The sequence below is a fragment of the Somniosus microcephalus genome, chromosome 6, assembly GCF_052327205.1.
Source record: "Somniosus microcephalus isolate GS21.2 chromosome 6, FLI_Smic_1.0, whole genome shotgun sequence".
In the NCBI taxonomy this organism is placed as follows: domain Eukaryota; kingdom Metazoa; phylum Chordata; class Chondrichthyes; order Squaliformes; family Somniosidae; genus Somniosus; species Somniosus microcephalus.
This window is the reverse complement of record NC_140992.1, coordinates 267083911-267155999: the sequence shown is the minus strand read 5'-3', so window position 1 is coordinate 267155999 and position 72089 is coordinate 267083911.

Genomic DNA, 72089 nt, shown 5'->3' with positions numbered 1-72089 from the left:
TTTCCTTGGAGCTGAGGAGGCTGAGGGGGGACATGATTGAGGTGTACAAAATTATGAGGGGCATAGATAGGATGGATGCTGAGGAGCTTTTTCCCTTAGTAGAGGGGTCAATAACTAGGGGGCATAGATTCAAGGTAAAGGGCGGGAGGTTTAGAGGGGATTTGAGAAAGAACTTTTTCACCCAGAGGGTGGTTGGAGTCTGGAACTCACTGCCTGAAAGGCTTGTGGAGGCAGAAACCCTCACAACATTTAAGAAGCATTTGGATGTGCACTTGAAATGCCATAGCATACAAGGCTACGGGCCAAATGCTGGAATATGGGATTAGATTAGACAGGGCTTGATGGCCGGCGCGGACACGATGGGCCGAAGGGCCTCTATCCGTGCTGTATTACTCTATGACTCTATGACTCTATGACTGAATTCCTTCAAGCGAGAGCTGGATCTGTTTCAGGCTGGGGTGGAGACCACCTCGTCCAAATGGTAGGCACTGTAAGGAATCATCAGGGCCAGAGTGATCTCCTGGAGTGGTGCTAATTGCCTAAAGGGGCTGGAGAGGAATTTCCCGCTCAGTTGAATTCCGGGTTTCGCCCGCGCAAATACACTCCCCCGCTCAAAAGCCGCCTTCATATTAATATCGGAACCAATGTCACACACAACCTGCAGGCTAACAGAGTCGAAACACTGATGCTTTGATAGCCTAATAATGGAAGATAATATCTATGTTTGCTTTTTGCCTCTTTAACTAGTAGGTGCACCTAAAATTGGAGTGTGCAACTATTAGTTTTTCAAAAGAAAACCAACACCTCAGTCTCTGTTAGGGTTTATTAACTAGCGATTAATCTCTGCCAAACCAAACAAACTGGCGATTAATCGCTGCTAAACCAAATAAACTAGTGATTGATCTGATAATTCAACCCGTATTAATAGGTTCCCAACTTTTTCATACTTGAATTTTATGCTGTCGGGGATTTTTAAGGGGAAGCTGGATAAACACGAGGGAGAAAGGAATAGAAGGATGTGTTGCTAGGATGAGATGAAAAGGGGTGGGAGGAGGCTTGTGCAGAGCATAAAGACCGGCACGGACCTGTTGGGCCGAATGGCCTGTTTCTGTGCTGTACATTCTATGTAAATTGGTCTGGGTTTTTATTGCCTTTCCCAGGAGATCATATGGTTTCAGGTGCTGGTGGGGAGTGTCTATATTGCGATGCACAAGACATCACAGTTGGGACAGGCTAGATGGACCAGAGGGACTTTTCCTGTCCGTCATTGATCTTATATTTGTTTTACATTGTAACCTGGAATTCAACTAAGCGGGAAATTCTTCTCCAGCCTCTTGATCTTATATTTGTTTTGTAATATTATTAACTAGTGGGGTACCGCAGGGATCGGTGCTAGGACCCCAGCTATTCACAATATATAACTTAATGGTCTAGACAAGGGAACTAGATGTAATATCTCCAAGTTTGCAGACGACACAAAGCTGGGTGGGCGTGTGTGCTGTGAGGAGGATGCAGAGAAACTCCAGTTTAATTTGGACAGGTTGGGCGATTGGGCAGATGCAGCATAATGTGGATAAATGCGAGGTTATCCACTTTGGTGGCAAAAAACAGGAAGGCAGATTATTATCTGAACAGCAATAGATTGGGAAAAGGGGAAGTACAACGAGACCTGGGTGTCCTTGTGCATCAGTCGCTGAAGGTAAGTATGCAGGTGCAGCAGGCGGTTAAGAAGGCAAATGGTATGTTGGCCTTCATAGCGAGAGGATTCGAGTACAGGAGCAAGGATGTATTGCTGCAGTTGTACAGGGCCTTGGTGAGGCCACACCTTGAGTATTGTGTGCAGTTTTGGTCACCTTATCTGAGGAAGGATGTTCTTGCCATGGAGGGAGTGCAGCGAAGATTCACCAGACTGATACCTGGGATGGCAGGAATGACGTATGAGGAGAGATTGGGTCGATTAGGCTTATATTCGCTAGAGTTTAGAAGAATGAGAGGGGATCTCATTGAAACTTATAAAATTCTAACAGGACTAGACAGACTAGATGCAGGAAGGATGTTCCCGATGGCGGGGGAGTCCAGAACCAGGGGTCACAGTCTAAGGATAAGGGGTAAGCCATTTAGAACTGAGATGAGGAGGAATTTCTTCACCCAGAGAGTGGTGAACCTGTGGAATTCTCTACCACAGAAGGCAGTTGAGGCCAATTCATTAAATATATTCAAGAAGGAGTTAGATATATTTCTTAAGGCTAAAGGGATCAAGGGATATGGGGAGAAAGCAGGGACAGGGTACTGAGTTTGGATGATCAGCCATGATCTCATTAAATGGCAGAACAGGCTCGAGGGGCCGAATGGCCTACTCCTGCTCCTATCTTCTATGTTTCTATGATCCACATCCATTATAAAAAAATAACATCCCAATATGCAATATTTTTCTCCCCATCTTCACTAAAGAGGATAACCCATTGCTGGGGTACAATTCTGTGGCTGCTTAAAGTCCTCTGGTATCTCACCCAAGTGACCATTCTTCATCTGGGAGCCTTGATGTAGAGTATTAATTGCAATTCAGCCGCAGGAATTCACAGCCTCGCCTAATCCTATTCTTACCTGGGATCCACACACGTGCACTCTGCTGGTGTTCCACAAAGTGATTTCAGCACCATTTTGTTTCACGCGTGGACTTTAATTCCATCGAACATAATATTCCAGTAATGAAGCTACTCCAGATTTTTGACCAGTCTGCACAACGAATGAGCCAAAAAAAAGAAAGACTTGCATTTATATAGCGCCTTCCATGACCTCAGGGCACCCCAAAGTGCTCTACAGCCAATGGAGCACTTTTTTTTAAGTGTAGTCACTGTTGTAATGTAGGAAACGCAGCAGCCAATTTGCGCAAAGCAAGGTCCCACAAACAGCAACATGATAATGAGCGGACAATCTGTTTTTAGACATTGATTGAGTGATTAACATTGGCCAGGACACCGGGGATAACTCCCCTGCTCTTCTTCAAAATAGTGCCGTGGGATCTTTTGCGTCCACCTGAGAGGGCAGACGGAGTCTCGATTTAACGTCTCATCCCAAAGACAGCACCTCCGACAGCGCAGCACACCCTCAGCACTGCACTGGCATGTCAGCCTGGATTTTGTCCTCAAACCTCTGGAGTGGGGCTTGCACCCGCAACCTTCGAAACAATCAAAAACCTGAGAGCCCAGGAAGGCAGAAATTTCCCCAGACCTATAAATAATCTAAGGTTTAATGCTAAGTTTCAGTTTACTGGAAGAACCCTTCCTTGTATCTGGAACAAAGTGATAATAAAACCCTAGAAATTGGTTTGAAATAAAGTGTTTTGTTTTATTGTGTACATTGTTTACAGTTAAGGGATTACTTTGTGGGTGTGTTTAGTAAAAAGCTCTGTTGGTAAAAACGTGGAGCTGCTTGTACAGCAGTAACTATGGGCACGGTGCTCTTTTTCAAAGCAACAGTGAAAGCGTGACTAACCATCTGATTTCCGGGCGGCAACCCTGATACCAATACTGTGATCAGCCCAACACTTAAGTTGTGCAAAATTTGGAATCCTTCTTTTGTATGTGTGCCTTTCTTTGCACTATGGGCTATTTTCTGGGTAAGTTTTCCCTTTTCCTTCAGTAATTACTTTACCATCTTAAGTCGGACTTCTTGCAGTTGAAAGGGCAACAACAACCTATGGCTAGGCATTTGTTTCGTGGTGGAGGGGTGGTTGGTGGTATAGCTAATAATGTGGAGGATGGCACCAAAATACAGGAAAACAGGCTTGCAAAGTGGGAGGATACATGGAAAATGAACTTAAACATAACAAAGTGTGAGGTGGTTCATTTTGGAAGGAGGAATAAAGAGGCCACAGTCCTTGGAAGATAAGAAACAAAATGGTGCAGAGCAGCAAAGAGACTGGGGGTAAAAATTCAGTTGCTTGCGCCTCCCGTTAGTGCCTTAAGAGGGCGCTAATGGGGCGCAAAGCAACTAGCGCCCGGGCGCGGCGATGTTTGCGCCGCTCACGAAATTAACTAGACATTTTGCGGTGGCGCTAAACACTACCGCCACGATCTCCTGCGCCGGCAGATCGTGACGTCAGTCGAGTGCGCAATGCCCCGGTAGCGCCCCGGACCGGATATTGAATGGCGCCCCCTGCCTTACCACCTGCCGTTAGCAACGACAGATTGAGGGGAGCGTTTTTGCTGTCAGAAAGGGACTGGGGGAGCGCTATTTAAAGGCGAATGCTTCCTGCCTTTTTTTGTTGGTGACATTTTTGCACCACGCATTCTGAGCGAGAGAGAGACTTCTGGAGAGATTCAACGCTGTGTGAATGAGTTTTGGGTACTGAGCAGCACTTTGCAGGTTCATTTTGATTTGCTCTTCCTTGCTTCGCCTGCGCTCTGAGGTAGCGCCTCGCTCCTCGGCATTTGCGCCTTAAGACAGGTGTGAAGCGCCTGATTTAGCGCTCCAATCACCTCCAGGGGCGATAAAAGCAAAGTTTGCTGTCGGAGGCGATAATTAGTGCCAGGCACTAAACTTTGCGCACTGCCGATAATGGCACCCCAAACGGGGCGATACTGAATTTTCCCCCCCAGGAATAGAAGAAAGACTTGGATTTATATAGCACCTTTCACGACCTCAGGTCATCCCAAATCACAAACCAGCCAATGAAGTACTTTTGAAGTGTTGTCACAGTTGTAATATAGAGAAACGGGGCAGCCAATTTGCGTACAGTGATCTCCCACAAACAGCAACGTGATAATGACCAGATCATCTAGGTTTTTTTGGTGTTAGTTAAGGGATAAATATTGACCAGGACACCAGAGAGAACTCCCCTGCTCTTCTTCAAATAATGTCATGGGATCTTTTACATCCATCTGAAAGAGCAGTTTAACATCTCACCTGAAAGACAGCAGCTCTAGACAATGTAGCACTCCCTCAGTTTTGCATTGAAATATCAACCTTGAGTCTCCTGGAGTGGGACGTGAACTCCCAACCTTATGATTCAGGGGCCAAAGTGCCACCCACTGAGCCACGGCTGGCAGTTTGAGTGTTGGCTGGGTGTTCGCCCTCAGAGGGTATTACAGTTGAGTTTTCGCCACATGTGCAGAAGAGGTGACTGGATAGCAAACAGTAGCAGGAATTCTTACAGATTTTTCTCTTCCCTAGCCCTGGGCAGCAGGAGTTAATAAAAGCAGCCCACTGTCACTCAACTTGAGATCAGCGAACTCAATACAGACCAGAAGTTGAAATGGAGGGCGAGGGACATCTGATCTGTGTGGCTTATTACTACACCAGGCAGTAAACATCTTCATACAGAAACAGTAACACTTTGTAACTCTCCAAAGAACCAGCACCTCATCACTGACCCAACAGCAGAGGTCCCTGGCTTCGACCTCCCTCAAAGACAGTGGACAGTGCTCAATCCAATCCGCACAGGGCATAAGGAAGAAAGTCTTGCATTTCTATAGCGCCTTTCACAGCCATCGGACGTCCCAAAGTGCTTTACAGCCAATGAAGTACTTTTTGAAGTGGAGTCACTGTTGTAATGTAGGAAACGCGGCAGCCAATTTGCGCACAGCAAGGTCCCACAAACAGCAATGCGATAATGACCAGATAATCTGTTTTTTTAGTGATGTTAATTGAGGGATAAATATTGGCCCCAGGACACCGGGGAGAACTGCCCTGCTCTTCTTCAAAATAGTGCCTTGGGATCTTTTACATCCACCTGAGAGAGAGCAGACGGGGCCTCGGTTTAACGTCTCATCTGAAAGACGATGCGGCCACCTGCCCCACCAGTGGAAACAGAGGGACGGCCCGAAGTGAGACTGTGGCCGTGAGTCCCAGACCATGGAACACATCACACCAACCTGCCCACTGAGATCTGTTGCGGAAGGCACCTCATTTCTCCACTCAGCCTCTCAGGAGGCCATCCAATGGAGAGCAAAAGGAGACATCCATGATAAGCTTTTCCCGTCACACGAGCGTAGTAAGTAGTATCTAACTCTCCCTCACTATGTTTCCTTTTAAAACCTACAGACTCAGCAAGACTGAAGAGAGTGTTCCAGCATTCACGTAGAGTGGTTTCATTGTATAATTATTACCAATTACTGTCAAAGAACGTGCTGGGAAAAATCTGATTATTTTTTGCTATTACAATAATTGCAAGGGCAAATTTAGAAAAACTGGGCGCTGCCTTTTGGCAGGCGAAAATGATTAATTAAAAGTTAACAACAGATTGATATAGATGATGTCCCTAAAATCATTATGTGCTCAAAAAAATGTTTTAAATGCATTCTTCTACAGTTTTCATGTTGCATCTGAAAGATTACTTCAAAGCTGGAAAATAATTATATGTCAAATGACTATGATTTTTTTTTTTAAAACACCACACATATCTTATTTCAACGTTGATGTATCTATCTGCTACCCTCCCCCCAGCTCCATGCTTACGTTGTGTGAAGTTAGATTCTGGTGTGGTGTCTCTTTCTAAAGCACTGTGATTGCTGAGCAAACTTTAACGCTGCTTGCCTACCAATGTGCTTGGGCCTTACTTCTTGTCTTCAATCGCTTTAATATTTCGTTCTACTCTTTTGGTTCAAAGGCTTGGCCATTGTCCGAGGAACTTCCATCGGCGCCGGAGGGAGGACTAACCTATGTTAAGCAGCGAAGGCGGAAATCAATGGCCTCCCCAACCTCAAATTCTACCTCAAAGCTGTGTTGGTGGCCCCGGGCAATTTGAATTCGATCCAAACCATCCACCTGGCTGCACTCTGGAAACCTGCCAAGCCCATAGTTACTGCTGTCTGTCACTGCGAATATTACTGCCTTCACCCCAGATGGTGGGTCATTGAAGAGATTGCTCTTGCCTGCTGCGAATTAAAGGAATATTCCTGAATAAACTCGTGTAATGGCCTATCCCGGACTTGCCTTTTATGTTTTTGCAGCTTGCCTGAAATTCTGCCATTTTTGAGAACGCTATATTAAAAAAAGTTTTTTTTTAACACAGCAATGTGTTGTACTTTTCTCTATTATTTTTCTCTCTTATAGTCTGCCCACGTGACACAAGCGAGCAAAGGGGAGGTATGCCTACTCTCAGGCCTCCACCAATTAGGTTCTGCGGCTTGCCACGAGGATAGGGTGGCCATGTTTTCTAAACCGAATCCGGGGACGCACAGGGTGGGAGCACAGCAAAGTAGCCAGGACGGAAAGTGTAGGTTGCGCAGTGATGCCGGGCAAAATCTTTTTGTTATTTTGATGCAAACAGATTCTGCAAAAAAGCAGCGGCAGAATTTTCCGCCTGAATAACGCGGCCGCTGTTCGCAGCATCTGCCGGCTGCAATCGCCGGCTCCTCCCCCTCCTCACAGCCCGACACTCACCCACACCACCCGAGGCCGCGGAGCGCGCTCTGACCCGGCTTCCCCGGGACATCCACGTGGCCCGGCTCCTGCCGCCGCTCATTTTTCTTCTCCTTAGGCAGTCCCTCGGAACTGAGGATGACTTGCTTCCACATTAAAAATGAGTTCTCAGGTGACTGATGAGTCCAATGCGGGACCTGCAGTCTCTGTCACAGGTGGGGCAGACGGTGGTTGAAGGGGCGGGTGGGTGGGGTGCTTGGGTTGACGTGCGCTCCTTGCGCTGCCTGCGCTTGGCTTCTGCTTGCTCCCGGCGAAGAGACTCGAGGTGGTCGGTGCCTTCCCGAATGCTTCTCCTCCACTTTGTGCGGTCTTGGGCCAGGGATTCCCAGGTGTCGATGGGGATGTTACACTTTTTCAAGGAGGCGTTGAGGGTGTTCTTGAAGCGTTTCCTCTGCCCACCTGGGGCTCTCTTGCCATGCCGGAGCTCCGAGTAGAGCGCTTGTTTTGGGAGTCTCGTATCGGGCATGCGGACAATGTGACCCATCCATCGGAGCTGAATGAGCGTGGTCAAAGCTTCGATGCTGGGGATGTTGGCCTGAGCAAGAACACTCATTACCCCGGTGACCAGCGGCCCCCGTTACTCGGACATTTTGGCTCCGGGGACGATTTCTTTTCAAACCGAATTTCACAGGACTATCCGGGAATTTGAGGGATGGGGTGGAGCATGCTCACTGCGGCCGCAGAGCACGATCCCTGCATAAATTAAAGTCCCTCAGTGAGCCCACCCCTTCTACTGGTTGAAAACAGGAGACTGACATCCCTCCCACCAATTGGAACCCGCCCCTGCCACACAGACCCGCCCACTTTATTGACCAACCGCAGGGCAGCTCGGGGGTCCCGCGGCCCCTGATTTGAACCTGCGTATATTCGGGGACGGGTTTCCTGAACCGGGTACATTGTTTGCCCGGGGACACAGGCCCTCATCCAGGGATTGTCCCCGGAAAACGAGGATGTATGGACACCCTACACTAGGAGCTACGAGAGAATAGTAGCCGGGCCTACTCTTTAAGGATTTTCAGCGGTGTGAATTTGAGAGAATGGAATACGTTCCATTCCGGTCCCACCAAGCGCTCAGGTAGAGTGCAGTCCGAAGCAGATTAAAGCTCTCTCTACTCCCTACCCAACATTGTGCCTCAGCCCCAACATCAAAACAGTAACCCCCATAACTCCAGTGTGCCATCCTTCAACTTTCCACACCGGTCATTCTGTGGCCTCTCCGAATGAGCCTGTCAAGTTAGTACCAAATTGGGAGGTAGTTTTGTATCTTGGGCCCATGCTCAGTTCACCCACGGTGTCAGGCTCGACACTGCCCAAACTCACACCATGTTGGATCCTTACAACCAGCATAGAAACATAGAAACATAGAAACATAGAAGATAGGAGCAGGAGTAGGCCATTTGGCCCCTCGAGCCTGCTCCGCTATTCAATGCGATCATGGCTGATCATCCAAATTCATGACCCGGTCCCTGCTTTCTCCCCATATCCCTTGATCCCTTTAGCCTTAAGAAACATATCTAACTCCTTCTTGAATATATTTAATGAATTGGCCTCAACAGCCTTCTGTGGTAGAGAATTCCACAGGTTCACCACTCTCTGGGACAGAGCAGACAGAGGAGACTTCAGTTCAGAATGTTAGGGTCAGAGTTTGTTGGAGCGGGGCATCTTGCGGCGTGCCCCGTTAGTTACACTTGTTCGTGCGCATTTAGGTTTTAATTTTTTTTTAAATTTTGCCCACAAAGTTGCTGGAAAATTGAGCTGATAACGGTGCGGCAAGGGCATCTGCGACCTCAGTGAACAACGGGACCAACAGTCCATCTCCTGAACCAGCGAGATTAAGGGATTGAGAAGTAGACAGAGGAAGGACTGAGAAGGAGGGTGAATTAGAGAGGGCGAATTCAATGTCAAATCAGGTGCAAAAAGAGAATTAAAGAGAGGGAATGAAAGATAGGATTAAGAGAAAGAGAAAAAGAGACAGAAAGAAAAAGTAAGGGAAAAAAATGTAAAAATTTAAAATTGTCCTTTTTAAAATCTCCAGCGACAATTCACAACCTGAAGGAATGAGACGCCACACTTATAATTTTTCACTTTCTGGGCAAGAGAGGTTGACTGGCAGTCACTAACAATTATCACTTCATTAAAAGGGTATTTATGATGTTAATTACTAGACGTAATTTTCTGTGGCGAGTTTAATGAGAAAGTAATGTGCAGATGCCGCAACTTCATGAGAATCATGGGGAGGTTGATGGCGAGATGCTGTTTTCGCGAGGCTACTGGCGGAGCGGTGCAAATCGGCCAGCAACCTGTGGCGATTCGCAATTCACGGGTTATCTCTTCCTTGCCGCAAGTGGCATTTGTGCATTAATAACGGCGCGTGTCGTTCAAATGTCATGATTTTGTCAGCAACATCTGGCCCAAAGTATCTAACCCACTGTGCCACGTCCACACCACGCCCCTTCCTCTCTGACCTCTGCTGAACATCTCTTCTGGTTGGTTCAGTTGAGGTCAGGAATTCTCTGTAGGAGTAAGAACGCACAGCATAAATGCTATTCCTTCTCTCTGCATCCACAATCCAATTCCTATCGAGTAGAGGCCCAGAATGAATAAACTCATGCCTTACTATGGTGAGGCCGTGGAGGGATTTGAAAACGAGGATGAAAATTTAAAAATGTTAAGAGTCACCCAGGTAGAGTCACGAAGGTCAAACCAGATAAAGGTGGCAGGTTCCCTTCCCTGAAGGACATTAGTGAACCAATTGGGTTTTCACATCTATCTGGCAGTTTTTCTGGTCATATTATGACGTCAGCCCATAAATTACCAAATTTATTGAATTCAATTTCATAACTTGCCATGGTGGGATTTGAACTCACTGAAAGTGAGGTGCGGACATGTACTGCACGATAGCACTGAGCTGTAACTGCATCTGCAGTGCAGTACCAAGCCACATACAGATCATAAAGGTCTTAGGTTCAACCCCTGATTGGCGTTCACTAGCGGACCTCAGACAGAGCCACGGTGGAGGTACAAGCTCGCTGGGCTGAGGTGGAGGGGAGGAAAGAAAATCAGGCTGAGAACCCACTTTTGATTGTTATCCAGGAGGTTGAACAGTTTCCCGTTTGTTCTGTAAATTAGCTCCACTCCAGCGGGGAGCTTACTGAGGGTGAGATGGAGCATTGCAGCAAGGAAGATCGAGAAGAGCGTTGGTGCGATGACACAGCCTTGCTTGACCCCGGTCCGTACATGAATTGGGTCTGTGGTGGAACCATTGGTCAGGATCACGGCTTGCATGTCGTCGTGAAGCAGGCGGAGGATGGTGACAAACTTTTGAGGGCAGCCGAATTTGAGGAGGACACACCATAATCCCTCACGGTTGACAGTGTCGAAGGCCTTTGTGAGATCAAAGAAGGCCATGTACAGTGGGTTGGTGCCTCCTCGTTTCCGAGGGACTGCCTAAGAAGAAGAAGATTGTTATCCAGTGAACCTGCTGGAAAGTGTGGGTCCCCCAAGATGGCGAAATGAGTCAGATTTGGCTTTGATACTGCAACCCCCTGTGATTGAATCACTTGTTGACACTTACTACCCAGACCTGCATGCGGAGGACTGACTGATTGGCCAAGCTACCAGGCAGCTGTCAGTGTACAAGGAGCTGTGTTCAGCACAAAAATCTAATCCTCGCAGAAACCGAGTGAGTGTGACCAACAGAATGCTCGACACCTTCCTGTGGAACCCCTTTTATTGCTGCTCCTGGTAATTTGTATTTTCCACGTTTGTGGTTAGTCAGACAGCCCTGCTCCTGGCACGGACCATCGAAGTTATATTTCACTCGTTATTGCTCTGTTAATATAACATCGCAGAAATTATTTGTGGGAGTTGTTTAAAATGATAAAAGGGATTCGATAAGAGGGGATACAGAGAGAGCTATTTCCTCTGGGACTCCAAAAGAGAGCACAATCTTAAAAATTAGAGCTAGGCCATTCAACAACAACTTGCATTTACATAGCGTCTTTAACGTAATAAAACATCCCAAGGCACTTCACAGGAGCGTTATAAAATAAAATTTGACACCGAGTCACATACGCAGATATTAGCACAGGTGACCAAAGGCTTATTCAAAGAGGTAGGTTTTAAGGAGCGTCTTAAAGGAAGAAAGAGAGGTAGCGAGGCGGAGAGGTTTAGGGAGGGAATTCCAGAGCTTAGGGCCCAGACAACAGAAGGCACGGCCGCCAATGGTGGAGCCATTGAGATCGGGGATGCTCAAGAGGCCAGAATTGGCACTTCTTCATACAAAGTGTAGTGGAAATCTGGAACTCTCTCCCCCAAAAGGCTGTGGAAGCTGGGGGTCAATTGACATTTTTGAGACTAAGATTGACAAATTTTTATTCGTGAAAGGTATCAAGGGACATGGATCAAAGCTGGGTAAATGGAGTTGTGGTACAGATCAGCCGTGATCTAATTAAATGACGGAACAAGCTCAATGGGTTGAATGGCCTGCTCCTGTTCCTATATTCCTAGGAATTCTCAGTGGTATTAAAAAATAGAATTATAAAGATGTACCTGACCAAATTTGCATTGGTACCTTTTATAGTTTGGAAGACAGGCAGTGATCTTGTTTCCTAGTCATCTGCTGTATTATTTAATTCTTGCAGGGATCAGAACACCAGACTCATTCAGGATATCATCGCACTGCATCAAATGAGTGGCCCACCTGCGATGTCAATAGCCACACGACACCATTCCTCCCCTTCATGAAAACAAGGGCAGGCGGAAGGAATCAAAAAGTCTCTGAAATCACATGGGGAGATCCTGTTATAAAGGCAAAATCCTGCAGATGCTGGAAATCTGAAATAAAAAGAGAAAATGTTGGAAACACTCAGCCGGTCAGGCAGTATGCATGGAGAGAGAAACAGAGGGCCATATAAAATGTTATCACTCACTTATACATTAAAAACCCTGTCCAATAAGGTAAGTTTATGTTTAGCCCCATTAAAATATATTTTAAAAATTTAAAAATTAAATTTTTGTTTAAAATATTTAATTAAATGCCATTTTTTAATTAATTTTATATATGTAATTTAAAACATTTTTTATTTCATGTGTTCGTGTATTTTTTAAGTCATTCCCATTCATTCTTATGCCAGTTCCCGTACATACGGAATCCCCGTAAGTATGAATGGGGATTCCCTTCTTTCATTGGTTGGGCCGGCCCACGTGATCCCGGGGGCGTGGCTAACCACGTGCGCTCCTGGGCCTCTACGCATTTCTACCACGAAGATCGCAAGCCTCCATATCTCCTAGGCCACCAGGTAAATGCGTAGATTTTTCATGATCAGGAGCATCCGCCCCGCGGGAAGCCTCCGATCACAAATTCAGGCCCAGAGTTAACGTTTCGGGTCACTGACCTAGAGTGGGACTTGAACCCACAACCTGCTGTCAAAAGTGTCATCAAGCTGACAGGTTAACTCTGCTTCTCCCCACAAACGCTGCCTGATCATTTCCAGCATTTTCTCCTTTTATTTCAGGGAAATGCTGCGGTGGATGACAGCATAATGTATTCACCTAAATTTCTTCCCTCTGCTACTTCGCTGGGCATTAACCTATTTATTTTAAACCAGGCAAAGGCCTCTTGTTAAGTGTTTGGTTCCCATGGCGCAGGTTCAGGGTCCATCACTTTTTATCAACACCAAAAAAAAATGTTTGTAACTGTTTTTAAATAATTGGGAGTTTGGCGCACTTGCCATAAAAATAAGCTCAGCGGGTGTCAGCCTTGGCTCAGTGGGTAGCACCCTCTCCTGAGTCAGAAGGTCGTGGGGTCAAGTCCCGCTCCAGAGACTTGAGCACATAATGCAGACTAGCGCTCAAGTGCAGTACTGAGGGAGTGCTGCACTGTTGGAGGTGCCGTCTTTCGGATGAGACGTTAAACCGAGGCCCCGTCTGCTTTCTCAGGTGGATGTAAAATATCCCACAGCACTATTTCGAAGAGGAGCAGGGCAGTTCTCCCTCATGTCCAGTATTTATCCCTCAACCAACATCACAAAAAAGTAGATTATCTGGACATTACCACATCGTTGTTTGTGGGAGCTTGCTGTGCGCTAATTGGCTGCCGCGTTTCCTACATTACCACAGTGACCACACTTCAAAAAGTCCTTCATTGGCTGTAAAGTGCTTTGGAACGTCCTGTGGTCGTGAAAGTCACTATACAAGTTATTTCCTTCAGCCCAGCATTCAAAGTTTCATTTAGAAATTGAGATAGGATAGTGCAGGACATCACCAAGGCTTCCTAAAGTAAGAGAAATTACGTAACAGACCAGAAAACAGTGAGCAGGTGACGCAAAGAAAAGCCGGCGTATTTTAGAAGGAAGGGGAGACAGAGGGAGGACAACAGTCTAGAGGAGCTGCCAAAGAATGAGTGCGGCGCAGTGAGATGAGACTTGCTTTCAACACGGAGGGTGGCATGTTTGGAGCTCAGTGACGGTAAACAGCTTTGTGGAGGCTGATGGGTTTACCTGAGCTCCTCAGTGCTACTGTTACCATTGTTTCTGAGGTGGCTCCTTGGCGCACGAAGGATTGGGTTTCTGTCTTATTCCTCTCTCTTCGGTGATGCTCATGGGCCTTTTCCTCAGCTTTCTGCTAGGTTTCAATCACCTCCCAACCGTTCTGAACCGCCTCAGGCCTGCTAGTTATTCAGAGCAGGTAATTACCACAAATGCAGTAAAGCCAATTGGCCAGCAAAAAGAAGGGGGACATGGGAGCAGGCGAAGAGAGCATTTCACAAGGTGCGCGATCAAAAATCTAATGAATAAAACAAGTCTCCCTCCACCAAGGTGATCCCGGGAGCTCGGAGGGTATACCTTTTCAGAAACTCACACCTTCAGAGTATCACTCATAAAAATCCAGAAATTGAGGTAAAACCAGGGGCACTCTCTCTCTAAAAAGTAGTGTGCCAACCGGGTCCTGATGGAAATGCTCCCTCTTTAATATGATGGCCCGTAATTTCCGATAGGAGGCTTCCTGCGAGCGGAGACCTCCTATCGGGAAACAATCTATGCCCTTACCTGAGGTCTCCCGAGGTGCGGCCATTTCCGATCCTGGGCCTGTCCACAGTCGAAATTCGCAGAGGCCCACGTATCCCAGGGGCACAGGCAGTTTGCAAGCGTCCCTGGGATCACGTGAGCCAGGCGAGCCAATAGAAGGGAATCTCCCTTCATACATTTGACAGATAGACCCGTAAAAAGTATGAATGGGGATCACTGAAAAAAGACACTAAAACATGAAATAAATTTTTAAAAAACCATCACGTTTTTAAAATGAGTTAAAATTACATTAAATTAAATATTTTAAACAAAAATAAAAAATTTTGGAAAAAATAATTAAAGTTTTTTACGGGGCTAAAAATAAACTTACCTTTTTAAAAAGTATTTTAAACTCTTATGCTGGTAAAAGCAGGCCTTACGCTTTTATCAGGTGTAAGATTTTTACGTGATATCAGCAGGCGGAGGTTCTGCAGAAAGTGGAACTCTGCCCCCCCCCCCCCCCCCCCCCCCCCGCAGAGGGCCTTCTCCAGGACAGGTGTCCGATCTGTCTAGAGGATTCTTGACAGATTGGAAATGCCGGTTTTCACCGCTTGCGCTTCGCATGCCTGAAACTGGCATTTCCGATGTCCCGACGGGTTGTACACAGCCCGTACACACCCGTAGGCATCGGAAAATACAGGCCGTTATGTTTTGTTAAAAGACCTTGTAAAAGGAAATTTGGATGGTAAGGCTCCATGAGGATGCAGAAAGGAGAAAGAGCGTGAAGAATAGCAAAGATTCCCATTGCAAAGTCTTTTTACAAAAACAGGTCCTATTCAGGTGTTCAGCCGTGGCACTCTCACCTCTGGGTCACAACATTGCGGGTTCTAAGTCCCCACTCCAGAAACCCGAGCACATAATCCAGGCTGACACTGCAGTGCAGCACTGAGGGAGCGCCACACTGTCGGAGGTGCTGTCTTTCATAGAAACATTGAAACATAGAAGATAGGAGCAGGAGTAGGCCATTCGGCCCCTCGAGCCTGTTCCGCCATTCAATGAGATCATAGCTGATCATCCAAATTCAGTACCCTGTCCCTGCTTTCTCCCCATATCCCTTGATCCCTTTAGCCTTAAGAAATATATCTAACTCCTTCTTGAATATATTTAATGAATTGGCCTCAACCGCCTTCTGTGGTAGAGAATTCCACAGGTTCACCACTATTTGTCCCTCTGACTTTTGGTTAACCGGTTGTCAATGTTCAAATTTCAGTTAATGAGTTGCCTCTTTGAAATTTCAGTTACTGAGTTGCCTCTTTGGTTTATGATTTGCTACCTTGACAACTCATTAACCCGTGTTTCAGAAAATGCACAAGGCCATTTGCCGAGACCAACTCGGCTCCCCAAGCGGGAAAGCAGCACCCGATGCCCGCGTAAGGCGGCCGAATCCATTCCCATCGGACACCACTCTCTGGGCGAAGAAATTCCTCCTCATCTCAGTCCTAAATGGCTTACCCCTTATCCTTTCAGATGAGATGGCCTCTTCTGACCTCTCAGGTCGACCTAAAGTCATTCCATGACAGTATTTGAAGAAAAGCAAGGGAGTTCTCCCTGGTGTCCTGGCCAACGTTTACCGAACATCACTAAAACAGATGATGTGGTCGCTCACTTTATTGCTGCTTGTGGGAGCTTGCTGTGTGCAAATTGGCTGCCACAATTCCCAACATTACAACAGCATTTCAAAAGTACTTCATTAGCCGTAAAGTGCATTTGGACATCCTGAGGTCGTGAAAGGCGCTATAGAAATGCAAGTCTTTACACTTGGTAGTTTAGGAGCTGTGAAAGAGCCAAGTCCACAGGAACAATAACCAAAGTAGTAATAGGTTTTTAATTTGCTTGGGATGTGAAAGCAAAGCCATATTTATTGCCCAGTCCCAGTTGCTGAGAAGCTACTGTTGGGCCTTCTTCTCAAATAGCAGGAGTAGAATAGAATAGAATGTATGTTATAAAATACTACTCTACTTATTACAACACACTTAAAAGAAAGACTTGTATTTATATAGCGCCTTTCACAATCTCAGACGTTCCAAAGCGCTTTACAGCCAATGAAGTACTTTTTGAAGTGCAGTCACTGTTGTAATGTAGGAAACACAGCAGCCAATTTGCACACAGCAAGCTCCCACAAACAGCAATGAGATCATGACCAGATAATCTGCTTTTGTGGTGTTAGCTGAGCGACAAATATTGACCAGGACACCAGGGAGAACTCCCCTGCTCTTCTTCAAAATAGTGGCCATGGGATCTTTTACATCCACCTGAGAGGGCAGCTGGGACATCAGTTTAACATCTCATCTGAAAGACGCCACATCTGACAGTGCAGCACTCCCTCAGTACTGCACTGGAGTGTCAGCCTGGATTTTGTGCTTGAGTCTCTGGAGTGGGACTTGAACCCACAACCTTCTGACTCAAGGCGAGGGTGCTACCCACTTTTTAAATATATATTATTTATTGAACATTAAAAACATTTACAACATCATGATCATTCCATTATATCTTACAAATCCATTCCGCCGCTCTGCACAGCCATTCCACCACCACATATTAACATCAAAACCTGAAGTTTAATTTGTCTCCCATAACATATACTAATCTATTGTACAGTAATCATGGCTCTGGATAAGGGAAGTGTGCCTGATAAGTCCCAATCATTTAATCTCCGGCCCTTCCCTCCTCTCATGCTCCTTCCCAACTTTTCGGGCAGCTGTTGCTTTCTCCTGCAGCCTCCAGCTCTTTTTCACCTCCTGTTTGAACCTTCCCTGCAGTTTCAGCCTCTTCCTTACATTAGGTTTAGGCTGAGGAGCTGCCCCTTCTCCCTCCTCCTGCCCCTCACTAACCTTTCCCTTGTCACACGATGCCACCCCACCCCCCACTTCCATGTCTCTGTCCCCCTCTGACTCCTCACTCTCGAGCTCTTCTGTAACCTCCCGTCCCTGCTCCCTGTCAGATATATCATCTCCCTTAGAGAGTCTTCCTGCTATCACGGTTTTGCCAACAGTACCACTCCCTTCGGCCTCATCTCCACCACTGACCATTGCTCCCCGTTTCTTCTCTCTCTCTGGGACAATGGCATACCTGCACCTATCTTGCGCCCTTCTGGCATCTTTGTCTCGCCGCTCCCGTCCTGCTACCCCTTTAAGGCTCCTGCCTCTTGCACTCGCTCCTTGTCTTGCACCCTCCTGCTCCCTGAGATGTTCGACTCCCCGTCTTTCTTTGGAGTACTTAAACTTACCCCGCACCCCGCTCCCTCCTTCTCTCTTCCCGCGGACACCAGATTCTTTGGAGAGAGTTGTATTACGGCTCGACTCTGCCCTCGACCCGTGCTGCCCTCTGCTATCCTTGTCCTTTTCCACAGTACGTGGTGTGTTTTCCACCATCTCCATCCTTTTTTCTGCTCCGCAATTTTCTGCCTCTTCTTGCGCTCTTTTCTCCTTCCATTCACCAGCTGTGTCCTCCGCCTGCTCCGCTCCTCCGGCCGCTCCACTCACACCTCCTGCTCCTCGTCACTCAAGAGGCTTCCTTCTGCCTCACACTCACAGTGGGTGGGTGAAGGATTGGGATTTGAACCAGTTGAATGTTGCAGTCGAGCGACACAGCATGACAACCTAGTTTCAGTCGAGACTAGTTTAAAAACACAATGGAGTGAACTACAAAAGTGATTAAGCATGTGGAGATATGAGAAGCTGATTAACCTTTGAGCCATGTCCAATCACGAGTCACTGATCGGCCGAAGCCACAATGAAGTAAGAAAGGGCCCTGCTGTCCAGATAACTGGACAAACTTAGATAAAAGACAGAACTAAAAGAAGGGGCTTAGCTAACGATGTAAAGTTATAATTAGGTTGTTTTTGAAGGAATATCATTGGGGAGGGGGGCGGCTGTTGCCATGAAGCCAGGCTGGCCAAGGAATAAGTAATGTAATCAAGGCTATCGATGTGCTCCAGTCTTGTACTGTATATAAGCTTGTGAATTTTGTTGATCGGGGAGAAGGTGCTCGCACAGACCGCGGGGTCTGAGATGCTTCTCCCAGAGCTCTGTTTTCAATAAGCTGCACCTTTTACTTTACCACAGATTAGATGTGAATTTATTTTCACCCAACAGTGGGGCCCTTGTGACACACCCCACAGCTCTCCGCCTTGCAGTTCCGAGCGATGTGTCCAGACTCGCTGCAGTTATAACAGTACAAATTTGGACAGCTTCTTACAAGGTGGTCATGTCCAAGACAATAACAACAAGCGTTCACTTGGTTATCATGCAGTATCTGGAAGTACTGCACTCCTTCCATTGTCTCGAATTTCATGCTATATGGCAATGACTTCACCCCCTCTGGGAACCACACCTTATATAACGGGTTCCATCTGCTACCCACATTCCTGGATATAATCTCCTCTTTATTGCTGAGAAAATGTTAATGTCCCACGATTCCAGCTTTTTTATTAGCACATCGTCCTCAATATAAACCGGCAGATTTAAGAATGAGACCACCACCTCTTCAGAATATAGCAGAGATACCTCCAAGAACTTACCCCCATCCTTTAAACTCAGTAAAAGTCTTTCCACCTCCTCTCAGCCACTGACCGACACCTCGAACCCAACATTCGGCTTTGGTCAGCAGGCAAAGCAGCTTCCCTCGCCGCAGCCCTCATGTACCGCTTGGATAATATCCCAAACTCGTATCTCCTTATCCTCGCACTGAACCACCACCGTGTTTTCTTTTCCAAACCTCCCGGGGTCCCGGCCCAAATCTTTGGACCTTTTTTTCTCCCTTCCCCCAACATTTTCTCCCCTGATTAAATTCATCCTGGGGACATTGTCCCCTGAGGGGCCCGGCACTCTGGGCTCCTCAGCAGTCACCCGGCTGCTGTTTGAGGACCAAAAAGGACCTAAAACTTGAAAACAAAAAACAAAAACCCACCGCCAACTTTTTACAAACACACTTCAACTCCCTGCAGTAATCAAGCACCCAGCAGCACCTACTCACTCCTAGCCCCTCCCACCTAGAGAGTGCTGCCCACTGAGCCACGGGTGCTAGTCTAGTGCTATAACAACTGCGCTATCATTCCTCATGAGGTGCAGAGCAGCAAAAATACAGGAGTGAGAGGTACCGAGCTCTCAGACTGCAGTGAGTGGAAACACATAAGATCTAGCAATTCATTTATACGGTGAGTGCTCAGATTGAACATCTCAGTTTGTTTCTTTTGGATCTTTATTATGGAAGTAAAAACAATACCTGACATTTCGCAAGCAAAGTAAATGTATAGTTAGATGAAAGATAATAGTGCTGGACCAAGAATTTCCAATTCAAATACGGTGCACGATAATGCCTGTCAGTGTTAACAGAGGCAGTATTAAAGGCTCGCTGCATCACATACTTGTCATTTTTGCAGTTATTATGCAATTAACGGAAGAATGACAGATGTGATTATCCGTAGGTATGTCATGAGTTAATAATTTTAATCACTGGAGGTATTGAAAAGGACAGTAACCCACATATCAGTAACCACTGCTACTGTGCCTCTGTGCCTGTTCCTGACACAGCAGCCCCTCACTACAATACAGTCTTATGATCCCACATAGGATAGAGGACACTGGATACCACTCAGTGAGTAATCCAGCTAAGGGCTTTTTCCGGCCGAGATATTAACCAAGGCATTTTATTGGCATTCGCTGTGTGGTTTTTTTTTGCTTGCCAATCAAGGAAGGCGTACCGGGAGACCATCAACACTGACCTCCCTCCCAGACATGCTCCTCATGTGGTCCAGTGGCTCGGTGTTGGGCTCCTGGTTACGAGACCTACCCTCGGGCAAGAGACTCACAAAAATCTAGGCTGACGCTCCAGTATGGTACTGAGGGAGCGCTGCATGTCTTTCGGATGAGATGTTAAATCGAGGCCCTGTCTGCCCTCTCAGGTGGATGTAAAAGATCCCCTAGCACTAATTCAATGATGAGCAGGGGAGTTCACCTGATGTCCTGGCCAGTATTTGATGCATTTAAGAGGAAGCGAGATAAACATATGAGAAAGGAATAGAAGGTTATGCTGAAAGGGCCAGATGAAGAGGGGGCTCGTGTAGAGCATAAACACCAGCAGAGACCAGTTGGACCGAATGGCCTGTTACTGTGCTGTACATTCTAAGTAATGTGATGTATTGGTGAGACCACACCTGGATTACTGCGTACAGTTTTGGTCTTCTTATTTAAGGAGGGATATACAGTACTTGCATTGGAGGCAGTTCAGAGAAGGTTCACTAGGTTGATTCCTGCGATGAAGGGGTGGACGTATGAGGAAAGGTTGAGCAGGCTGGGCCTATACTCATTGGAGTTTAGAAGAATGAGAGGTGATCTTATTGAAACATATAAGATACTGAGGGGGCTTGACAAGGTAGATGCAGAGAGGATGTTTCCCCTCGTGGGGGAATCTAGAACTCGGGGGTAAAGTTTCAGAATAAAGGGTCGCCCATTTAAAACTGAGATGAGGAGGAATTTCTATTCTCAGAGGGTTGTAAATCTGTGGAATTCTCTGCCCCAGGAGCTGTGGAGGCTGGGTCACAATATATTCAAGGTGGAGATAGACAGATTTTTGAACAATAAGGGAGTGAAGGGTTATGGGGAGCGGGCAGGCAAATGGAGCTGAGCCCAAGATCAGATCAGTCCTGATCTCATTAAATGGTGGAGCAGGCTCGAGGGGGCAAATGGCCTAATCCTGCTCCTATTTCTTATGTTCTTATGTTCTTAATTCTGTCATAGTTATCCCTCAACCAACATCACTAAAACAGATTATCTGGTCATTATCACATTGCTGTTTATGGGACCTTGCTGTGCGCAAATTGGCTGACGAGTTTCCTACATTACAACAGTGACTACACTTCAAAAGTACTTCATTGGTTGTAAAGCGATTTGGGACGTCCTGAGGTCGTGAAAGACGTTATAGACATACAAATGCTTTCCAGGCTGGTTAAGGCAGTGAATAGCTGACAATATAGGCTGGGAAGGTCTCGGGTTTGAGGCCGACTCAGTGTTGAGTTAGTTGATCTCAGTTGAGATGGCGTTAAGGGTTCTGCAATTGGCCTCAGCACTCCCTGGGTTCCTGAGTGCCATCCATGCTAGAAGTGCACGTGTTAGTGGCCATTGGATGGAAGAGAAGACTGGGCTCAGTTGCAAAGACCCTTTGTGGCACAATAGTCTGCTGACATTCACTATTAGAGCTCGCGTGTGATGGCTGGTAACTTGGGAAGGTGTTGAGCTGCCTTGTACAGGTGCCTGTATAATGGTATGACAGCAAGGAGGCAAAGCCTTCGAGTAAGGAGTAGTGGGAAAAAGATGTTGGAAAAGGAGAATGTTTCAATAGATTTTTTACCTCCTCCCTTCCCACTGTCCAGGGCCCCAAATACTCCTCCAGGTGAAACAGCAATTTACTTGTACTTCTTGCAATTTAGTATACTGTATTCGCTGCTCACGATGTGGTCTCCTCTACATTGGGGAGACCAAACGCAGATTGGGTGACCGCTTTGCGGAACACCTCCGTTCAGTCCGTAAGGGTAACCCCGAGCTTCTGGTCGCCTGTCACTTTAATTCTCCGCTGCACTCCCACTCTGACCTCTCCGTCCTCGGCCTCTTACACTGTTCCAATGAATCTCAATGTAAGCTCGAGGAACAGTGTATCGATTTCTTTGTGGGTTCAATGAGGAGACATTTATGAAAGAGAATGGCCTAGAAATTGGGTTTTGGCGCAGCAACGGCTTTAGCGCCGGAAGTTAGTGCCGGAGCTAAGTCGCGCTGGTCGGGCCAAAAATTCACTACTTCTGCGCCCAAACGGCTGCCGGCGCTGCTGAAAGCTGTTAGCGCCTGAAAACTGGCGCTATGCGCTGAATTTCGGCGCTATTCCGGCGCTGCGGCGCCCGCTGCGGTGCGGCAGGTTCGGGAAGTGCAGGCCTCCTCCTTCCCTTAAGGAGGACCTGCCTGCACCCGGCCGCGGCCCGCGATAATCTTATTAAAAATGAGCCCGGCACCTCGGACAAGTGCCGGGCTTGCTTCTGTTCCGGGGGGGGGGGGGGAAGTCCGGGGAGGGAGCTGCGGCCAGGCGGGCGGCGGGAAAGCGGCCGGCCGCCGCGGGGCCTTTAATGCGCCGGCACAAACTTGTGCAAGGCACCTCTGCCAGAACGTTGCTTGCGGCTGCCACGGGCGAGGCGGCCGCAAGTCAATTTCCCAGTTCGGGCGGGTTACCATGGCAACCGGGACGCTGCGCACACCGATGACGTCATCGGTGCCGGCGCAGCGCTACCGGTCTACCGCGGCGGAAGGGCCCCAGGCAATTTAGGCGCCGGCGCCAATTGCAGCGCTAGGCCCTCTAGCGCCGCAAAATCGGCGCTAAGGGCACTGAATTTCTAGGCCAATGTCTTTTAATCAAAAGCTTTGTTCAACTCTTTTATACAGCTTTTACAGGAGACATGATGCTGTGATGCATCTAGAACGAAACCGAAACTAAACTCCACTGCCTTGCTTGTCTCAGTCACATGACCTCTGCTGGTCAGGCACAAGCAATCAATACCTGCAATCATGCTGCTAAGGCATCATAATCGAACAGGCAAATACCATCTCTATTTGCTGATATCATTACATCTCCTTTCCTTAAAACAAAAGTATTTTACTTTTAACTAACAACATGTTTTCTTTGTATTAATCTGCATTTTAACTGTAACACTTAATGAACTTACATTATCATTATCATGATCAAGGTTTTTTAACCTTGCTTTGTGTGTTCACATGAAATATGTCAATACACTAGAACTTGAAGAAAGAATAAGATAACATTACTTCCTTCTATAACAATAGTCCTTAAATTTGCTCAATGAGTCTCTCAGGAGGCTTCACGTGTCTTGAGGATTTTCTGATTGATTGTCCTTGAATCTGAGTTGTTGCCTCAGATGATGTGTTCTCAGCTGTGTGATCAGGTTGTTCAACAGTATCAGTCTCTTGACCTGCTGTGGCTGGTCCCATGAGAAGATCTCGATGATTTCTTCTCAGAACAGCACCCTCATCTGTCTGAATGGTGTATGATCTTGGTTGAACTTCACTCAGGACAGTTCCCTTCTGAGTCCATGTGTTTGTTTTGTCTTTGAACCTTACTTGGTCACCAGTGTGGAGTTCAGGTAGGTTTTGTGTTCCTCTGTCATAGTAGTACTTTTGCTTTTCTTTCTGTTGTTCTTTGAACTTCCTCACTTTCTCCCCCTCTTTTGTTTTCAGGAGGTTCTCCGGGATGGGTAGGTTTGACCTTAGCCGACGTCCCATCAGGAGTTGGGCTGGTGACATACCACACTCGAGCGGCATTGTGCGGTATACAAGCATGCTCTGGTAGAAGTCAGTTCCACTGTCTTTTGCCTTGTACTTCAGTCTTTTCACTGTGTTTGCGGGCTCTCCTAGGTCAACAGCTCTGGACAACGTGTCTGCTGTATACATCAGCTTACCCGGTGTGTACGCAACATTCAGTTCATCATAGACTGTCTCTCCTTCGCTTTCCACAACGAGGACTCTCTTCACCAGGTTCAGTCTCTCACAGGCTATTAAACCTAGTATGGCTTGCACATCCTTTGGCACCACGATTAATGCTAGCGTGTGCTCTCTGTCCTTGTGTGTTACTTTGACAATGCATCTTCCTTTCACTGGTATATCAGTACCTGTGTATCCTGTCACTTTCACTTTTATTCCATGTATCTTTGGTCTGGGTCTAATTTTCTTAAAATCAGTCTCTGATATCACATTAACTTGTGCTCCAGTATCCAATTTAAATGGAATGTGTATGTCATTCACTTTTAGTGTCAACATCCAGTCTCTTTCTTCTTCTTTGTTTTCAGACACAACATCTACATTGAACTCCTCTATCTCACTTTCATCTACTGTATGGACCTTGCTTTGTTGCATTTGGTTCTTACAGCAACGGGCATAATGGTTGTGCTTGTTGCAACTATTGCATGTTTTACCATATGCTGGACACTTTTTTGGCGGATGCTGTGTACCGCATCGACTACATGTCTTTCGATTGTCCCTTTCATTTTCGTTCGCTGGCCACGCCTCTTTTTTCACATTGGCGCTCTCTTTGTTAAACGGTTTGTATCCGTTCTTACTCACTGCATCCACTTTGCAGCTACTGTCACTGAACAGCTCCTTTGCCTGCGACTTCACAGTTTCTGTAGCCCTACACAGTGCTATGGCTTTTCCCAGGTCTAGATCTTGCTCTCTTAGCAGTCTTTCCCTTAGACCATTATCTGGAATACCACACACCAGTCTGTCTTTTATCAGCGAGTCTGTCAGTCCCCCAAATTCACACGATTTGCTTCTGTTTCTCAGTTCAGTCACATACTGATCAATAGACTCACCCGTTTTCTGTACACATGTGAAAAATCTGTGCCTCTCAAACGTCACATTACGTTTAGGTATGCAGTAGGCCTCAAACTGTTCCATTATTTTATCTAGCTTCATTTTGTCTCCATTAGCAGCGAATGTGAAGTTATTATACACCTCCAGCGCTTCATCACCCACGACATGTAAGAACAGTGACGATTTCTTATTATCACTTTTCTCGTCAGCTCCGATTGCTGATAAATACAACCCCACACGTTGTTTGAACCTTCTCCAATTTTCAGCCACATTACCTGTCATCTGAAGCATCGCCGGTGGGAGTAAACCTTCCATTTTTCACTTCGTTAGCTATTCTCCAATGGTAAGCAACGATGTTCTCTTTTGGCTTGCTAATTTGTGGAGAGCTGATTTAACTTCAAATTTTTTCTCTTCATCTCTTTCAATCACTTCTGACACCATGTATTGATTTCTTTGTGGGTTCAATGAGGAGACATTTATGAAAGAGAATGTCTTTTAATCTAAAGCTTTGTTCAACTCTTTTATACAGCTTTTACAGGAGACATGATGCTGTGATGCATCTAGAACGAAACCGAAACTAAACTCCACTGCCTTGCTTGTCTCGGTCACATGACCTCTGCTGGTCAGGCACAAGCAATCAATATCTGCAATCATGCTGCTAAGGCATCATAATCGAACAGGCAAATACCATCTCTATTTGCTGATATCATTACAAACAGCACCTCATCTTTCGATTAGGCACTTTACAGCCTTCTGGACTCAGCATCGAGTTCAACAATTTCAGACCATAACCTCGGCCCCTTTCTTGTTTTTCATTTTTTTTCTCTCTCTCACATGGCAGCTGTCGATCATTCTGCCATTGCCATTTACACTTCATCTAGACCAATCTTTTGTTTCTTAACTTGTCCCATTACCATCTCCTTTTGCCTGCACCATCATCCCTTTTGTCTCTTAATCTGTCCTGCCTTCCATCCTATCACAGACCTTCCCTTTTGTTGTTTCCTCCCCTCCCGCCCTTTCCCTGCCGCTACCCTTGCTTAAAAACCTGTTCCATCTCCAGCTTTTTCCAGTTCTGACGAAGGGCCACCGACCTGAAACGTTAACTCTGTTTCTCTCTCGGCTGCCTGACCTGCTGAGTATTTCCAGCATTTTCTGTTTTTATTTTTTATGTTTTAATAGATAGTTGGACAGATGGGCAAACATATCGGGGTAATGTCAAGATCGGATGGAGAATGGCAATTGCAGGAAGTACATCGAGCAAAATTGTGGACACACAGCCCATGACTTTCTGCCTATTAATACATGAAGAATCACAGCCCACAATTTCCTGAGATGCCAGTCCCAGTCGGGAGTGCTAGCTTGTGAATTCATCTCTGTAGAAAGTCTGACAGATTGATATATAAATAGGGATACAGATAGATAGACAGAGACAGACATCTCGGAACTAATTTTATCTGTAGTGGCTCTTGAGATTCAGTTTCAAGGGTAAGAAGCAATTGATTGAAGGTGAGACATGTTGTATCATATGTGGTTTTGTATGGGTACAAATTAAAAGGTGTAACATAATGTAAAACATACTACAAAGTGTAAATAATATTCTTAATTATATATTTCATGCAACTTTCATCCAGCTTCAAATAATCTGTAATAATAGGATAACGCTTGCTCTGTGGTATTTGTTTAAAGGTCAGAAAATAAAATGTTGACTCCTATTTGAGTAAATGTAGCTACAAACAGTTCAAAGGCAGGGACGCTGCCTTCATGCAAAATTGTTTTCCAGTATCAGCGATCGCCTCCAGCCATATATCCTGGTTCTGTGTGGTGGAGGGAGTGAATGTTTAAGGTGGTGGATGGGGTGCCAATCAAGTGGGTTGCTTTGTCCTGGATGGTGCCGAGCTTCTTGTGAGTTATTGGAGCTACACTCATCCAGGCAAGTGGAGAGTATTCCATCACTCCCTCCTCCACCGGCGTGCTGTGGCTGCAGTATGTACCATCTACAAGATGCACTGCAGCAACTCGCCAAGGCTTCTTCGACAGCACCTCCCAAACCCGTGACCTCTTCCACCTAGAAGGACAAGGGCAGCAGGCGCATGGGAAAACCATCACCTCCAAGTTCCCCTCCAAGTCACACACCATCCTGACTTGGAAATATATCGGCTGTTCCTCCATCGTCGCTGGGTCAAAATCATGGAACTCCCTCCCTAACAGCACTGTGGGAATCTTCTTCTTCTTAGGCAGTCCCTCGAAACCGAGGATGACTTGCTTCCAAATTAAAAATGAGTTCTCAGGTGACTGATGAGTCCAATGCGGGACCTACAGTCTCTGTCATAGGTGGGGCAGACGGTGGTTGACGGGGCGGGCGGGTGGGGTGCTTGGGTTGACGTGCGCTCCTTGCGCTGCCTGCGCTTGGCTTCCGCTTGCTCCCGGCAAAGAGACTTGAGGTGTTCGGCGCCTTGTGGGAATACCTTCACCACACGGACTGCAGTGGTTCAAGAAGGCGGCTCACCACCACCTTCTCAAGGGCAATTAGGGATGGCCAATAAATGCTGGTCTTGCCAGCGATGCGCACGTCCCTTGAATGAATAAAAAAAAATCCTGAAGTCGTGAGAGGCGCTATGTAAATGCAAGTCTTTCTTTTTTATGATGGGCCGGTTAATAGTTGCCAATAACCAAAACCTGAAGGTGAAGCAATTAAATCACTCCAAGTAGCTTTAGAAAATTCCTCTGGCCGTCACCTTGTTTGGCTGGCAGAGATCAGAAATAGTATCTGAAACCGGCAGGTCCATTTTAGACGGTATTACACTGCGAGGAATTTATATGCATTAGACCACCAGATCAGCACATTTAACAGTTTTATTAACGGAACAGCACACCGTGATTTTAATTTGTCTTGCCGAGCCAACAGCATTATCACATCCTACAGAAGCTAAGTGGATTAACAGATAACGTACGCACGGTCAATCTAGACACAAAAGGCATCAAGGGGTATGGGGAGAGAGCGGGAATATGGTATTGAGATAGAGGATCAGCCATGATCATATTAAATGGCTCGAAGGGCCGAATGGCCTACTCCTGTTCCTATTTTTCTATGTTCTATGTTTCTATGTGATCTCCTGGATTGGTTTCGATCGCCTGAGGGGGTCAGAGAGGAATTTTCCAGAGTTTTCCCCCCCTTATTGGCCCTGGGTTTCTTTCCTATTTTTTTTTGTTTCTCCAACAACAACAACTTGAATTTATATAGCACCTTTAACATTGTAAAACATCCCAAGGTGCTTCACAGAAGCATTATCAAACAAAAATTGACTCATAATTTGACATTGAGCCACATAAGGAGACAGCAGGATAGTAAGAGGTAGGTTTTAAGGAGCGTCTTAAAGGGGGAGAGAGAGGTAGAGAGGTGGAGATGATTAGAGAGGGGATTCCAGAGCTTCGGGCTGAGGTAGCTGAAGGCACGGCCGCCAATGGTGGAGCGATGAAAATTTGGGGATGCGCAAGAGGCCAGAATTGGAGGAGCGCAGAGATCTCGGAGGACTGGAGGAGGCTACAGAGATAGGGCTGGGGCAAGGCGATGGAGGGATTTGAAGACAAGGATGAGAATTCCCAGGAGATTACATGTCTGCGGGGGTGTAGGAAGCATTTAGTCACGATTCTCCAGTCATCATGAGTGTAGGGCAGGCTTGATGGGCCAACTGGTCTTTCCCTGCCCGTCAGTTTCGTATCTTCGTAACAGAAATGCATCAAAGATGCCAAAATGTACCAAAGCAACAATTGGACATTACACCAAATGTATCTTTGGGTCTTGTCCGACCTCAAATGTAAAACGATGTGCCAACCATTATTCTTCTGAAGGAGACATTCCTTTTATGTACAAATATCATACGCTGAGCCTGGTCACTGTGCTTTGGTAAGGCTTAGGTTTGGAGCTGTGATTCACTGAATGGCGAGTTTCCATGCACCAGGGCATGTGTGGGAGTTCTAATAATGTACAGGCAGTGAAGCTTTAAGAATTAAATCATGGATTGGTATCAACGCAGGAATTCAAATTATACAGGCAACCACATTAAAACGTTACTTCAATGAACAAATTGGAATTTTAAAAAAGCCATTGAACATTAATGAGGCTCCATCAATGCTGTAATATGCCAAATAGCTGAGAACATAACAATAGGCACAGTTGGAGTTGAAGCAGCCTACAGTCAGGTCTATGCTTCGCCATGAACTTAACAACAGTCCAATGTCCCTACTACGTGCTGAGGGTGCGCTGCACTGTCGGAGGTGCCGTCTTTCGGATGAGACATTAAACCGAGGCCCTGTCTGCTCTCTCAGGTGGACGTAAAAGATCCCATGGCACTACTTTGAAGAAGAGCAGGGGAGTTATCCCCGGTGTCCTGGCCAATATTTATCCCTCCACCAACATCACTAAAACAGATTGTCTGGCCATTATCACATTGCTGTTTGTGGGAGCTTGCTGTGTGCAAATTAGCTGCCGCGTTCCCTACATTACAACAGTGGCTACACTTCAAAAGTACTTCATTGGCTGTAGAGCGCTTTTGGATGTCCAGTGATCGTGAAAGGCGCTATATAAATGCAAGTTTTTCTTTCTTTCTATTGTAAGAATATTATACAAACATAGAATATTTAGGTATAGAACATTAGGTGCAACGAACCTAAACACTTTTCATACATCTATCTCATAAACAAAAGAAAGATTGTCTATCAAGATTTATAATGTCAATGATTGTGTGTTGCCCATGGCTCGGTTGGTCGCACTCTCACCTCTGGCTCAGAGTCCATACTTGGGTTTGAGCTCATAATCCAACCTGGCATTCCAATGCAGTACTGAGGGAGTGTTGTATATTTGGGGGCATTGTGCTTTGGATGAGATATTAATCTGAGGTCCCACCTCCAGAGGTTCAGGTAGATGTTAAATATTCAAACAAGAGCAGATGGTTCTCTCGGTGTCTGGGCCAACATTCTTCTCTCAACTAACGCGACTTAAGAAACAGGTTAACTGCTCATTCACCTTCTGGCTGTTTGTGGGGCATTGTTGGCACAGAATGGTTGGCACGACTGCCTTGTCTTGGTAGGCTATGTAGCAATAGTCACAGGATTTCTTAAATTAATGAATTGCATGAAGCACTTTGAAACATTGAGACAAGGTGCTACATAAGTGAGAGTATAATTACTTATTAGGATAACACCTTAATCCAAACATGAATCTGATTCACTCACACGACTCTCCCATTACTGGTGCTTAGCAAAGATTTTTACCTTTGTACATTTGGTGGCATAAGAAGAGGGCACAGGGGCCAAAATCAACGACAGCAAGAAAAGATTTCCCACAACTGACCATTGATCCAGACTTGTTTTCTGAAAATGTGATTTTTTAAAAAATATCCTGATCAAGGTGAGGGACGTTAATCTTGGGGAAAGAAACACTTTCTATTGTGGAGTGTCATCATCGAGCATTCCTAGATCACAACAACTTGTATTTATATAGCGCCTTTAACGTAGTAAAACGTCCCAAGGTGATTCACAGGGGCGTTATAAAACAAAATTTGACACCGAACCACGTAAAAAAAGATTTGCATTTATATAGTGCCTTTCACGACCATTGGACATCTCAAAGCTCTTTACAGCCAATGAAGTACTTTTTTGAAGTGGAGTCACTGTTGCAATGTGGGAAACGCAGCAGCCAATTTGCGCACAGCAAGGTCCCACAAACAGCGATGTGATAATGACCAGATTTTAGTGATGTTGGTTGAGGGATAATTATTGGCCAGGACACCGGGGATAACTCCCCTGCTCTTCTTCAAAATAGCGTCATGGGATCTTTTACGTTCATCTGACAGAGCCTCGATTTAACGTCTCATCCGAAAGACAGCACCTCTGACAGTGCAGCACTCCCTCAGCACTGCACTGGAGTGTCAGCCTAGCTTTATGTGCTCAAAGTCCCTGGAGTGGGACTTGAACCCACAACCTTCTTGACTCAGAGGTGAGGGTGCTACCAACTGAGCCACAGCTGACACTAGAGCTAGTAAGGAGATATTAGGACAGGCGACCAAAAGCTTGGTCAAGGAGGTAGGTTTTAAGGAGCGTCTTAAAAGAAGAGAGAGGCGGAGAGGTTTAGGGAGGGAATTCCAGAGCTTAGGGCCTAGGCAGCTGAAGGCACGAACACCAATGGCTGAGTGATTAAAATTGGGGATGCATTAGAGTGGTTAGAAACTTCCCTCACTCTTCAACAACGTGCCCCACTTCAGAACAGCGTGACACTTTCTACTTTCCACTCTAGCCGTTCAATGGTCTCTGTAGGTGAGACAGCCAATTTAGTCCAATTCAGGGTTGAATTTCAGGACAGACTTGTTGCTGGGACTCTGTGTTCAGAAGGAACTGGATTGGGGCTGTCCGGGTGCAGGTTTTAACATATCCTTTTCAACTTGCTTTACAGGCAAAAGTATTTAGAAACAACCTTCAACAAAGCAGTAGTGACTTCATCACCACTGAGCTACTGGAGCACATGACAGCCTCTATCCTCACATCCACTACTGTATTGCTGTGCCTCTACACCTGTCGGAAATGACAGCAAAGTCGTAGAGTAAATGAGGTGGCTCCATTACATTTGGAGGTAGCACACAATGTGTTGTTGAAATATTATATTTTTGTTTGGATTCCTAATGATCCTGCATCAGCAACAGCAACAACTTGCATTTATATAGCGCCTTTAATGTAACAAAACATCCCAAGACCCTTCACAGGAGCGATTATCAAATAAAGTTTGACACTGAGGCACATAAAGAGATATTGGGGCAGGTGACTAAAAAGCTTGGTCAAAGCGGTAGGTTTATCACAGAAATCACAGAAACCCCACAGTGCAGATAGAGGCCATTTCGGCCCATCGAGCCTGCACCGACACATATCCCACCCGATCCCCGTAACCCCATGTATTTAATCCCCCTAACACTAAGGGTCAATTTATCATAGCCAATCAACCTAACCCGCACATCTTTGGACTGTGGGAGGAAACCGGAGCACCCGGAGAAAACCCATGCAAACACGGGGAGAATGTGCAGGGTCTTAAAGGAGAGTCTTAAAGGAGGAGAGAGAGGTAGAGAGGCAGAGAGGTTTAGGGAGGGAATTCCAGAGCTTAGGGCCCAGGCAGCTGAAGACACGGCCGCCAATGGTGGAGCGATTAAAATCAGCCAGAATTGGAGGAGCGCAGAGATCTCGGAGGGTTGTAGGGCTGGAGGAGGTTACAGAGATAGGGAGGCGTCAGGAACCAACCGGGTCAGTGAGCACAGGGGTTGATGGGCGAACGGGAATTGGTGCGAGTTAGGATGCGGGCAACAGAGGTTTTGGATGAACTCAAGTTTACGGAGGGTGCAAGCAACGCTCCCGCGCAGACCGCTCACCGGCTTTTCAATGGCAGAAACCGCGCGGTGTGCGAAGATTTGAATGGGCCATTTAAAGGGACCACGCACCAAAACAAATTAGAGGGAACAATGGGTGCAAGTAAGAACAAATGACGGAGGATTTATTGCACTTGACAAATTTACACTGAGCAACTCATTGCTGACTTACAAACTCCATCTTGCAGATAGCCTTGCTTCTCCAGTTTGGATCGAGCCAATTGCTTAACTGCAACATTGGTGCTTAAGAGAAAAACCTCAAAATGCACCAAGTCATTGCCAGCACCATCAGAACAGATGATGCTGGCCTGAACCTGTGATGTCGACACTGCCTCTGTTAGCAACATAAACCCTTATCACTGGCGGCCCACACAAAGCAGTTTTGATCTTGTAGGCTTTTGATGGACTTTCCTCAGCTGTTAGGAAAGGTGGGGGCTCCTAGCAAAAGGTGGCAACTTTACAAGAGTTGCCGCATTCGCAGTTGTTTAAATGTGGATCTGGCACTGCTGAAACCACACTGCAGGTGTGAGCAGTGCAGTTTCTGTTGGCGCTTTTGTCTCTCTCTCTTAGGCAGTCCCTCGGAACCGAGCATGACTTGCTTCCACACTAAAAATGAGTTCTCAGGGGACTGATGAGTCCAATGTGGGACCTACAGTCTCTGTCACAGGTGGGGCAGACGGTGGTTGAAGGGGCGGGTGGGTGGGGTGCTTGGGTTGACGTGCGCTCCTTGCGCTGCCTGCGCTTGGCTTCCGCTTGTTCCCGGCGAAGAGACTCGCGGTGTTCGGCGCCTTCCCGGATGCTTCTCCTCCACTTCATGCGGTCATGGGCCAGGGATTCCCAGGTGTCAGTGGGGGATGTTGCATTTTTTCAAGGAGGCACTGAGGGTGCCCTTGAAGCGACCTGGGCTCTCTTGCCATGTTGGAGCTCCGAGTAGAGCGCTTGTTTTTGGGAGTCTCGTATTGGGCATGCGGACAATGTGACCCGTCCATCGGAGCTGATCGAGCGTGGTCAAAGCTTCGATGCTGGGGATGTTGGTCTGAGCAAGAACAATGACATTGGTCTGAGCAAGAACACTGACATTGGTGCGCCTATCCTGCCAATGGATTTGCAGGATCTTGCGGCGGCAGTGTTGGTGGGACCTCTCCAGTGCTTTGAGGTGCCTGCTGTACATGGTCCATGTCTCTGAAGCACACAGGAGGGCGGGTATCACTGCTGCTCTGTTTCTATCGGCGTGTTTGTAGTGAGCCAGACACCTTCTAGTTCCATCGGCTTTCTGAAGCAAGGTTTCTCATGCAGCCAGTGCAAGCCAAGCGTACACCGGCTGAGATTTGCTAGGACCAGTGCCTGTGAGGACCCGTCTTTAACATCGGATGTGATGTCAAACTGAGGCCCCGTCTGCTCCCTCAGATGGAGGTATAAGGTCCCACGGCACTGATTTGAAGAAGAGCAGAGGGAGTTCTCCCCAATGTCCTGGGGCCAATTATTATCCCTCAAACAGCATCACCAAAAACGGATTATCTGGTCATTGCCTCATTGCTGTTTGTGGGAGCTTGCTGTGCGTAAATTGGTTGCTGCATTTCCCTGCATTACAACAGTGGCTACACTTCAAAAAAGTACTTAATTGGCTGTAAAGCGCTGTCCTGAGGTCCTCTTTGACCAAGCTTTTGGTCACCTGTCCTAATTTATCCTTATGTGGATCGGTGTCAAATTTTTTGTCTTAGAACACTCTTGTGCAGCGCCTTGGGACATTTTACTACATTAAAGGGGCTATATAAATACAAGTTGTTGTTGTTGTTATCGTCATGAAAAGCATGATATAAATGCAAGTCTTTCTTCTGGGCCATAGGTCATGGTGAGTCCCAACAGTTTGATATCTGGCTTGTAGGACCCCACTTCGGGAAACCAGTGAAATACTGGAGCGGGTCCATGATGTGTTAGAGTTGCCGGTGGCAAGTCTTGTCCCGTTGGTAGTGGAGAAAGTGTTACACATCTTCAAGGGCCGCAACAACACAGCTGAACCACGTATGTGCTTGTTTAAAAATCCCATGAGCTATTTGAAGAGCAGCAGGGAGTGCTCGCAGCGTCCCGACAAACATTCCATCTTCAGTCAACACCACGGAAAACAAACATAGACTAAGCAGACAGCCAGTTTGCCACTTGTGGGGCACTGCAGACACAAAATGGCTATGTTTGCCTACATAACAATCACTGCACTTCAAAAAGCAAACCCTTGTGTGACCCGCTTTTAGATGTTCTCAATACCACAAAAGCGCTACTTGAATACAAGTGTTTCTCTTTTATTGGAAAACACAGTCATGTCTTTTAGGCGTCAGCTGTGGTTTAGTGGGTAGCATTCTCGCCTCTGAGTCAGAAAGTTGTGGGTCAGTAAAAGTTGTGGGTTCAAGTCCCATATTTCAGGCTGACACCGCAGTGCAATACTGAGGGAGCGCTGCACTGTTGGAGGTGCCGCCTTTCGGATGTGACGTTAAACCGAGGCCCTGGTCTGCCCTCTCAGCTAGGTGTACAGGATCCTGTGGCACTATTTCGAAGAAGAGCAGGGGAGTTCTCCCCAGTGTCCTGCCCAACATTTCATGCGTCGATGACAACATGCATCGATTGCAACATGCGGTGAATGCAACATGCACGGATGATGGCATGCGGTTGTGACATGCACCGATTACAACATGCAGCAATGATGGTGAGCACCAGTTGCGACATGCACCGATTACACCATACAGCAATGATGGTGAGCACCAGTTGCGACATGCACTGATTAAAACATACAGCAATGATGGTGAGCATCAGTTGCGCCATGCACCGATTACAACATGCAGCGATGATGGTGAGCACCAGTTGTGACATGCACTGATTACAACATGCAGTAATGATGGTGAGCACCGGTTGTGACATGCACCGATTACAACATGCAGCGATGATGGTGCGCACCGGTTGCGACATGCACCGATTAAACATGCAGCGATGATGGTGAGCACCGGTTGCGATATGCACCGATTACAACATGCAGTGATGATGGTGAGCACCGGTTGTGACATGCACCGATTATAACATGCAGCGATGATGGTGAGCACCGGTTGTGACATGCACCGATTACAACATGCAGCGATGATGGTGAGCACCGGTTGTGACATGCACCGATTACAACATGCAGCGATGATGGTGAGCACCGGTTGTGACATGCACCGATTACAACATGCAGTGATGATGGTGAGCACCGGTTGTGACATGCACCGATTACAACATGCAGCGATGATGGTGAGCACCGGTTGCGACATGCACCGATTACAACATGCAGCGATGATGGTGCGCACCGGTTGCGACATGCACCGATTACAACATGCAGCGATGATGGTGCGCACCGATTGCGACTTGCACCGATTACAACATGCAGCGATGATGGTGCGCACCGGTTGCGACATGCACCGATTACAACATGCAGCGATGATGGTGAGCACCGGTTGCGACATGCACCGATTACAACATGCAGCGATGATGGTGAGCACCGGTTGCGACATGCACCGATTACAACATGCAGCGATGATGGTGAGCACCGGTTGCGACATGCACCGATTACAACATGCAGCGATGATGGTGAGCACCGGTTGCGACATGCACCGATTACAACATGCAGCGATGATGGTGAGCACCGGTTGCGACATGCACCGATTACAACATGCAGCGATGATGGTGAGCACCGGTTGCGACATGCACCGATTACAACATGCAGCGATGATGGTGAGCACCGGTTGCGACATGCACCGATTACAACATGCAGCGATGATGGTGAGCACCGGTTGCGAAATGCACCGATTACAACATGCAGCGATGATGGTGAGCACCGGTTGTGACATGCACCGATTACAACATGCAGCGATGATGGTGAGCACCGGTTGTGACATGCACCGATTACAACATGCAGCGATGATGGCGCGCACCGGTTGCGACATGCACCGATTACAACATGCAGCGATGATGGCGCGCACCGGTTGCGACATGCACCGATTACAACATGCAGCGATGATGGCGCGCACCGGTTGTGACATGCACCGATTACAACATGCAGCAATGATGGTGAGCACCAGTTGCGACATGCACCGATTACAACATGCAGCAATGATGGTGAGCACCAGTTGCGACATGCACCGATTACAACATGCAGCGATGATGGTGTGCACCGGTTGTGACATGCACCGATTACAACATGCAGCGATGATGGTGAGCACCGGTTGTGACATGCACCGATTACAACATGCAGCGATGATGGTGTGCACCGGTTGTGATGTGCGGTTGTTCTCATCTGCCAGCGGTGGAATTGCCACTTCAAGGATAGTGGGCAAGCACCACGTGCTCTGGCGGTTCCCTGAACTACCATCTGCCTCCTCAGCTATACAACCGTAGCGATGCCACTGCAGTCGGAACTACAGTCGGCATTGCAAGTTGTCTTATCGTAGGATCCCTTAGGTCCCTCCCTACCAACCCAAGCAGGATGGAGCGTACAAGGAGATTCAGTGGCTGAAGTGGAGGAGGGGGAGATATCCGGTATATATAAATTAAAGAGCCTTTAAGAAAAATAATGTGCAAACTGATGCAGCATTTGTCCAAGAAAAACAGGATTTGTCGTTCATTAACACAGTTGTCTCACACGGGTGTGTCGGTGCCAATCCCACACAGCAGGCACATTTAACTCAAGTGTAAAGAAGTAATTTACTCCTGCACAGGATACACTAACACCTGTTTAATGGGATTCCTGCTACTTGTACTCATTTCCTTAGGTAAACACTTGTGTTCTCTTTCAGACGGCCAGGTTCAATTAAATGAGGCTGTTCACACATTCTCCGGCACACTTCTCTTTAGGTTCTGGGACACGGTGCCTGTAGAATGGTTTCCTTCCCAGCCTTTGTCCCGTTAAAATCCCTCGGCCTTATCCCGTTGGCAGAATCGGAGACACGCACCAAAATAAAACAGAGTCCGCCGTTCTGCTGCTGGTGTGAGTTGGGTCGCCAACACGCCGGGATTGACCTGGAGTCGCCAGGAATTCAAGATTAATCTTCCAGGACACAGCTGAGAGCAAACCTGGGAGAAAAATCATAAGGGGCATTAAACAAAAAATCGTGTGTACTTTAAATTGTTTTTCATTGCTTTCGTTTATTTATTTTCAGTCTTTCGGATGAGACGTTAAACCGAGGCCCCGTCTGCTCTCTCAGGCGGATGTAAAAGATCCCACGGCACTATTTTGAACAAGAGCAGGGGAGTTCTCCCCGGTGTCCTGGGCCAATATTTATCCCTCAATCAACATCACTAAAACAGATGATCTGGTCATTATCACATTGCTGTTTGTGGGAGCTTGCTGAGTGCAATTGGCTGCCGCGTTTCCTACATTACAGCAGTGACTACACTTCAAAAAGTACTTCATTGGCTGTAAATCGCTTTGGGGTGTCCTGAGGTCATGAAAGGCGCTATAGAAATGCAAGTCTTTCTTTTTTTTCTTTTATTAGTTAGAAAAACACTGGAGATGGGAGAAAAAGGGTTGTTTGACCAGGGGGGGTGGGGGGGGGGGGGTGGGGCTGGCGGGTGGGGGGCGATTAGAGGTTGGACGTCATGTGCCAAAACCTCCAGGGATATGTCCAACCAGAGGTGGCCACCCTCGGCGTGAGCGATATGGGTTTAACGTTGCCAAATGCTGGAAACTGACTCACAAACGTTCTCATCCCAGAATCGAAACTAAAACAGCACAAGTGCAAAGCGTAGCTTAAAAGAGGTGTGTACTTACAACAACAACAACTTGCATTTATATAGCACCTTTAACATAGTAAATCGTCCCAAGGCGCTGCACAGGAGTATTTTAAGACAAAAAATTTGACACCGAGCCATATAAGGATAAATTAAAAGCTTGGTCAAAGAGGTAGGTTTTAAGGAGCGTCTTAAAGGAGGGAAAAGAGGTAGCGAGACGGACAAGTTTAGGCAGGGAATTCCAGAGCTTAGGGCCTAGGCAGCTGAAGGCACGGCCACCAATGGTTGAGCGATTATAATCAAGGACGCTCAAGGGGGCAGAATTAGAGGAGCGCAGATATCTCGGGGGGGTTGTGGGGCTGGAGGAGATTACAGAGATAGGGAGTGGCCAGGCCATGGAGGGATTGGAAAACAAGGATGAAAATTTTGAAATCGAGGCGCTGCTTAACCGGGAGCCAAAGTAGGTCAGTGAGCACAGGGGTGATGGGCGAAGGGGACTTGGTGCGAGTTAGGACACGGGCAGCCGAGTTTCACATGCCCTCAAGTTGGGCTGGAGAAGGAGCTAACAGCATCAGTGTATGAAGCAAATGAAAATCTCACGGGCCACAATTTTAATTCCCCCACCCCCGCCCCCACGCCACACCCCATCCCAGCCTGGCAGAATCCGGTCTGGGGGGGGTGGGGGGGGAGGTGGGGGGGGGTGGGTGGGGGTGCAGTTAAAATGACGTGAGTCACTGACCCTCCTCTCATCCCGCTGCCTTCCCGCTGTGTTCTGATCTTCACCTGCTCTTTTGAGCAGGCGAGCGGGAAACGTCCGCAGGAAGGGAGCAGGGTTCTTTCTTTAACTATGCGGACAGGGCCTCACAAGGCGGAAACCTTGGGCCTTCCTTGCCCTGGGCTTCTTCCCACTCCCCCCACACAATCCGCTCTGATCACCTCCAGACGCGCCCCTCCGGCACCCCCTCACCCCCCTCACCACCTCAACTGACTTCTGAGGACCGTTCCCATGGGTCCCGGGCTGAGGGCCTCCTGCTGCCGAATTCCCCCTTCCCGCCCGCCCGCCAGCCAGGAAGTGCACTCTGGGAAAATTGATGGCAATGAGCCCTCGACCGTTAAAATCGGCCAGGTCTCCACTTCCCCGGAAAACCCGGATTCCCCCGGGTTCGACGCCCGCTTTGGGGCTCACGCTCGCACCGTAATCGTACCCCCTCCCCATTCCTCCCCCCACCTCCCTTTAGAAACTGGGCCACACTGTTATTTTTAATGCCTCTCTGGTTTTTCCCTTGGGTAGCTCGCAGCAGCGCTGAAGAGATTATTCTTCAATTCCTCAAGACTGCCGAGCAATCCTGGACGGTCAGCTGCCCTATCTGTCATTATCTTTGTGAATATTGATTCTGGACAGGAAAGAGTTCCTGGTGGAAATGATGCAATCACCACATAAAACAACCCAACAACACCTCGTCCCCCTGGACTGGATGAGTACATGACATGCTCCTCATCTCCTGCCTCAGTGCTCTTAGACCCAACTAACGCTACTGGTCCCCACAAAATATTTACAGCACAGAAAGAGGCCACTCGCCCCAACAGGTACATGCGGGTGTTTGTGCTCCACTCGAGCCTCCTCCCACTCTACAACAACAACAACAACTTGCATTTATATAGCGCCTTTAACATAAGAAAAATGTCCCATGGTGCTCCACAGGAACGTTATCAAGCAAAATTTGACACCGAGCCACATAACGAGCAGTTGAAGAGAAAGCAGGGACAGGGTACTGAATTTGGATGATCAGCCATGATCTCATTAAATGGCGGAACAGGCTCGAGGGGCCGAATGGCCTACTCCTGCTCCTATCTTCTATGTTTCTATGTTTTAAGGAGCGTCTTAGAGGAAAGAGAGGTAGAGGCGGAGAGGTTTAGGGAAGGAATTCCAGAGCTTAGGGCCCAGGTGGCTGAAGACACGACCGCCAATGGTGGAGCGACTTTATCTAACCCCATGAACAACTCCTTCTTTGTGTGTCGGAGTGTCTCTAACTCGCACTTCGGCTCGCAGACTGTGAACCAGAGTGCCTCAAGCCAGAGGCATTTACTGCAGATGTGGCAATTTGGGACAGTCTAGCTGTCCTCAAACTCCCACATATTACAGTCCCACCTCTCTTCACGGTCCTTTCAGCTCTTTTCTGATTATTTCCAGAATTAGCTCTCTCCCCTCACTCCCCACACCCCAGGATCCCCGTGAGTGTTGCCATCCTAACATCCTCATAGCACCTAGATCACAATCCCACCAAGTGTTCCCAGGCCCTATTCCTCGCACATACTGTCCTCATGATTATTCCCAAGCTCCAGATAGACCTTTCCACATAAGTGTGAGAGTCACACAGATACATTGGAGACATGTAGAGGAGACAACAACAACAATTGCATTTATATATCTCCTTAGCTCCATATCTTGTTTGACACAACATCAAAGCTAGCGCATTAACCTCCCAAACCCGCAACCTCTATCACCCAGAAGGACAAGGGCACATGGGAACAACATCACCTCCAAATTCTCCTCCAAGTCACATACCATCGGTCGTTCTTTCAACGTCGCTGGGTCAAAATCCTGGAACTCCCTCCCTAACAGCACTGTGGGAGTACCTTCACCACACGGACTGCAGCAGTTCAAGAAGGCAACTCACCACCACCTTCTCAAGGGGCGATTAGGGATGGGCAATAAATGGTGGCCTTGCCAGCGACGCCCACATCCCGTGAATAAATTTTAAAAATGAATAATCAATGGTATCAGATTCTTCAGCTAACAGGAATACACTATCCTTTTAACATACACCACCTGTGGAATATTGGTCAGAAGATCCCAAACTGTGACAATGACACAGAAAGAATGAGAGCGGGAAAGAAGCAGAGAGACAGTGTAGTTGTCATTTTTTTTTAAGCAGTGCTGTCTTATCATAAACCAAGTATCTTTGACTCGCTCCGAGCAAGGCCACAGGAAATCTGCTAGTATCAATTTGAAAATTTATTAAAAATAAACATCACGAGTTTCATTTTGGCAACTCTTCAATAAGAGAAGAAATAAGTTTATATTTGGGATTGAGATATTGATATCTGTAGGGCAGCACAGCTTTGGGAGGGATGCGCATAATACAGCCCTGTAGGACAAATTCCCACTGACATTAAAATGTTTATTATGTCTAAGGGCTCAGAAATTCGGGTCGGGGGCTTCCCGCGGGTGCAAGCCCCCGACCTGCACTTACCTAGCGCGCCTGCTGTTGAGCTGTGGGCCCGCGTGGGATTCCAATCCTGGGCCTCCTCCAACTGCTGGCGCGCAGTGCTTGCGTATCCCAGGGGCGCAGTTAGTTCGATGCATCCCCTGGGATCACGTGGGCCATGGAGAGCCAATGGCAGCAGGGAATGCTTCATTCATAAGTTTGACAGGAAGACCTGTCAAACCTAAATACTATAAGCCCCAAAACATCACTAAATCTTCAAATACGTTTTTTTAAAAACATCACATTTTTAAAATAAACTATAAATTACATGAAATAACAATTTTAAACAATAATTTAAATTTTTGAAAAACTTAATTACATTTTCTAACAGGGCTAAAAATAAACTTACCTTTAAAGTATTTAAAAATAATAAACCTGTGGAAAAAATGTTTTAAGTTTAATTAATTCACCACTTACCTTGTTAAAAGCAGGCCTTGTGCCTGCTTTTTAAAAGTGTAACTCCTGGAGACTTACCCTCCCGGGAAAACCTGCAAAAATAAGTAAGTTCGATGCGCACGCGCTGCCTCTCCTGCGCAAGCGTTCCACCTCTTAACCCCTTCGTTCAGGGGAACGGAAGTGCCGGTTTCCTGCGCATGCGCAGTGCATGCTCGAAACCGGCACTTCCATTGGGCCTACGGGTGAGTACCCCGTGCGTACTCACCCGTGGAGACCCGAAGTTCTGGGCCCCAAGATGTTTAAGACACCAATTCTGCTGCCTGGGGAGTTTGCAAGATAGATACGGCTACATCGAATCTACAGCACAGAAACAGGCCATTTGGCCCAACTGGTCTATGCCGGAGTTTATGCTCCACATGAGCCTCCTCTCACTCCTCTTCCTCTAACCCTATCAGCATGTCCTTCTATTCCCTTTTCCTTCATGTGCTTACCTACCTTCCCCTTAAAAGCACCTATGCTATTCACCTCATCTACTCCTCGTGGGAGGGAGTTCCACATTCTTCCCACTCTTTGGGTCAAGATGTTTCTCTTGAGATTCCTATTAGATTTATTGGTGACTATTTTATATTTATGGCGTCTAATTTTGGACTCCCCCACAAGTGGAAATATCTACCTCAATCAATCTTTTTCATAATCTTAAAGACCTCGATCAGGTCATCCCTCAGCCTACTCTTTTCTAGAGAAAGTGACCCCAACCTGTTCAATCTTTCCTGATAAGTATATCCTCTCAGTTCTGGTATCATCTAGGCTGACACTCCAGGGCAGTGCTGAGGGAGCGCTGCACTGTCGGAGGAGCCGTCTTTCGGATGAGACGTTAAACGAGGCCCCGTCTACTCTCTCAAGTAGACGTAAAATATCTCATTATGAAGAAGAGCAGGGGAGTTATCCCTGGTGTCCAGGCCAATATTTATCCCTCAATCAACATCGCAAAAGCAGATTATCCGGTCATTAAAAAATTGCTGTTTGTGGGAGCTTGCTGTGCGCAAATTGGCTTCAAAATTACAACAGTGACTGCACTTCAAAAGTATTTAATTGGCCTTAAAGCGCTTTGTGATGTCCTGAGGTCATGAAATGATTTATATAAATGCAAGTCATTCTTTTTTCTTTTCATCCTTGTGAATCTTTTTTGCACTTTCTCCAGTGCCTCTATGTCCTTTTTATAATATGGAGACCAGAATTGTACACAGTGCTCTAAGTGTGGTCTAACCAAGGTTCGATACAAGTTTAACATCACTTCACTACTTTTCAATTCTATCCCTCTAGAAATGAACCCCAGTGCTTAGTCATAAGAGATTAGCGTGCAAAATTAAGGCACATGGGATTGGGGGCAAGGTATTGACTTGGATAGAGAACTGGTTGGCGGACAGAAAGCAAAGAGTTGGAATAAACGGGTCATTTTCCGAGTGGCAGGCAGTGACTAGTGGGGTACCGCAAGGATCGGTCCTAGGACCCCAGCTGCTCACAATATATATTAATGATCTGGACGAGGGAATTGGATGTAATATCTCCAAATTTGCAGATGACACAAAGCTGGGTGGGAGGGTAAGCTGCGAGGAGGATGTCATGAAACTCCAGTACGATTTGGACAGGTTGGGTGATTGGGCAGAAACATGGCAAATGCACTATAATGTGGATAAATGTGAGGTTATCCACTTTGGTGGCAAAAACAGGAAGGCAGATTATTATTTGAATGGCAATGGATTGGGAGAAGGGGAAGTGCAAAGAGACCTGGGTGTTATTGTGCACCAGTCGCTGAAGGTAAGCATGCAGGTGCAGCAGGCGGTTAAGAAGGCAAATGGTATGTTGGGCTTCGTAGCAAGAGGGTTCGAGTACAGGAACAAGGATGTCTTGCTACAATTGTACAGGGCCTTGGTGAGACCGCACCTTGAGTATTGTGTGCAGTTTTGGTCACCTTACCTGAGGAAGGACGTTCTTGCCATGGAGGGAGTGCAGCGAAGATTCACCAGGCTGATACCTGGGATGGTAGGAATGACGTATGAGGAGAGATTGTGTCGATTGGGCTTATACTCACTGGAGTTTAGAAGATTGAGAGGGGATCTCATCGAAACCTATAAAATTCTGACAGGACTAGACAGACTAGATGCAGGAAGGATGTTCCCGATGGCCGGGGAGTCCAGAACCAGGGGTCATAGTCTAAGGATAAGGGGTAAGCCATTTAGGACTGAAATGAGGAGGAATTTCTTCACCCAGAGAGTGGTGAACCTGTGGAATTCACTGCCACAGAGGGCGGTGGAGGCCAATTCATTAAATATATTCAAGAAAGAGTTGGATATATTTCTTAAGGCTAAAGGGATCAAGGGATATGGGGAGACGGCAGGGACAGGGTAGTGAATTTGGATGATCAGCCATGATCTCATTGAATGGCGAAGCAGGCTCGAGGGGCCGAATGGCCTACTCCTGCTCCTATCTTCTATGTTTCTATGTTTGCCTTTTTTATGGCCTTATTAACTCGTGTCACTACTTTTAATGATTTGTGTACCTGTAACCCCAGATCCCTTTGTTCCACTACCACATCTGGGGGGCGAAGTTCATTACAGCCCCGTTTGGGGCGGTAACTTAAAAGTTGAAAAAATTAGTGCCAGGCGCTAATGTTTTTCAATTAAAAAAAAATGTGGTTTTGCGCTCCAGGAAGGAAGTGGCGCACTAAATCAAGCTCCACTTCCTTCCTGGAGCGCAAGAGGCAGCAGGCAGGGCGGTAGGTGAGCAGCGCTGCACACTGGGCCGTGCAGCGCTGCCGTGTTGGAAGGCTCCTTCCCTCCCTTAAAGGGAAGGGCCATCGCTGCAGGCTCTGCAATGGAAAATAACGTACCAGGTCCCCGACGGCAGCCACGATCTGGCCCGATCAGCCCGATGCTCTGCAGCAGAGCGCCGGGCTGATCGAGCGCCGGGGAAGAAAAATGAAAAAAAAAAAAACAGAAAGACCATTTGAGAATTTTTTCCACTTACCTCGGCCACTTCCCCTTTTAGTATCGCCCCCGAAGAGCCCGGCCTCCTGATGAACGCCTCCTGCAGCTGCCAGTGTTTTCACCCATTGATGCTACAGGGGATGGAACCAGAGTTCGGGTCCGGGGCGCAACCGGGGTGATGCGCACAGCGATAACGTCATGATCTCCGGGCGAAGGAGATTGGGGCACAATGCCATACCGCCACCGCAACCTCCCGCCGAATATAGCGGGAGTTGATCCTCTCGTCACATCCGGTCGGTAAGTGGTTAGCGCCCCATTATCGCCCTCTGGAGGTGATAGTGGGAGGCGCTAAGGTGCCCAATTTCTATTAGACTCATCCAAGTAGTATGACTGGGTAACTTTTCTACTTTGAGGACTGCCAACCTTTTAAGTACCTCCACTTTATCTAATTTTATCCAAAGCAATATCGCTACTGCCTCCTCCTTTACTGCTACATTGGCAACATCCTCTTCTCTAGTGAAGACAGATGGAAAGTACACATTTAATAGCTCAGCCATGACCTCTTTTTGGTCTCTAATCGGCCTCACCCTTCTTTTGACTTACCTTTTACTATTTATATGTTTATAAAAGACTTTTGGGTTCCCTTTTATTTTAGCCACTGATCTATTTTCATACTCTCTCTTTGATTCTCTTATTCCCTTTTTAGATCTCCTCTGTACTTTCTATATTCACTTGGATCTCTACTGTATTATAAACTTACATTTGTCATAAGCCTCCATTATCTATTCGATTGAGTAGACTAGGCCTTTATTCTCTAGAGTTTAGAAGAATGAGAGGTGATCTCATTGAAACACACAAAATTCTTACAGGGCTTGACAGGGTAGATGCAGGGAGGATGTTTCCCCTGGCTGGGGAGTCCAGAACCAGGGGTCACAGCCTCAGAATAAAGGGTTGGCCATTTACGGCTGAGATGAGGAGAAATTTCTTCACTCAGAGGGTGGTGAATCTTTGGAATTCTCTGCCCCAGAGGGCTGTGGAGGCTCAGTCGTTGAGTATGTTCAAGACAGAGATCGATAAATTTTTGAATATTAAGGAAATCAAGGAGTATGGGGATAGTTCAGGAAAATGGAGATGAGGTCGATGATCAGCCATGATCTTATTGAATGGCAGAACAGGCTTGAGGGGCCTTATGTCCTACTCCTACTCTTACTTCTTATGTTCTTATTTCATTTTAATCTCTATATCTTTAGTCATCCAGGGAGCTTTAGATTTGTATGCCCTTCCTTTTTTTATTATTTGTTCATGGGATGTGGGCATTGTTGGCAAGGCCAGCATTTATTGCCCATCCTTAATTGTCCTTGAGAAGGTGGTGGTGGCCTTCTTGAACCGCTGTAGTCAGTGTGGTGAAGGTACTCCCACAATGCTGTTAAGTAGGTAGTTCCAGAATTTTGAGCCAACGACGATGAAGGATCGGCGATATACTTCTAAGTCAGGATGGTGTGTGACTTGGAGGAAAACTTGGAGGTGGTGGTGTTCCCATGCGCCTGCTGCCCTTGTCCTTTTAGGTGGTAGAGGTCACGGGTTTGGAAGGTGCTGCCAAAGAAACCTTGGCGAGTTGCTGCAGTGCATCATGAGATGATACACACTGCAGCCACAGTACACCGGTGTTGGAGGGTGTGAATGTTTAAGGTGGTGGATGGGGTGCCAATCAAGCGGGCTGCTTTGTCTTGGATGGTGTCGAGCTTCTTGAGTGTTGTTGGAGCTGCACTCATCCAGGCAAGTGGAGAATATTCCATCACACTCCTGACTTGTGCCTTGTAGATGGTGGAAAGGCTTTGGGGAGTCAGGAGGTGAGACACTCGCCGCAGAATACCCAGCCTCTGACCTGCTCTTGTAACCATAGTATTTATGTGGCTGGTCCAGTTAAGTTTCTGTCCAATGGTGACCCCCAGGATGTTGATGGTGGGGGATTCAGTGATGGTAATGCCTTTGAATGTCAAGGGGTGGTGGTTAGACACTCGCTTGTTGGAGATAGCCATTGCTTAGCACTTGTGTGGCGCGAATGTTACCTGCCACTTATCAGCCCAAGCTTGAATGTTGTCCAGGTCTTGCTGCATGCGGGCATGGACTGCTTCATTATCTGAGGAGTTGCGAATGGCACTGAACACTGTGCAGTCATCAGCGAACATCCCCACTTCTGACCTTATGATGGAGGGAAGGTCATTGATGAAGCAGCTGAAGATGGTTGGGCCTAGGACACTGCCCTGAGGAACTCCTGCAGCGATATCCTGGGGCTGTGATGATAGGCCTCCAACTACCACAACCATCTTCCTTTGTGCTCGGTATGACTCCAGCCAGTGGTGAGTTTTCCCCCCGATTCCCATTGACTTCAGTTTTACTAGGGCACCTTCATGCTACACTTGGTTAAATGCTGCCTTGATGTCAAGAGCAGTCACTCTCACCTCACCTCTGGAATTCAGCTCTTTTATTCATGTTTGGACCAAGGCTGTAATGAGGTTGGAGCTGAGTGGTCTTGGCAAATCCCAAACTGAGCATCAGTGAGCAGGTTATTGGTGAGTAAGTGCCGCTTGATAGCACTGTTGACGACACCTTCTATCACTTTGCTGATGATTGAGAGTAGACTGATGGGGCAGTAATTGGCCGGGTTGGATTTGTCCTGCTTTTTGTGGACCGGACCTACCTGGGCAGTTTTCGACATTGTCGGGTAGATGCCAGTGTTGTAGTTGTACTAGAACAGCTTGGCTAGAGGCACGGCTAGTTCTGGAGCACAAGACTTCGGCACGATAGCCAGGATGTTGTCAGGGCCCAAAGACTTTGCTGTATCCAGTGCGCTCAGCTGTTTCTTGATATCATGTGGAGTGAATCGAATTGGCTGAAGACTGACTTCTGTGATGGTGGGGACTTCAGGAGGAGACCGATATGGGTCATCCACTCGGCACATCTTACTGAAGATGATTGCAAATGCTTTAGCTTTGTCTTTTGCACTTTGTCTTTGTCTTGGGCCCCACCATCACTGAGGATGAGGATATTCATGGAGCCTCCTCATCCTGTTAGTTGTTTAATGGTCCACCACCATTCATGACTGGATGTGGCAGGACTGCAGAGCTTTGATCTGATCCGTTGATTGTGAGATCGCTTAGCTCTGTCTATATTATGCTGCTTCGGCTTTTTAGCATGTATGTAGTCCTGTGTTGCGGCTTCCCCAGGTTGGCACCTCATTTTTAGGTACGCCTGCTGCTGCTCCTGGCATGCTCTTCTACACTCCTTATTGAACCAGGATTGGTCCTTAATGTGAAGACGGGACTTAGTCTCCACAATGACTGTGCGGTGGTCACTGCTACCAATGCTGTCATGGACAGATGCATCTGCGACAGGTAGATTGGTGAGGACGAGGTCAAATAGGTTTTTCCCTCATGTTGGTTCTCTCACCACCTGTCACAGGCCCAGACTAGCTATCATTTCCTTCAGGACTCGGCCAGTTCGGTCAGTAGTGATGCTACCGAGCCACTCTTGGTGATGGACATTGAAGTCCCCCACCTAGAGTACATTCTGTGCCCTTGCTACTCTCAGTGCTTCTTCCAAATGGTGTTCAACACGAAGGAATACTGATTCATCTGCTGAGGGAGGGCGGTAGGTGGTAATCAGCAGGAGGTTTCCTTGCCCATGCTTGACCTAAAGCCATGAGGCTTCATTGGGTCCAGAGCTAATGTTGAGGACTCCCAGGGCCACTCCCTCCTGACTGTATTCCTACCGGTGGGACAGGACTTATACAGGGATGGTGATGGAGGAGTTTGGGACATTGGCTAGAAGGTCTGATTCTGTGAGTATGACTATGTCAGGCTGTTGCTTGACTAGTCTGTGGGACAGCTCTCCCAATTTTGGCACAAGTCCCCAGATGTTGGTGAGGAGGACTTTGCAGGGTTGACTGGGCTGGATGTGCCGTTGTTGTGTCCGTAGCCGGAGCCGTGGTCTATGCCAGGTGGTCCGTCCAGTCTTATTGTTTCTCGTAGCAGTTTTTTTTACAAATGAGTGGCCTTTCCCCTCTTAGGAATGTGTCTACTCTGTACCCGAACTATAAGAACATATGAAATAGGAGCAGGAGTGGGCCATTCAGCCCTTTGAGCCTGCTCCGCCATTCAACTACCTCAACTCCACTTTTCCACCCTATCCCCTCATCCCTTGATTCCTCTAGATTCAAAAAATCTATCGATCTCAGCCTTGACTACACTCAATGACTGAGCCTCCACAGTCCTCTGGGGTAGAGAATTCCAAAGATTCACAACCCTCTGAGTGAAGAAATTCCTCCTCATCTCAGTCCTAATTGGCCGACCCCTTATTCTGCGACTGTCACCCTTAGTTCTAGACACCCCAGCCAGGGGAAACATCCTCCCAGCATCTACCCTATCAAGCATCTTAAAAATTTTATATGTTTCAATGAGATCACCTCTCATTCTTCTGAAATCTTGAAGGCCTCTTTGAAGGGCTCCCATTGTTCAATTACAGTTTTGTCCACCAATTTTTGATTCCAATCCACCTTGTCTAGATCCCTTTTTAACTCGTTGAAATTAGCTCACCTCCAGTTAAGTATTTTTATACAAGTATTTTTATACTTGATCATTCCTTGTCCTTTTCCATACCTATTCTAAACCTGATGATATTGGTCCAGAAATTCAGTCCGGAGGCTTCCCGCGGGTGCAAGCCTCCGACCTGCACTTACCTAGCACGTTGGCCATTGAGTTGTGGGCCCACGTGGGATTCCGATCCTGGGCCTCCTCCAACTGCCGGCGCGCAGTGCTTGCGTATCCCAGGGGCGCAGTTAGTTCGAAGCGTTCCCTGGGATCACGTGGGCCATGGAGAGCCAATCGTAGCAGGGAATCTCTATTCATAGATTTGACAGGAAGACCTGTCAAATTTATGAATACAGTTCAGCCCCAAAACATAACTAAAACTTCAAATAAATTTTTTTTTAAATCACATTTTTAAAATAACTATAAAATAACTATTTTAAACAATAATTTAAATTTTTGAAAAAATGAATTACAGTTTCTAATGGGGCTAAAAATAAACTTACCTTTCTTTAAAGTATTTAAAAATAATAAACCTGTGGAAAAAATGTTTCAATTTTACTTAATTCACCACTTACCTTGTTAAAAGCAGGCCTTGCGACCTGCAAAAAACCAGAAGTTCAAGGCGTACGCGCTGCCTCTCCGGCGCACGCGTTCGACCTGTGAACCCCTTTTAAGGGAACAGAAGTTCCGGTTTCCCGCGCATGTGCAGTGCATGCATGAAACCGGCACTTTTGTTGGGCCTACGCGTGAGTACCCAGCGCGTACTCACCCGTGAGGACCCGAAGTTCTGGCCCAATATTATGAGCCCAGAATGCTCCCCCACTGAAACATGCTCCATTTGTCCCATTTCATTTCCCAGAACTAGACCCAGCACTGCTTCCTTCCGCATTGGGCCGGAAACACACTGATCAAGAAAGTTCTCTTGTACACTTTTCAGGAATTCCTCCCCCTTTTTGCCCTTTACACTGTTACTATCTCAGTCTATGTTAGGACCGTTGAAGACCCCTATTATCACTACTCTATAGTTCTTGCATCTTTCTGTAATTTGCCTGCAAATTTGCTCCTCTATCGCCTTCCCACTATTTGGTGGCCGCTATTATACATCCAGTAAGGAGCATTGTACTATCAATAAAACAGAGAAAGACAAGACACTGTGATGGAGAAGGACAAGTTGAAACCTTCTACAGGTTAAATACTTAACCTATGATTGAAGAGCCCCTCTGCCTTCAAACGGATGGTCCTTGAAGAAAATATTCTTCATCTATCCTCCGCTGCACTCACCTCAACAAGCTTCACCTGATACTTAAGGTCAGGGGCATTAATGGTGGAGCAGCAGAAAACTATAAGACTGGGCTGCTTTAAGAGGGACTCAGCGCTATTTAGTGAACTTGGCCAGAACAAGTAAACCAAAAGCATGTTTAGCATGCACTAAATTACACGTGCAAAAAACCAAACAATGTGAATGAGCCGTCTCTCTGAGGAAAATGTGGGAAAGGAAAGAATGTTGCTTTTTTAATTATTTTTTTCCCTTTTTCCTCCACTTGGCTCGTGAAACTGGAAGGACAAAGATTAACATTTAATCTTGCGATTTCTTTGCGGTTCAATCAGAAAACCCCACAACAAATGAAAAAATATTGGTTAGGAATTGTTGTGGAGAAGCTATCTCCCGTCCGATGGACATGTAGGCAAATCTTAGATCAACGAAAATTCCAAAATGTCTCATACAAAAATGTGTCTGTATCCAATCTTTTCCACAAGGTTGTTAACTAATTAGATGTTATGTTAAAATAATTCTACTGTATTCCTAAAATGTGTATGTATAGCTTTGGGCCATTTATTGTTAATGATTAGATTGGAGGGTAATTTACTTCTGTGCTGGGATTGGGTGAGGACAGTTCCATTGAGTCACCAGCTGTTCCCCCTCAGGACGTTGGGTCGAAATTGTTTTTTTAAAAATTTCCCTTTCCCCCTCCAGTTTCTCCCTTGATCTCCTGAAGGGGCTGATTCGTGCCCGGGTTCAACTTCTCGGTCTGTGCTTGGTCAGTTGATCTCGGTTCAGATGGTGTTAAGGGGGGCGGCGGGGGGGGGGGGCTACACTTGGTCAAAGTGCCCCAGGGCTTGGGAAGAGACTTAAAAAAACAAAATCAGGAGGTCCAGGGGGGCTACTATCCAGTCACACCTGCTGGGAAGTGTGCGTGTCTGGACACGGCTCGTGGGTGGGGTCGGGCTCAGGCTGCGATGATTCCCCCCCACCCCCCCACGTTTCAGTAGCCTGCTAACCACACAGTCCAGGCTAGGCTGACATGTGAGCAGTGGGCTGAGTCCATGTTACGCTGCTCCAGTGTGTGAGTTAGTGTCTTCAGGAAAGGAAGGTAGAAGATTATAAAGTCACATGTTGCGTAAAGAGAATACTCAGCTCTCAAAAGTAGCACTTTCTTGATGCCAGCTGTAGCTCAGTGGGTAGCACTCTTGCCTCTAGGTTACAAATGTTGTGGGTTCAAGTCCCACTCCAGCGACTTCAATACAATAAATCTAGGCTGACGCTCCAGTGCAGTACTGAGGGAGTTAGAGGTGCCGTCGTTCAGATGAGATGTTAAACTGAGACCCCGCCTGCCCTCTCAGGTGGATGTAAAAGATCCCATGGCACTATTTTGAAGTAGAGCAGGGGAGTTCTCCCCGGTATCCTGGTCAATATTTATCCCTCAAACAACATCACTAAAAAACAGATTATCTGGTCATTATCACATCGTTGTTTTTGGGAGCTTGCTGTGTGCAAATTAGCTGCCGCATTTCCTACATTACAACAGTGACTACACTTCAAAAGTACTTCATTAGCTGTAAAGTGCTTTGGGACATCCTGAGGTTGTGAAGTAAATGCAAATCTTTCTTTTTCTCATCCAACTCCAGAAAATCTAGTGCTCTCTTCATTAAAGCAAAGGCTAACAGAAATGCTCAAAATTGTAAGAGGTTTTGATAATGCAAATCAGGAAAAATGATTTCCTACCGTCAGTGAGTCGGTAACTAGAGGGCATCAATTTAATGTTAGCACCAAGAGAATAAAGGACAGCATCGGAGAACACGAGGGCTGTTTGGACATGGAATCCCCAACCAGAAGGTATTTGGAAGCAGAATCCAAACTCCTTCTCCTGTCGTATGGTAGTAGCAAAACAAATCAAATGTCAATATCTAAGTCAGATATCCAGGCCAAAGCTTCCGGTGTAATGGCGTGGATATCCTGTAGGCTGCCTGCGAATTTCCTCTGAGGGCAGTGCTCAATGATGTGCTCCAGGGTCTGATCAGGAGCTCCACTGTCACATGATGGGGATGCTTTAATCTTCCATCTATGGAGAAGGTGGCAGCATCTACCATGACCAGTTCTGAGGCGGTTGATGGTTGTCCACCGTTTGCAAGGAAGGTTTGATCCTTCAGGTTGTACTGTGGGGTCCTCTGTGAGGAATCCATTCTGTATGTCACAGTTCTTCCAAGGATTTCACCATCGGTCATCAAGGCTGAGGGGAGATCGCTGAAGGGCTTCGGCGACGGTCCAGAATGGCCGTCTAGATTTGAGACGGGTTGATGGTAGGATGTTCAAGTCGGCCGGATCGGCGTGTCTTTGCTGGTGTAGCAGTTGTATTCTCTGGAGACTGCATATTCGCGGCATAGGTGTGGTGGTGCGATGTTTACAAGCACAGGCAGCCAAGGTGTTGGTGCCGATAAAAGTGTACCGGTGATAATTATCATAGTAGAATTCACCTGGACATCAATGGATTTGACATGCGGACTTGATAGCCATGCCGGAGAGCAGTACTCCGCTGTAGAGTACATCAGGACGAGTGCTGTCGTATGGAGGGTTTGAGCGTCTGCTCCCCATGTGGATCCGCCGAGTTTCTGAATCAAGTTGACCCTACTCTTCAGTTTCTTACCAAGGCTCTGGAGCTGCTGTCTATACGACAGGGTGCGATCGAGTGTGACTCCTAAATAGGAGGTTTTTTTGGCATGGTTTACCTCTGCACCGCAAAAGTTGACTTTCAAAGTTTGGTTTGCTTGATGGGTGCTGAGGTGACGGTCTTTTGCTAGTAAAGTGGATAAATATATGAGAAAGAAAATATTAAAATATTACGGTGAACGGTTAGGGGAATGGGAGGTAGGGGAATGGGACTAAGTGGATAGCTCTGTCAGAGAGCCAGCAAAGGCACAATGGGCCGAATGGCCTTCTTCTGTGTTGTAAAACTCTGTCATGCTCATTTGATGATGCAGGAGGGAATGTGTAAATTTCACTGTAATCAGTAATTAGACATTGAGCACTCTCCACTGACTCCCCACAAGGGAAGGCTACAGTTCAATACACTGGTGGATATTATCTTTTGAAGTCTGAAAGGTTGAAGCAGGGTGCGGCACTATGACTTACCTGCATTTCAGCCGTGCCGGGGTGAGGCGCTAGTGAGCAGAAACCACTCACAGGAAGGGAGGAATCAAATCAGACGCAGTCACCCTTTTGGATGGGGGTTGGTGGGTGTGCTCTTCTTCTCTTCTTCATCTTAGGCAGTCCCTTGGAACCGAGGATGACTTGCTTCCACATTAAAAATGAGTTCTCAGGTGACTGATGAGTCCAATGCGGGACCTACAGTCTCTGTCACAGGTTGGGCAGACGGTGGTTGAAGGGGTGGGTGGGTGGGGTGCTTGGGTTGACGTGCGCTCCTTGCGCTGCTTGCGCTTGGCTTCCGCTTGCTCCTGGCGAAGAGACTCGTGGTGTTCGGCGCCTTCCCGGATGCTTCTCCTCCACTTTGTGCGGTCTTGGGCCAGGGATTCCCAGGTGTCAGTGGGGATGTTGCACTTTCGCAAGGAGGCTTTGAGGGTGTCCTTGAAGCGTTTCCTCTGCCCACCTGGGGCTCTCTTGCCGTGCCGGAGCTCCGGGTAGAGCGCTTACCTGCCCACTAGTGGCTAGTTATATACCAACAGTGGCACTAACCTAAGCTGCACACTCAGGCCCCGACATTCTGTTGGGGCCCTGGGCGAAACTAAATGGAACCAAATGGGGTGGAACTTAGTTCTGACATGATTCCACGTCATGTTTTTTGTTCTAACATTGTCCTGGTGCGGGTGGGGCAGGAGTGGGGGTTGCAGAATCCACAGGCGGATCTCCTGCCTGCTCCCCATTACATCGAGTGGGTATTTCAAGATCGCACAAAGTGGAGGAGAAGCATCCGGGAAGGCGCCGAACACCTCGAGGCTCTTCGCCGGGAGCAAGCGGAAGCCAAGCGCAAGCAGCGCAAGGAGCGCACTTCAACCCAAGCACCCCACCCACCCACCCCTTCAACCACCGTCTGCCCCATCTGTGACAGAGACTGTAGGTCCCGCATTGGACTCATCAGTCACCTGAGAACTCATTTTTAATGTGGAAGCAAGTCATCCTCGGTTCCGAGGGACTGCCTAAGATGAAGAAGAGAAGAAGAGCACACCCACCAACCCCCACCCAAAAGGGTGACTGCGTCTGATTTGATTCCTCCCTTCCTTGGAATTCCAACTTTTACTCCCTCAATAAGCCCTAAGTGGAAGTCTCATCAGCTGAGAGAAGCCCCAGAAAAGGCCCTAAACCTCACCAGAGGTAAGTTACTTGACCCTAGAAGGGAATTGATTATCATAACAGATAGATAAATTAGGGTAGGGAGGAAGCTCGTGTGGAGCATAAACACCGCACAGACCAGTTTGGATGAATGGCCTATTTCTATGCTGTAAATTCTATGTAATTAATTTATACGTTAATGGCTCTCAGTGGAGTCTAAGAAGGTCTTGGGTCCTCCTGGTAAAGTGGATTGGTGCCACTTCACCTGATGACAGGAACATTGGGATTGGAGCCTCTAATGCACCCTTACAGGGGTGATGTGCCCACCCCAACCATGGGGATGACCCTGTCTGCACGATGTGGAACGGGCTCGGCCTCTTCGCTTCGGGCGGCTGCGAGTTCCGCTTTGCCGCTTTGGAGCCGGCATCGAGCGCGCTTTGGAAATGTTGGGTCCTCGGTCTTTACATAGGGATGAGGGGAAATGAGGTTAAACGTAGAGCAGGGAACAGAAGAGAGGGAAAGGGGAAACAAATACCTCGTTAAAAAAATTGTCGCGGAATGCAAAAATTAAAAACCTTTTCAAAGAAAACCCTTCAAAGTAAGTTCAGCTCATGGACCATGCCAAGGGACACTCCAGTACAATGCCATTAACAAACCAATTTGTTTGCTATTCCATTTTAAACACTACAAGATTACTAACTTCATGGTCTGTCCATATTAATATTCAACCCAGGTGCCTAATAAATGGAAAAAATGTATTGTCAATATTTGTGTAAGGATAAATTGATGTAGAACATGAGCATTCCATGTGTGATGTTGATTGCAGGCTCTATGGTATTGGGATATGCTCCGATTATTAAGGCCGCCCTAAATTACACCAGACTCAATTTCAGACTCATTTTTAAAGTCCTGGCACGAAGTGTATTCTTTGCAGTGTTTCGACAAATTTGCTGACGGAATAAATCTGAGATTGAAAAAGGTCCAGCATTTTGTCAATTAATTTGCATCCAGATGTAACGGGTCTGCACCGTTAAGTGCTCATGTGCACAGCCCTGATATTCAGTGTTTTGCGAGTGGTTCAGAGACGCGTGTCAACTGAGGCTGTACAGCACCTGATTTAGGCACAAATAAGAACATGAGAAATAGGAGCAGGAGGAGGCCATTCGGCCCCTCCGCCATTCAATAAGATCATGGCCGATCTTCTACATCGACTCTACCTTCCCGCCCTATCCCTTGAGACTCTTACTATCCAAAAATCGATCGATCTCTGTCTTGAATATACTCAATGACTGAGCATCCACAGCTCTCTGGGCTAGAGAATTCCAAAGATTCACTACCCTCTGAGTGAAGAAATTTCTCCTCATCTCAGTCCTCAATGGCCGACCCCTTATTCTGAGACTGTGAGCCCTAGACTCCCCAGCCAGGGGAAATATTCTCCCTGCATCTACCCTATCAAGCCCCTTAAGAATTTTGTATGTTTCAATGAGATCACCTCTCATTCTTCTAAACTAAACTAAATAAGGAAGGCTTTGCATCTCTGGGTTTGAATCCACCTCATAGCTGATAGGGTGAAAATCTCCTTTGGCTAAGGTTGTCACCATTGGCATTTCCAAAACAAGGCATGGGAAGGATAAAAGCAGGGCGGGGCGGGATCATGGCTCGACTTCTGATCTCAGAGGCACTTTCAACAACAACTTGCATTTATATTGCACCTTTAACGCAATAAAACGTCCCAAGGCGCTTCACAGGAGTGTTATCAGACAAAAATTAACACCGAGCAACATAAGGAGATATTAGTTACCAGTGACCAAAAGCTTGGTTAAAGAGGTAGGTTTTAAGGAGCGTCTTAAAGGAGGAGAGAGAGGCAGAGAGGTTTAGGGAGGGAATTCCAGGCTTGGGGCCGAGACACATGAAGACACGGCCACCAATGGTGGAGCGAAGGACATCCGGGATGCACAGGAGGAATGCAGAGATCTCGGAGGGATGTAGGGCTGAAAAGAGAAACCTGCTGTTTGTTCCTTCCATGATATAAGTGGGGTGGTGGGCCTGTCTCCAGAAACATGGACCATCACCTTGTGAGGTGGTCTCTCTCACTAACTCTGGAAACAACCTGCTTCACAAAGGTGCATATGAACATACAAAATTGACGGGCCGGAAAAGACGAGCTGGCCCATCAACCCTGCCCCTTGCCAAGGAACATCATGACTAAACATTTCCTCCCTGCCAATGCACAGCCCAGTGTACAGTGCTGCACACATACCACCCCACTTGCTGCCTGTTGCGCTCCAGGAAGGAAGCGGAGCGCTTGATTTAGCGTTCCACTTCCTTTCTGGAGTGCAAAAACAAATTGTTTAACTGGCGTGGCGCTAAGTTTTTCAACTTTTAAAAGTTAGCGCCCCAAACGGGGCTATCATGAATTTCTCTCCCCTTGTGTGTGTGAGGTTGTTGCACATCTGCAGCCAATGGATTAAAACAAACCCTGCTCCCGGCCCTGTGGTATGAACAGATCTAATCTAGAGCAGCAGCTGAACCATCCGCTACGAAGTGCTTCCGGAGAGCAAATCAGAGATTATGGCCTGGAGTTTCCGCTCGGTTGCGCTCATTTTTTCAGCGCAATTTGCCCGAAATCGGCCAAATCAGTGCAAAAGATCGCGGCATTTCAAGCACAAATTATGTTCAGCGCAAATCGAGTTTCCGCGATCCTTTGCGCTAGTTTAAAAAGCATCGTGCTGGAAGCTGGCCCCGCCCACAAAACTGTCCACGTCCCCAGATCGAAATAATCACCATTGTGGGTTTCCGCTAATGCATTTGTTTGCGGGCCTTCGAGGAGGCTCTTAAAATTAAGCGGTGTTCTGGGGGAGCAAGGACACTACAGGAAACTTTTTTTTATCTGGCACGGACGGGACCGACGTGGTGCCGGTTCATCAAAAATTCCGGATAACCGAACGCTATAGTAAAAGATACGGAGAGCTGAGAGCTCTGTATAAAACAACAAACCCTGTTGCTTAGCAACAGCTTCAGAACAATGGGCACAAGTTGCAAGCGTCTCTGTAGCTTAGCAACAGCTGCAGCCATACCCTTGCACAGCAACAAATGGAGTAAAAAAGGTAATAAAAGTTACCTGAACCTACTCCTGAATTTTGCCGGTTAACCGACACTTCCGGTTATTTAGGTGCCGGTTAAACGAAAGTTTCCAGGGCACGTTTTAAAAGTTTTTGAATCTAATTTTTTTTAAATTTACTGCGAAACTGACTACTGTACCCCAGTATAACTAGCAAATGTTTCAGCATAGTTTTTAAAGTCATTTTCAGTTTATTTTAAATCAGGTTACTCGCAGGTGGTGGACTAGACTTGATTAAAAATGCTTATTTTTTGTGATAAACCCATTTTCACTGTATTAATTAAACTGCATCGCTCTTAAATATAGCAAGGAATATTTCTCAAAGCAAAAACAATTTTAAAAAAAAGACTGCGTTCGGTAACGCTGCCCGATTGCGCTGGTTCACAGCAGATTTTATGTTTGGCGATATGCGAATGAGTTTGAACAGAAACGTGAGAGAAAAAATAATAACACTTCTCAAAACTAGCGCAGTTTTTGGGCGCAATTTGCACCCGGATCGCCGATTGCGCCCGAAGCGGAAACTCTACCTCGACAAGATAGTTGAACTAAAAACGGAACTGGGGAGGAAATGCATAGCAGATCCATCAGTAGGTGAAAAGCAACAAGAAACAGTGGGTTTCTCTTTTCAGATGCTGACGGATCAACATTTTCTGCTCCTATTTCAGACTTTCAGCAGTTACACTAGTATTGCTACCTGTTCGCAATGGTAAAATGCATACTTTTATACATGCACACAATACCGTCCTGGAATGTGACATCTAACACTTTATTTTATTGACTGACCCACGGTCGTGATACCAAAGTTGATGCTACCTATCATGCTGTGTCTAGCTAATTGAGTCCTTCTTGCTTGTTAATATGTCTGTCTGGAAATGGACTGTATTGTATTTCTCCCGTCACAGCCCCAGGGTCTGCATGAAAATGTGTTTTGAAAGCGCAAGCTGATTCTCCTTGCCTAATGTTCTTAACAAAAATAAATGTGACCTCTGCAATATCAGGGAGCTGGGTTGCTGTCGCCAGTGATTCTCACCGCTGTCCTTTCACCTCTTGACCAGGGATTGGGTCCAGGGCTGAACGGTGGGGTGAAGGTCTCCCCACCCCCCACATCTTTCTGCTGGCTGTGTTGGTCTTAACTGGGAATACCGCCTTGCTTCCGTCCCTAAAAGGTGTTTATGAAAATTATTCTAGACCAGTGTAGAGCAACCTGTGTAGAATGGCATGGGTGGGTGAGTGGGTGTGGGGGTGGGGGGGGGGAGTGGGGTGGGGAGCGTCGGGGGGGGGGCGGCGAAGGGGAGGATAACGTAGCATGTTCAATTTGTAGTTGAAGTTGATAATCTTGTTATCAACCCTGATTGCCCCCCGATTATCAAAATCCACGACAAGGCCTTGGACAACGTGGACCACTTTCCATACCTCGGGAGCCTACTGTCAACAAGGGCAGACATCGATGACGAAGTCCAACACCGCCTTCAGTGTGCCAGTGCAGCCTTCGGTCGCCTGAGGAAGAGAATGTTTGAAGACCAGGACCTCAAACCCAGCACTAAGCTCATGGTCTACAGAGCAGCAGTGATATCCGCCCTGTTTTATGCCTCAGAGACATGGACCATGTACAGCAGGCACCTCAAAACACTGGAGAGGTACCACCAACACTGCCTCCGCAAGATCCTGCAAATCCATTGGCAGGATAGGCGCACCAACGTCAGTGTTCTCGCTCAGGCCAGCATCCCTAGCATCGAAGCTTTGACCACGCTTGATCAGCTCTGATGGACGGATCACATTGTCTGCATGCCCGATACGAGACTCCCAAAACAAGCGCTCTACTCGGAGCTCCGACATGGCAAGAGAGCCCCAGGTGGGCAGAGGAAACGCTTCAAGGACACCCTCAAAGCCTCCTTGAAAAAGTGTAACATCCCCACCGACACCTGGGAACCCCTGGCCCAAGACCGCACAAAGTAGAGGAGAAGCATCTGGGAAGGCGCCGAACACCTCGAGTCTCTTCGCCGGGAGCAAGCGGAAGCCAAGCGCAGGCAGCGCAAGGAGCGCATGTCAACCCAAGCACCCCACCCACCCGGCCCTTCAACCACCGTCTGCCCCACCTGTGACAGAGACTGTAGGTCCTGCATTGGACTCATCAGTCACCTGCAAACTCATTTTTAATGTGGAAGCAAGTCATCCTCGGTTCTGAGGGACTGCCTAAGAAGGAGAAGAGAAGAGAGTTGAAGTTGACAGTTAGTTGTACGAGAAAGGTGGAAGTTTTCAGCACAATACTGACTGAAGTCAATTGTAGCACAGAGCTTTCAGCCTCACAGCTTTAGTGCAGTAGTTATCACACAGTGCACCAGGAACTTGAGGAAAGGGCAAACAACTACCTCAGGCAGCGGGTATAGTGCCGTACCGCTGAAACAAGGAAACTCTTCTGACGTTGAGCCGAGGTCTTGGTCTTGGAAGGAGTGCAGTGCAGATTCACCAGAATGTTACCAGGGCACAAAGTATTAAGAACATAAGAAATAGGAGCAGGAGTCAGCCATTCGGCCCCTCGAGCCTGTTCCGCCATTCAATAAGATCATGGCTGGTCTGATCTTGGCCTCAACGTCACTTTCCCGCCCGCTCCCCATAACCCTTGACTCCCCTGTAACTCAAATATCTGTCTATCTCCGCCTTGAATATATTCAATGACCCAGCCTCCACAGAGAATTCCAAAGATTCACGACCCTCTGAGAGAAGAAATTCCTCCTCATCTCCATTTTAAATGAGCGACCCTTTATTCTGAAACTATGCCCTCTAGTTCTAGATTCCCCATTAGGGGAAGCATCCTCTCTGCATCGACCCTAGATTATGAAGAGAGATTACATAAACTAGACTTGTTTTCCCTGGAATATAGAAGGCTAAGGGGTGATTTGATTGAAGTTTTTAGGATTTTGTAAGGAATTAATGGGGCAGATAAAGAGAAACGTTTTCCACTGGTGGGGGTGTCGAGGGCCAGGGGACATATCCTTAAAATCAGAGCCAGGTCATTCAGGAGAGAAGTTAGGAAACACTACTTCATGCAAAGGGTGGTAGAAGTGTAGAATTCCCGCCCACAAAAAAGCAGTAGATGTTAGCTCAATTAATCATTTTAAACCTGAGCTCGATGGATTTTTTTCTAGCCAAGGATATAAAAGGGTATGAAGGATGGAGTTTAGAGACAGACCAGCCATGATCTCATTGAATGGCGGAACAGGCTCAAGGGGCTGAGTGCCGACTTCTGTTTCAATGGGAGGACTGATCGAAGGATTGGGCATCCAGCTCAGTCCGTCCAATTCATGGCGCTCCCCAGTTTCTGGCCACTGAAAGAGCGGAACGAACGTGTCCTTACGGAATATTGTAGCCAGGAATTTGTTGGGACCAGGTTCGCCTGTGGTTGGGAACCAAACAGTTGAGGTAGTTGCAATTGAGTGAGTTCATTCTTGTGGAATTACGGTATGATTTGGTGTCAAATTAGGCTGAGCCTCATTAGCTCAAGAAAGACAAGCAGTAGCCTTTCTGTACCGGGTCCAAAAGCAACAGCAAATTAATTGTTTTTTCATTTTTTTTTCTTGAAGTGGACCATAAACAGAGACATGTGCAATGTGTATGTAATTTCTCCTCATTATACTTTGTGATATTCAGCATGTTTTATTTCCCCAGACTTATTAATTGCAGAGAGAGGGGGGGGAAAGTCAAGATGAGAGAAAAAAAACTGTTTGTTTTCAGATATTATCAAGAAAAAGTCCTTTGGTCCTCGGGAAGGTTGCACTTGTGGCCTGCTTCGCCTGTTGAACAGGTATTTGCCTAATGCAGCAGCCCCACAGCTGGCCTACGATTATACTTCCCCTCACAGATAGGTAGAAGATGGAAAGAAATGGCCTCACGAACAAAAGAAAGTTGTCCGAGCCAAGCTGTTGCCAATAGGCAGCTGGTCACTTTGCTGACCTCTTGTTATCAAGGTTCATAGCTCAAAAGAAGGCTATTCAGCTCATCGTATCTGCGCCAGCTTTTTGCTAGAGCAATTTAACTTCACTCTCCCCATCACACTGTAACTTCATATGCTTCAAATATTCGTCCAATTTTCCATCAGAAGACGCAATAGTCTCTGCCTCAACTGTCCCCCTGTGGCTAAACATTCCAGGTGCTCACAACCCTCTGTGTAAAGAGGTTTCTCCTGACCTCTCTCCTCACTCCTTAGTAACAATTTTAAATTGATGGACCTCCCACCCTGTTACTGACTGAGGAAAATCTTTCTCTGTTCAACCTATCAAAACCTTCCAAATTTAAAAAACAAACCTCTGTTAAATCTCAAATAACAACAGAAAACGCTGGAAAAACTCAGCAGGGCAGGCAGCATCCGTGGCGAGAGAAACAGAGTTAACGGTTCAGGTCGAGGACCTTTCGTCAGAACTGGAAAAAAACAGAATGTTAAACCTCCCCCTGCTCCAATGGGAATAGCTAGAAAGAACTGGCATTAATCATATAATCAGAGAATCGCAGAATAGTACAACACAGAAGGAGGCCAATCGGCTGATCGAGTCGGCACCGGCTCTTTCGAAGAGCAACCCAGTTAGTCCCACTGCCCCCGCCCTCCCCCCCCCCCGCTCTTTCCCCATATCCCCGCAATTTTTTCTCCTCCAAGATTTTAACCAACTCCCTTTTGAAGGCTGCGACTGGCCGGAATTTTCAGCGGTAAAAACGGGCGGGTTGGAGGCGTGAGGTGAAGTGAACTCCGACCCCAACCCGCCCACTCTCAGCTTTCACTCAGGCGGTATGGGGGTGCTACTGGCAATGAAAATGATAATGAGGCCTCAAGCCTCTACTTTAACCTAGCACTATCTGCCAGCGCATTTCACACCTCATCTAGAGCTGTCTTTTGTCTCTCCACTAGTCCGATCACCATCTCGTCTGGTTTTGAATACCTCTTAATGTCTCTTCACTTCTCTTTTGTTCTTTCACCCCCATTTCCCAGCCCCCAAACTGGCCTTTTAATCTGTTTCATTCCCTGTGTTTTTTCAGTCCTGACGAAGGGTCTTCGACCTGAAACATTGACTCTGTTTCTCTCCACGGATGTTGCCTGGCCTGCTGAGTTTTTCCAGTATTTTTTGTTGTTATTTCTACTTTAACCTGATTTGCCGGTTTTACTGCAGGCGGCCGGGGATCCCAGGGCTCGGAATTCCCAATGGCTGCAACGAGGTGGCCTCAGCTTCGGGGGGCAATGCTTGTGGGCCGGGAGGAGCAGGAGTGCATCCTCCCAGACCCCCCAGGCTCCCCCACCATCAGCCTGGCCCTCCCCGGGGTCAGGGTTCAGACACCCCCCCGGGAATCGGACCCACCCCCAGGCCTGGAACACCCCACCCCACCCCACCGGGATCGTCACTTGGCGTCTGCTGCCCTTGTCCTTCTAGGTGGAAGAGGTCGCGGGTTTGGGAGATGCTGCCAAAGAATCCTTGGCGAGTTGCTGCAGTGCATCTTGTAGATGGTACACACTGCAGCCACGGTGCGCCGGTGGTGGAGGGAGTGGATGTTTAAGGTGGTGGATGGGTTGTTTGCTCTCAGCAGAAGCAGGATTCTGGGCATCACAATCGGTCTCAATTATCTGTGGGATGTGGAGAGGAAAATTTCACCAGGGTCTGTTCCTGAGTTTGTCAAGTGACCCCTGTTCGAAAGTGCGCACGTGTAGATGTCAGATGATGTCAGGATTGGGCTTGGATGAGATGCCATACCTGGTCAAATAGCCTGCCTACCCTCACTGTTTAGGCTCACACACTGAGTACCATCACTTTGGTGAGGTACCAGAGGGCCACCAGTGCTCACAGACCATCGCAGCAACGGATCCCGTTCACCTTATTTCACAGACCTCGTGCAAAGTCTCAACGGACCCCAGTTTGAGAACCACTGTTTTATGTGACCTAATAGAGCTCTCTAAAAATTATAAAAGGTTTTGATAGAGTGGACACAGAGAGCGAGCAGGGAAGAGCAAAACTGGAGGCCATCTATATAAGATAGTCACCAAGAAATCAAACAGGGAATTCAGAAGAAACTTCTTTACCCAGAGAGTGGTGAGAATGTGGAACTCGCTACCACAGGGAGTGGTTGAAGCGAATCGTATAGATGCATTTAAGGGGAGGCTAGACAAGCATATGAGGGAGAAGGGAATAGAGGGTTACACTGATAGATTTAGATGAGGAAAGACGGGAGGAGGCTCGAGTGAAGCATGGACTGGTTGGGCCGAATGGCCTGTTTCTGTGCTGTATATCCTGTGTAATTGCCTCCAGAAGAAAAGGGGAGAAAACTGGCAAAAACGAAAACTTTTAAATAGAAAAAAAGACTTGCAATTCTAAATAACAACAGGAAACACTGGAAAAACTCAGCAGGCCAGGCAGCATCGGTGGAGAGAGAACCCGATGCTGCTCTGGCCTGCTGAGTTATTCCAGCGTTTCCTGTTGTTATTTCGGATTTCCAGCATCCGCAGTATTTTGCTATCGTACTTTCATTTCTAAAGCGCCTGTCACGACCTCAGGATGTCCCAAAGAGCTTTACAGCCAGTGAAGTACTTTTTGAAGTGCAGTCACTGTTGTAATGTAGGAAACGCGGCAGCCAATTTGCACACAGCAAGATTCCACAAACAGCAATGTGGTAATGACCAGGTAATCTGTTTTTAGTGATGTTGATTGAGGGACAAATGTTGGCCCCAGGACACCGGGGAGAACTCCCCTGCTCTTCTTTGAAATAGTACCTTGGGATCTTTTACATCCACCTGAGAGAGCAGACAGGACCTTGGTTTAACGTCTCATCCGAAAGACAGTACAGCACTCCCTCAGTACTGCACTGGAGTATTAGCCTAGACTGATAGCAAAATACTGCAGATGCTGGAAATCTAAAATAACAACAGAAAATGCTGGAAAAACTCAGCAGGCCAGGCAACATCCGTGGAGAGAAATTAGAGTGACGTTTCGGGTCAAACCCTTTATCAAGACTGGAAAGGCACAGGAAATGAAATAGATTGAAAGGCCAGGCTGGGAGAGAACAAAAGAGAAGTGAAGAGACATTAAGAGGTATTCAAAACGAGACGAGATGGTGATAGGACTAGTGGAGACAAAAGACGGCTCTAGATTAGGTGTGAAATGCGCTGGCAGAATGGGAGACAGCTGCCATGTGGGAGAGAAAAAAAAAGGTGGTGGGGGAAAGGGCCATAACAAAGGTGTGGATAAAAATAAGTAAAAATGTAATGAGGGCCGAGGTTATGATCTGAAATTGTTGAACTCGATATTGAGTCCGGAAGGCTGTAAAGTGCCTAATCAGAAGATGAGGTGCTGTTCCTCGAGCTTACGCTGAGCTTCCGTGGAACAATGCAAGAGCCCGAGTACAGTGAGGTTTGAGTGGGAATGGGGCGGTGAATTAAAATGACAGGCGATAGCCTAGACTGTTGTGCTCAAAGTCTCTGGAGTGGGACTTGAACCCACAACTTTATGACTTTTACCGTATCAGCATTAATTGGATTTGAACCTCGGATCCAGATCTTAATGGGATTTGGGAAAGTCAGCAATATGGTTCCCTGTTATGACTAAGGGATGTTCTAATGCAATAAGATGCCCTTTAAAATGACTTTGGACATTGCCAACTGACTGAGAGTCAATGCTGACCTGAAGGAGGCTTCAGGGTAATGCAGATGAAAAAATTACAGTTATGAGGGTAACTTGAGGTACTGGGACTGCTTCCTCCAGCGTTTCCATGGCTGTAACCATGGCTTACACCAGTCAATAGAATGGCTAGTCCTATACGGCGGGAGAGTTTAATGGGCCCCCACAACCCATACGATGAGGGGTGGGCACCCACACCCACCGGACGTGAGTTTCCTGCTGGTTATCAAAGCTGGGGCAGTCTGGAGTAGGGTTTAAACACTGCACCTTCTGACTCAGAGGCTGTAAAGTTACCACTAAACCAGAAGCTCACTCTAGAACATTCCAGTGAAGCAGCCACACCTGAAGAGTTAACTTGCCCGTTCTTTTTTTAAAAATTCATTCTCAGAACGTGGGCGTCGCTGGCAGGGCCAGCATTTATTGCCCATCCCTAATTGCCCTTGAGAAGTTGGTGGTGAGCTGCCTTCTTGAACCGCTGCAGTCCGTGTGGTGAAGGTGCCCCCACAGTGCTGTTAGGGAGGGAGTTCCAGGATTTTGACCCAGCGACGATGAAGGAACAGCCGATATATTTCCAAATCAGGACGGTGTGTGACTTGGAGGGGAACTTGGAGATGGTGGTGTTCCCACGCGCCTGCTTCCCTTGTCCTTCTAGGTGGAAGAGGTCGCGGGTTTGGGAGGTGCTGTCGAAGAAACCTTGGCGAGTTGCTGCAGGGCATCTTGTAGATGCCGACTACCATTTTCTTTTTTTGTGTTTTCTTTCAGATGTCCAACATCTGCCCATTTTTTTCTTTTACGGTTTATGACGATTAATTTTCTAATGCTGTAGCAATGAGCTGGCACCGATATGATGGGCTCCTTCTGTGCTATAAAGATGTACGGTTCAATGGTTTTAAGTACCAGTATCACATGGAGGAAATCCACCAGCCTGGCATAAAATGGTGTGAACTCCTGGCTGGCCTCCCACGTTCTACCCTACGTAAACTTGAGGTCATCCAAAACTCGGCTGCCCGTGTCCTAACTCACACCAAGTATTGTTCGCTCATCACCGCTGTGCTCGCTGACCTACACTGGCTCCTGGTTAAGCAATGCTTCGATTTTAAAATTCTCATCCTGGTTTTCAAATCCCTCCATGGCCTCACTCCTTCCTATCTCTGTAATCTCCTCCAGCCCACCCCCCCCCCCCCCGAGATATCTGCGCTCCTCTAAGTCTGGCCTCTCGAGCTTCCCTGATTATAATCGCTCAATCATTGGTGGCCGTGCCTTCAGCTGCCTGGGCCCTAAGCTCTTGAATTCTCTCCCTAAACCTCTCTGCCTCTCTACCTCTCTTTCTTCCTTTAAGACGCTCCTTAAAACTTACCTTTTTGACCAAGTATTTGGTCATCGGACCTAATTTCTCTTTATGTGGCTCGGTGTCAAATTTTGTTTTATAACGCTCCTGTGAAGCGCCTTGGGATGTTTTACTACGTTAAAGGTGCTATATAAATACAAGTTGTTGTTGTGATCACAACACTCCAAATTAATTATTTAATTCATCACATAGGTCACAAAACAATGACTAATTAAATCAAAACCTCTGAAATATGTACATCAAACCAATGCCATACTTCAGTGCAAGGCCAATGGAAACCTTGGATAGACATGTAAACAGCAGCCGATCGGGGGGTGGGGGGGAATTCCTTGAGGAAATTCCCGGCATATATCCTGGAGGGGGGGGGGAGGCGGGGGAGTTTTTTTTAAGCTTTAGTGTGTCTGATCCAAAACTAGCTGGCAGCCATTTTAAAGCCGGCAAAATTGGCAGACATTTTGTATTTTGGCTTGTCAATACTCAACGGTACAAATGAGGCATAAATCAAATCTTTAAAAACGCCTCTCTCTGAATGTTCTGAAGTGCTTATTTTACATAGAAGGAAACAGTATCCATCAAAAGCATGTCACTGGACTGCTGTGGATTAAAAAAAGAGGAAAATGCTGGGATCCGCCTCGAAGCAGAAGGCACACCGCAAAATAAATTGAGGCAGATTGGTGCAGCATTTGTCCCATTATCTGAGGAACTGGCTTGGAGGAGTTTCTGAATCTAACAGCATGAGGAATGCAAGAAGTTAAGTTAACATAAGCAAAGACATTCATTAACTGGATTAGAAAGGATGGTCTGGCTTTGGGGCTAGCCGCCTGGTAATTGTGATCCTTGAGAGGCAGTTGGCAGAATTACGATTGTTAAACATGTTTGACAAACACACTGTGTGCACGTGCAGACCCTAAACATTTAAATCCACTCAATCTGGCTGCAAGATTCCCGTCCTCGCCCCCCCCACCCCCGAAACAAACTGCAATACTGTCAGCCAATGACCAATGAGTGAGCCTCAGTGCCGTCACATTTGTAAACCATTTTCCACAGCCCCTAACCCCCATCTGGTTTTTGGTCTCGAATGTCCTAGGCCTAGTTGCTAGGTACTGCTGCCCCCAGAAACAGTGAGGAAGCTCATTCAAACGTCAGCCCATAGAGCCTGAGAAAGCTTCAGTGATCTTGTGAGTGTGTTAATTCATCGCCCTCGGCATCCTCAGCTCAGTTTCACCGATGATGCCAATACCACCACTCACAGAATGACATCCAAAATACACTCAAAAGGATGTTAAAGCCGTCCAGAATGCTTTGAAACCGATTTTATTTCTTGTGAATAGTTTATCCTCTCCTGAAGGTATTGACTCCTTGTTGGAGTTTGGTTCCTTGGATTACCTGGTGAGTATAAGAACATAAGAATTAGGAGCAGGAGTCGGCCGCACGGCCCCTCGAGCCTGCTCCACCATTCAATAAGATCACGGCCGACCTTCTACCTCAGCTCTGCTTTCCCGCCCGATCCCCATAACCCAGAAGCCTGCCGAAGTAACCGTACGTGAGCTTTTGTGCAGAAGCGCAAGCGGGCTGTTTGGCTGCAGCGGACTTTGCAGGTGAGCCCAGGCCTGACGGTCAAACATGCAGCACAGGCCCAGTATTAAACTTGTGCTTTACTGGTCTGTATCACTCAGCTTCTCCCTGCTTTCACCAGCTGCGCTCTCAGGGGAAGCAAACACAGATATGCATTTATCTGCACTTAACTGTAGTAGAACCAACTATTTGGAAAGAAGAGCTTGGTGAGAACTGAAGATCTTAATGCCGGGTTTTGTAATATGAAAATGAGAAATACATATTACTGCGGTTCAGGATCTGAGAAGCTGGTAGCAATTTAATCACTGCCAGAAATTACGGGATGATTATAGCACATCTGGGCATGTGCTCCCATTGACTAACAATGGGTGCAGAACAGGAGCGGAAAACCGCATCTGCTCCTTGGCAGAGTGTACTTTGCCCACACACGCCGATGCATAAACACACCCTAAGGCTTCCACTGTTTTTATTGGGAGAGGAACGTACAGTCTGGCTCATTCTTGCCAACGGACTCAGTTATGAGGAGAGACGGGAGAGGCTCAAGCTGCTCATGCCGCGAAGGGAGGAGACTAAAAGATGACCTCAGTCAGGTGCATAAAAAAGTGAACAGGATAGAAAGAGGGACTTGCATTTCTATAGTGGCTTTTACAGCCTCAGGATGCCCCAAAGCGCTATTACAACCAATGAAGTACTTTTGAATTTTTGTCATGTAGGAAATCTGGCAGCCAATTTGTACTCAGCATGGTTCCACAAGCAGCAACGTGATAATTACCAGATAAACTGCTTTAGTGATGTTGATCGGCTGGGGCACCTTGACGTAGTCCCCTGCTCTTCTGTGAAATAGTACCACGGGATCTTTTACATCCGCCTGAGAGAGCAGACAGGGCTTCGGTTAAACATCTCATCTGAACGACGGCACCTCCGAAAGTGCAGCGCTCCCTTGGTACTGCACTGCGAGCATTAGTCTAGATTTTTGTGCTCAAGTCCCTGGAGTGGAACTGGAACCCACAACCTTCTGACTCAGAGGCGAGAAGGCTACTCACTTTAAAAAAAAACTTAATTGAACATTAAGAACATTCACAACATCGAGATCATTTCATTGTATTATACAAATCAAATCCACCGCTCTGCACAGCCATTCCGCCACCACCTTTTAACATCAAAACCTGAAGTTTAATTTGTCACCTGCAACATATATTAATCGATTGTACTTTAAAAATTGGTTGTAAAATACTGTCCTTAAATTCCTTTCTGAATAAAACATCCACAGAGCCTTATAATGATCTTTTAGCTTATATTTAAAATACTCTTTTAGATTGATTCTCCTCCCCTTAAAAAACAGAGCATTCCTTCTTTGCACAATCACGAATCTAGCCAAACTGAACATTAAATTAATTGCCGCTCCGCTAGACTCTGGCAGACTCTCCTGCAATCCCCATCTCAAAATTGAGTCCCACGGAATTCCCATTCTCGCTCTTCGGTCCCCACCCAGCAAAAAAGCTTCACACAACTGTCGAACATAGTACTTAAAGCCATTTAACTGCGGACATAACACCAGTAAATGGGACAGAGTCTCATCCTGTGTCCCACACACTGGGCAAGTTGCCGCCTCCACTCGTCCAATCTTGCACAAGACCGTCATGGTAAAAATCCGGTTATGAGCCAATTTGAAATCCAGTTCAATCCATTCTGGGCATTTAAAATTCGCCCACACTCCCTTCCAAATCCTGTTGAAGTCCAGCTGTGGGTATATACTCTGCCAAAACTCCTGACCAGCAGGTGTCTTGAATCGCCATTCTCTGAATACCTCATAGAAATCTCGAGTATTACAGTTGTCAAATTGGACCAACTCTCCCCATTTCTCCAGTACAATGCTTGGAAAAGCAGGATGCATTTTACTTCCTTTGGAGATTTCCGCATTTATTTCTTCCATCCAATCCTGTGGCATTGCCTTCACAATCATCTCATACATGATTCCTATTGCTTTTCCTTCTACCTCCTGATCCTCCTCCCACACCATGTCCCTCACTATCGCTTCCGGCAACCAACCTGGATTCAACTCGTATAATACATCTTTCACAGATATAATCCCAGCTTTTATAAAAGCTTGATTAAATAAAACCTCTCCTTCGATGTTAACCCACCTATTCAAATATAAGGGCTGTTCTAAAAATTCCTCAGCCCCCTTGGGCATAAACTGCACACTTTTTAAAAATTGAGCCCAAGTCTCTACAACCCCCTTATAAAACCTAGGGAGAAGTTTAATCGATTTCAAAAACATATTATTGTATTCCATATACAATATCCCCTGCCCTCCTATCCCACTTTGTTTAAAAAAATGCTCAAAACAACTCTTCCAAAAACTTGTATTTGACTTCTGAAGAAATCTCTTCACCCATTTGATTCTAAAGGATTTTTTCTTCAAATCAATATCTGGGAAATTGAGTCCTCCCTGATTTCTCCATCCAATTATGGTATTGTAAGCCACCAAGGCTGGTTTCCCTTCCCATAAAAACCTCACACAAGCCTCTCGGATGGACTTTTCTGCCCACTCAGGAATATCCTCCACCGTCAATAAGTACCATAGCTTAGATAGCAGGAGAGCAGACACCACTGTCGCTCTTCCTTGCACTTTCAACCACCTTCTTTCCCATCTTCCCAAAATCTTTTTAATTTTCATAACCTTCGGTTCCCAATTTAATCAATCCACTTCTTCCCTGTCTTTCTTGCACCCCATATGCACCCCCAGAACTTCCAAAACCTCCACCACCTTAAAGGGACTTTCCCCCAACCATTCCCCCCTACCCCTCCCTGCAACCAGGCATTGGGACTTACTGTAATTCACTCTGGCACCTGAAGCTCTACAATATTCCTCCACTACCTCCATAGCTTTCCTCACTGACTCCCCATTTCTCAATGTTAAGGTTGTGTCATCTGCATATTGGTGTATCACCGACACCAGCCCAGAACTTGGGACCACAATCCCAACTACACATTGTTTTTTTCGCATCATGTAACCTAATGGTTCTGCTACCAATGTGTACAGCAATGGGGACAGGGGACAACCCTGTCTCACTGATCTCTGCATTGGAAAATACTTAGATAAAAAACCATTACATTTAACACAGCTAAATATGTTTGAATAAAAATCCTTATCCACTGAATGAAATTTTCCTTGAAAACAAATGCTTCCAAAACCTTCAATAAAAACTCACGAGAGACCCTATCAAAGGCTTTCTCTTGATCTATCTTTAATACATAAGCCTCCCTCCCACTCTCTTCCATGAGCTCTATCGCATCTCGGATTGAGACCACAGAGTCTGCGATGTCCCGGCCTATGACTCCATAGGACTGAGAGGGCCAAACTACCTCCGGTAACACCTCCTTCAAACGATTTGCCATAACCCTCGCCAAGATCTTATAATCCACATTTAATAGTGTAATGGGCCTCCAATTCTTCAGATCCCGTCTATCCCCTTTATTTTTATAAGCTAAGCTTATGATACCTCTCCTCATAGATGGGGCCAGGCTTCCCTCAATATTAATTTCCTTAAAAACTTCTAAGAGCAATGGACTTAAAAT